The sequence below is a fragment of the Arvicola amphibius genome, chromosome 9 (assembly GCF_903992535.2).
Source record: "Arvicola amphibius chromosome 9, mArvAmp1.2, whole genome shotgun sequence".
In the NCBI taxonomy this organism is placed as follows: Eukaryota; Metazoa; Chordata; class Mammalia; order Rodentia; family Cricetidae; genus Arvicola; species Arvicola amphibius.
Window position 1 is genome coordinate 61,473,785 of NC_052055.2, and position 68,794 is coordinate 61,542,578.

Sequence of the window (68,794 nt, forward strand, 5' to 3'; positions counted from 1 at the left end):
GCCTGATGACCTGAGTTCCATCCCCAGAACCCACATGGTTGAGAGAGAGAAAACAGACTTCTACAAGCTGGTATCTCTTCTCTGTCCTCCATGCACACCCATGGCTCCCTATGAATACATACACAATAAATAAATAAATTACCTGAGACAATTTTTTTTATTTATTTGTTTTATTTTCGAGACAGGGTTTCCCTGTAGTTTTTGGTGCCTGTTGTAGAACTAGCTCTTGTACACCAGGCTGGCCTGGAACTCACAGAGATCCTCCAGGCTCTGCCTTCCAGTGCTGGGATTAAAGGTATGTGCCACCACTCCCCACTTTTTAATGCGTTATTTGTCTGCATGTACATATGTGGACCATATGTGTCTAGTGCCAGAAGGGGTCAAAAGACAACTCAGGTCCAGGTTGTTTGTGAGCCTCCGTGTGGATGCTGGGAACCAGACCTGGACCCTCTACAAGAAAAGCAAGTGCTCTTAACTGTTGAGCCATCTCTCCGGTTTTCTTTTTATTTTGAAATAAAGTTGCCCATACTGATAACCTTGAACTCACTCCATAGTTCTGCCTCAGACTCCCCAGTATCTGGGATTATAGGTGTGCCTTAACAGGCCCACCTTGTAATGAACCTGTTGAAAAGAACACATATTATTTTTTTTAAAAAATTAATTTTATTAGCCGGGCAGTGGTGGATCTCTGTGAGTTTAAGGCCAGCCTGGTCTACAAGAGCTAGTCCAGGACAGGACCCAAAGCTACAGTGAAAACCTGTCCCAAAAACCAAAATAATAATAATAATGATGATAATTTATTTATATATATATAATATATAACAATAATAATTATTTTATTTTATTTTATTACGGGTGATGGCAGCATACACCTTTAATCCCGGCACTAAGGAGGCAGAGGCAGACATATTTCTGTAAATTCAAAGTCAGCCTGGTCTACAGAGGTAGTTTTAGGACAGTCAGGGCTACACAGAGAAATTCTGGACAAAAAACAAAAACAAGAGTTCAGCCTGAGCTATAAAGGTGGGCATATCTTTAATACCAGCACTTCTGAGGCAGAGAGGCCAGCCTGGTTTGGTCCAGGTTGGCCAGGACTCACGCAGTGAGGCCTGGTTCTACACGGAAGGCTACTAAACCCTTTTCCTCCCTAGTAACACAAGTCATGAGGGTTTCCTAGTATTTTAATCCTCTTGAAGTTTAAAATCCTGCCTGAGCTTGGGAGATAAAGGCAAGAAGGAGGTAGCGGTTGTCCATCCCGAAAGCGAAGCTAAGCGACTACAGCCGGCTACAGTTATAAACTCATCCCCGACTTGGAGGGGCGGGAGGAAAGGAACTACCTGGGTGTTCCAGAGGCCTTCCGGTACAGAGCCGAACCCCGCCCCGCCAGGTTTCACGTGACAGCGCAGCTGGTAAACTACAACTCCCAGAGCACCACGCGGCCGGCCGGCCGGCGTTACGCCTTCTCGCTGATTGGCCACTAGGATATTTGAAAGGAGGAGCTGGCGCGGAAAAAGACTATCTTTCGGATATTTGGTGGCGGCTCCGATTGGAGGTTAGTCATAGACCCGTAAAGAACGGCGACTTTGGGTGAAGTAAGGCTCGAAGGGCCTCCTGAGAGCGTGTTCAAGCCGAGGTGAATGGTGTTCCCATTTCTGACCTCGAAGGGAAATGGGTTGCCTCTGCGGAAGTTCGGGGGCCCCACTTGGTCGGCGCCCAGTGACCCTGTGAAGACTTCAGGGGTGGCATGGTGGGGACAGGAGGACAGGGGGCGGCCTGGAGGAAGAAATGTTGAACTTGTCAGTTTAGAACGGGATCCCAGCGTCTAGGCATGGTCCCCCTGCTCCCCGCCCCATAGGATTCTTTTGATGCTTCAATCCCTTTTCTCCAGTTATTTTCATTACAAATTTCCGCAGAGTTTACAATAATTCTCCAGTCCATTTCCTCTTCTTTAGCCTTTTGCCATGAGGAACTTCAAAGGAGTCGACTTCGTGACTTTGCTTTGCAGCAAGGAGGAGGCCCAGGAGCTGCTGTCTGACTTGAAGGTGAGGCGCTTTCTGTCTCAAAACACAACTAGTTTTTTGAGGCCACATGTCTTTTCTCTTTTCTCCTTTTTTTCCTTTTTGAGTTTTTTCTTTTTTTCCATTTTCTATACTGGGCATTGAACCCAGGAGCCCATGCAAGCAGGGAAGGACCTCACCACTGAACTGTTTCTGTTTTTATTTTGTTTTTTTACGTTTAGAGACAGGGTTTCTACATAACCCTGGCTGTCCTGGAACTCTGAGAGATCCTCCTGCTCTGCCTCCCAAGTTCTGGGATTAAAGGCGTGTGCCATTACGCCTGGCTTGTTTTCACTTTTTTATTTGAGATAGTGTCTCACTAAATTGCCCCAGCTGGCCTTGAACCCACTCAAGCCCAGGAAGGTCTTGAACTTTCAGCCTCTTTACCTTAGCACAGGCCTGTACCACCAAGCCTAACTTGTGTTTTTGCCTTAATTTGGAGAGAGAGAGAGAGAAAGAGAGAGAGACAGACAGACAGAGAGAGAGAGAGAGAGACAGAGAGGAGAGAGACAGAGAGAGAGATAGGGATCCTTGTCTGTGCGACCCTACTTATAGTTCTTTTTCTTTTTCTACATTGCTTTCCTCTGTCTCCTCCCTCCTCCTAGGAGTTCCTGTCCAGATCCCGGACTGATTTTCCCAGCAGCCGCTATGATGCTGAGAGAAGGCAAGTTTGTGACACCATCCTGAGGGCTTGCAACCAGCAGCTGACTGCCAAGATCCTTTGCCCCCGGCACCTGCAGAGTCTGCTGAGGCTGGCAGAGCTGGCCTGTGATGGCTATTTGTCGTCCACTCCACAGCGCCCTCCTCTCTATCTGGAACGGATTCTTTTCATCTTACTTCGGAATGGTTTGGCTCAGGGCAGCCCAGACACTGTGCTCTGCCTTGCCCAGCCTCTCCATGCCTGTTTGGTGCAGAGCTCTCGAGAGGCTGCGCCTCAGGACTATGAGGCCGTGGCCCGCGGCAGTTACTCTCTGCTTTGGAAGGGAGCAGAAGCACTGTCAGAGCGGCAAGCGGCCTTCTCAACCCGGCTGAAGGCCTTGAGTTTTTTAGTACTCTTGGAGGATGACAGCGTCCCTTGTGAGGTCCCTCACTTTGCTTCTCCAACGGCCTGTCGCGTAGTAGCTGCCTACCAGCTGTTTGATGCTAGTGGACGTGGCCTAGATGAAGCGGAGGCTGACTTCCTGTATGACTTGCTCTCTAGGCATGTGATCAGCGTCTTGGTAGGTGAGGGTGGGCGCGCTCCTGGTCCTCTTTCTCCCCAGAGGGCCCTCTGCCTCCTGGAACTCACCTTAGAGCACTGTCGTCGCCTCTGCTGGAGCCACCACCACCACAAGGCTACTAGCGCAGTGGAGAAGGCTCGTGACCACCTAGAGAACAGCAGTGTAGCGCCCAGCCTCCAGGTTTGCCAGGTGGGGCTTGAGCTGCTGGAAGCTGCAGAAAAAAGACCAGGGACAGTGGCCCAGCTTCTGATGAAGGCATCGGCTATTCTGAACAACAGTCTGGAGGCACCATTGCCCCCGCTTCGGGCCTTGTATGACAGCTGCCAGTTCTTCCTTTCAAGCCTGGAGAGAGGCATCAAGGGGCGCTATGGACTCGATGCCATATTGAACCTCTTTGCTTTTCTTGGAGGATACTGCTCCCTTGTCCGGCAGCTTCGAGATGTGAGTTAAGGACCTACAGGTAGGGTGGGAATGCTCTGGGTCCTTGGCAAGCTGCCCTCTGAGTGTGCCTGGTAAGCATCCTGTTGTGTGCTGAGAGGGTTGTGATGTCCCCAGTGTCTTTCCTCCTCTCTGGTAAGCATCCTGTTGTGTGCTGAGAGGGTTGTGATGTCCCCAGTGTCTTTCCTCCTCTCTGGTAAGCATCCTGTTGTGTGCTGAGAGGGTTGTGATGTCCCCAGTGTCTTTCCTCCTCTCTGGTAAGCATCCTGTTGTGTGCTGAGAGGGTTGTGATGTCCCCAGTGTCTTTCCTCCTCTCTGGTCTGTGCCAGGAGTCAAGGGCTCCAGGCAGCATTCACATGGAGCGCCCCTCCCCTCAGGTCTGTGGAGTTTCCTCCAAGCAGCAGCAGTCTTTGCTTCAGATGCACTTCCAGGGTCTTCACCTTTTCACCGGGATGGTGTACGACTTTGCCCAAAGCTGTCAGGTACCATCTGGGAATCAAGAAACATGTTTAGTCTTAGGGTCTGAGCTTTGGGGTTTCTCCTGTTTCAGGCGCGGGGCAAGGTGGAAGTCCCCGTGGACCTTGCATGACTTTTGTCACCGTCCATCCTTCTTGTCCGCAGGCAGCTGAGCTGGCCCAGCTAGTGGACAGTTGCAGGTCTACTGTTACCTGGATGCTGGAGGCCTTAGCGGATCTGTCAGGCAGAGAGCTGACAGACTACCTGGGGACGACTGGTTAGTGCCTCATGTCTCAGACGCACAGTTCTGGGGGAGGGCTGTCACATGACAGGCTGGCAAGTAGTACCTGCTGTGTATTTCTGACCACCAAGTGCCCTAGGTTTAAGGAGAACTGTGTATAAGGATCAGTCACTCCAGTTAATGCCAGGAGAGACTTGATGGGGCTTATGATAGAGGGTTCTGATTTTTTTTCTTCTTATATTTTGTAGTTTGATTTGGTATTTGTTTTATAAAAATGTTTGTACCTGATATGCAACATTATAGCCTTTATGTTTGTTAGTGTTTTAAGCCAGCCACATTATGGAATTAAATTGGGCTGAAACTCACAGCAGTGCTCCTGCCTCAACCCCTCACGTGCCAAGGTCACGAGTTATAGTTTCTTTTTGGGGAAACATGTCTGACCACATAGCTCTGGCTGTTCTAAAACTTACTATGTAGACCAGGCTGGTCTTGAATTCACAGAAATCTTGCCTGCCTCTGCCTCCTGGGTGCTGGGATTAAAAGTGTACACCACTGGCTAACCTTTTCTTTTAAAGATTTATTTATTTTTTTTTTTAATTTTTATTTTTTTGGTTTTTCGAGACAGGGTTTCTCTGTGGCTTTGGAGCCTGTCCTGGAACTAGCTCTTGTAGACCAGGCTGGTCTCGAACTCACAGAGATCCGCCTGCCTCTGCCTCCCAAGTGCTGGGATTAAAGGCGTGCGCCACCACCGCCCGGCTAAAGATTTATTTTACGTGTGTGCGAGTACCTGCGTGCATTTATGTGTGCCTGGTGCCCACAGAGGTCAGAAGAAGATTCAGATCCTATGGAACAGAGTTACAGTCAGTTGGGAGATTCCATGTGGATTCTGGAAATCAGACTTGGGCCCTTTGCAAGAATAGCAGGTGCTCTTAAAACACTGAGCCATCTCTCAAGCCCTATAACTTAAAACGCTTAAAAACCAGATAATGCTGGTATAGCACATGTCTTTAATCTCAGCACTGTGAGTTCAAAGCCAGCCTGGTCTACATGGAGAGATCTAGGTCATCTAGGTATTCATAATAAAAGCCTGTTTTTATTTATTTATTTATATTTGTTTATTTAGTATACAGTGTTCTGCCTACATGTGTGCCTGCAGGACAGAAAAGGGCTCCAGATCTCATTATGGATGGTTGTGAGCCATGTGGTTGCTGGGAATTGAACTTGGGAACTCTGGAGCAGTCAGTGCTCTTAACCGCTGAGCCATCTCTCCAGCTCTAAAAGCCTGTTTTTTTGTTGGTTTGTTGTTGTTGTTGTTGTCCCTTTCCACCCCCCCAGACAGAGTTTCTTTGTGTCCTGGAACTAGCTCTTGTAGACCAGGCTTGCCTCAAACACACAGAGATCCGCCTGCCTCTGCCTCCTGAGTGCTAGGATTAAAGGCATGTGCCACCACTGCCTGGCCAGACCTGTTTTTTGTTTTTTTGTTTTTTTTTTTCTTAGAAAAACAGAACAAAATCAAAAATCAAATAATGACTAGCCTGGTCTATATAGCAAGTCCCAAGTCAGTCAGGGCTACTTAGTGAGACCCAATCAATCAATCAATCAATACCAGGTAGAATATCCATGTGCTTCAAAATTAAAATTGTTCAAAGGTTACATAGAAGTCTGGTTTGGTGGCTCATCCATGTGGTTCAAGCAGTGGGGAAGCTGAAGCAGGAGGATCACAAGTTTGAAGACTTTCTGGGCTATAGAGTGAGTTGGAAGTGGAGGTCAACCGGCATGTATAGCAAGACCTCTCAGAAGAAGAGGAAAATGGACGGGGTGTGTAGCTCAGTGGTAGAATTATTTGATATGTATACGGCCCTGGGTTTAGCCCTCTTCAATTCTCCATTACCCAAATTCTCCTTTGCACAGGCAATTGCTATATTTATTTGAGACAGTTTCACTATGTAGACCAGGTTGGCCTCAGACTTAACAGAGATCCATCTGCCTCTGCTTCCTGAATGCTAAGATTAAAGACAAACCACCAAACCTGGCTACAGCTGTCAGTTTTGAGAAACTGCGTTAGGTTGAGGATGTAGACCAGGGGTAGAGTATTTCCCTAGCATGTGCAGTGACCTGAGTTTAGTCTTAGAACTGCCCCCTCTCCTCCAATTCCATAAAACTTATTGAGATTTATCCATTCAATAAACTGCCAAGCAATATTAGATATATCCTTGTCCCCAGGAACCACATTCTCGTTTATGTTAAAAAGTGTGTGTGGCGGGGAATGAAGAGATGGCTTAACAGTTAAGGACACTGACTGCTCTTCCAGAGGACCCGGGTTCAAATCCCAGCAGTGATATATAGCAGCTAACAAGCTAACAACCATCCAAGGGATCTGACTCATTCTTCTGACCTCCATGGGTACCTGGCATACACATGGTGCCCATGCAAGGAAGCAAATCATTCATATATAATCAAATCAGAATCTAAAATCCTTTTTTAAGCAGTAAGAGTTGGGCACGGTGACTCACCTTTGATCCTAGCTCTAGTGAGGGAAAGAGGAGGATTGCCATGAATTCAATGTCAGCCTGGGCTACAGTGAGACCCTGTCTCAAAAATCAAGTGAGGGCAGGGGAGATATCTCAGCTAGTAAAGGCATTTGCTACCAAGACTGATCACCTGAGTGTGATCCCTGGAATCCACATGATAGAAAGTGAACCAGTTCCTTCAGGTTGCACTTCACACATGCACTGTGGCATACAAGCACATACACACAAAATAAATACAGGTTTAAAAGAAGTGATAAATTTGAGACAAGGAGTAGAATAGAATAGGATTAGAAAGGGAAGCCCATGGGGCTGGAGAGATGGCTCAGTGGTTAAGAGCACTGGCTGGAGCCGGGCGGTGGTGGCGCACACCTTTAATTCCAGCACTTGGGAGGCAGAGGCAGGCAGATCTCTGTGAGTTCAAGGCCAGCCTGGTCTACAAGAGCTAGTTCCAGGGCAGGCTCCAAAAGCTACAGAGAAACCCTGCCTTGAAAAACCATAAATAAATAAATAAATAAATAAAATAAAGTAAAAAAAAAATTGAAAAAAAAGTTCAGAAAGGGTAAGGAGTACAAGTATCATTTTGAGTTAGTTGTTTAGGGTCTGCCTCATGGGCATGCGACTTGAACAGAGACTTGGAAGATGTTAGCCTGTGATGTCTAGGAGAAAAATCTCTGGAACAGCAGACAACCAGTGCCAAATCGTGAAGGCTGGAGAGGGTCTAATTTGTCCGGGGAATGCAAAGGAAGGTGGTATGGCTTTAGTGTCCTGGGGGAGGAGAAGGGAGCAACATGGGTCAGTGTGGAGGGGTCAGCGGCTCCTGTGGAGCCCATCCAGAAGCTGATGGCTGGCCCCAGGCTGAGCGTCTCGTGCTGACAGGGAAAGGGTCGCTGTGACGGTCGGTTGTCTCTTCTCCTTGCAGCCTCTTACAGCAGCAACTTGGCCTACAGCTTCTTCAGTCACAAGCTCTATGATGAGGCCTGTGCCATCTTGGAGCCAGTCTGTCAGCACCTGGGCTTGGCAAAGTTCGGTGCTTGCCCTGAGGTGCCTCCTGAGAAGGTAGGAGGAGGGGGTTGTGTTGGTGGCCGTGAGTACAGTGGCGTGGGCACCAGTGCCTACGGGGTTTTTCCTGACACCCTTTGCCTGCCTGCCACCTGCCTTCCTTCCCCCCCCCTTTTTTTTTTGGATTCTGGGTCTCATTGTGTAGCTCCATCTGGCCTGGAATTTGCTGTGTAGACTAGGTGGGTCTCAAACTTACAAGAGACCCATCTTCCTCCACTTTACAAGTGCTGGGACTAAAGGTGTGTGCTACCACACTTGGCAATCTTTTTCTTTAAAATGGCTATTTTACTTTTGGCTTCCTTCTCAGTTTGTTCCAATCCTAGCTTCACATCAGAATCACCTGAGTGAACGTCAGAGCCATTCTATTCTAACGCTTGCCTCCAGGTTCATCAGGTTCTTGCCCTAGAGCTCAGGCATCTATATATTTAAAGTTTTCCCCACCCCCAGGGTGCTCCTTTGCACAGCCAGAGTAAAAGACAATATCTTAAGCAAGAATGAGTTGAAAGGATGGGTTGGCTGGATTGGCAGGTGATATGGGTGGTACAGGTGAGGGATGAGTGACTGGAGGATGTTAGTGGAGCCATGACATCAAGGTGGCGTTTGAATTGCTTTGCCATCGCTGTGGCGAACAGTCCGGGGCATAAGCCTTGGTAGGGGGGCTACTGTGGTAGCCTGGGCAGGAAGGGTGGGCTGGAAATAAGTGGATAGTGCAGGAAATCAAGGCTTAACCTGGGCTTAACCAGTAGAGTAGGAAGAAGGAAGGTGTAAGAGTTCCTGCATTTCTGTCAGGACCAGACAGGGCCATGGGCTGAGGAAAGGGTCACAGGAGGGGGATCAGGTCCTTAATGTTATTGGTAGTGACCATGAGGGTCCTGAAGCAGAGTGACCTGAAGCAGAGAGGACCAAGATGCTCATTTGTTAGGGCGTTTAAAGAGCAGGACCCCTGCTGTCCCTCTTCCATGTGGTCAATGTGTGTTCTGCCGTGCTATGTGTTACTCTGAGCGGCTCCATGCCGCAGCTCTAACCTATGTCTGCTCAGCTGCATAGGTGCTTCCGGCTGCATGTGGAGAGTCTGAAGAAGCTGGGTAAACAGGCCCAGGGCTGCGAGATGGTGACCTTATGGCTGGCAGCTCTGCAACCTTACAGCTTTGAACACATGGTGGAGCCAGTCACTTTCTGGGTTCGGGTCAAAATGGATGCAGCCAGGGCAGGAGACAAGGAGCTGCAGCTGAAGTGAGTTGCACAGGAGGACTGCAGTAGCTGTCCATGGATTGGGCAGATCTCTTGGGTTTTTTGTTTATTTTGTTTTTTTAGACAAGGTCTCTCTGTATAGACCTGGAACTTGCTATGTAGGCCAGGCTAGCTTTGACCTCACAAAGATCTTTCTGCCTCTGCCTTCCTAATGCTGGGATTAAAGGTGTGTGCCACCATGTCCAATGTCCTCAATCTTTTTTTTTTAATATTTATTTATTGTGTATACAATATATGCCTACAGGCCAGAAGAGGGCACCAGACTTCATTACAGATGGTTATGAGCCACCATGTGGTTGCCGGGAATTGAACTCAGGACCTTTGAAAGAGCAGGCAATGCTCTTAACTGCTGAGCCATCTCTCCAGCCCCTAGATCCTTACTTTTGAGAAAGGCAATGACTCATTCATCCATCAGTTACACATTGAGTGCTTAATGCAATGCCAGCCACTAGTATAGGGGGCATAGTGGCAAGAAGCAATGTTCTTGTTGTTGGGTTTATGCTCTACTTGGAGAAATATAACCAAGTACATTGTACGTGTATTTCATGAAGACAAACCGTGACCTGTTAAAAGAGGGATGACCTTTAGGTGGGTTATTTAGGGAAGTCTTTTGTGGAGAAGTGTAAGATCTGAAGATGTAGAGGAATCCATCATTAAATGCCTTGGAGTAGAGACAGATGAGGAAGGCACTGGGTTGAGAACAAGCTTGGGAATGGGAAGTGTCTTGAGAAAGGAGATAGGACAGGGCATGGCATGCTGGGTGAACAGTCTAGGTGGGTTTGGATGGGATCCCCCAAGCAGCCTCCTACGTTAGAGGACACGTAACCTGATTAAGAGTTTTAAAGGCACAGCTAGAAGACAGTGAATGCTAGCTAAAGGCTGAGGCTCCCTAGCAAGGGTGTGGAGACTGTCGTCAGGGTCTTTACCCAGGTGCTGATCTGCCCATCAGGACTTTGCGAGACAGCTTAAGTTGCTGGGACCCAGAGACACAGGTCTCGTTGCTGAGGGAGGAGCTGCGGGCCTACAAGGCAGTGCGTGTTGACACTGGACAGGAGCGCTTCAATGTCATCTGTGATCTGCTGGAGCTCAGCCCTGAAGAGACGGCAGCTGGAGCCTGGGCACGAGCTACCCACCTGGTGGAACTGGCTCAGGTGCTATGCTACCACAACTTTGCCCAGCAGACCGACTGGTGAGAAGGGATAAACTAGGCCTCTTTTGCTACTTGCCCTAATATTACTGTTATGGGGTCAGTCTCCTGCTCTGTTCCTGAAAGTGCCCTTCATTTTGTGGTCATTGGAGCCGTCTGTAGTGGACCCCGCTCAAGTGCGTCTCTCTCTACAGCTCTGCCTTGGATGCTATCCAGGAAGCCCTGCAGCTTTTGGAGTCTGTGAGGCCTGAGGTGCAGGAACAAGATTGCCTTCTGGACGATAAAGCACAGGCCTTGTTATGGCTCTATATCTGTACCTTGGAGACCAAAATGCAGGAAGTAAGTAAAACTGAGCTCATGCTACTGGGCATGAACCAATAGTTTTTGTCCTGGGCTGCTCCCTCTGAGCTGGTACCAGTCCTGGTTTTTGCTTCTGTCTGTCTGCTTTCCCAACCAGGGTATCGAGCGGGATCGGAGGGCCCAGGTCCCTACTACAATGGAGGAGTTTGAAGTCAATGACCTGAACTATGAAGATAAACTCCAGGAAGATCGTTTCCTGTATAGTAACATCGCCTTCAACCTGGCTGCTGACGCAGGTGAGGGCAGTAAACAGTGTAGACAACAGACCTCTGTGAAAGAGGCTGGGCTTGTGCCGGGGATGTGGGAGAGTGAGGAGGGGCTGGCACAAAGGCCAGGACATGTTATAGAGAAAGCCAAGCTCTTTCCAGATGACCAAGTGGAAAAAGTGGTCACTTCTGATTTACAGCTCAGTCCAGATGCCTAGACCAAGCCTTGACCCTGTGGAAGGAAGTACTGACAAAGGAGCCAGCCCCAGCTGTGCGGTGTCTCCAGCAGACCTTGGCTTCCCTTCAAATCCTTGTGGCCCTCTATCAGTTGGTGGCAAAGGTAATGGGAAAACTGGTGGAGTCAGTCAAACAGGGTTAAACCAGAAACTGAGCTTCCTCACTTTCGACCTGTGCACCTGCTGAGAAGCCACACAACCTAAATATTAGAAGAATGGGCTCTGGTAGGTGTGGTGCCACACACTTCTAATGCAGGCACTTGGGAGGCTGAGGCGGGCGGATCTCTGTGAGTTCAAGGCCAGCCTGGTCTACTGAGGAAGATCCAGGACAGCAGGACTGTTTCACAGAGAAACCCTGTCTCAGAAAAACCAAAAAACCAAAGACAAAAAACCTGAGGGCAAAGTCCATAACTTAGTGCAGCATGCAAAGTCCTGGCTAGAATCTCCGGCGCCACACGAAGGAGGGAAGCAATGAATTTTCCTCGTCATTGTCAGCATTCAGCACAGTAATGCATGGGAGGTGCTTTGTGGGAGTGAGAAGTTCACACGGCAGCCTTAAGAGCTAAGGTCCAAAGCCGGGCAGTGGTGGCGCACGCCTTTAATTCCAGCACTCGGGAGGCAGAGGCAGGCGGATCTCTGAGTTCGAGGCCAGCCTGGTCTACAAGAGCTAGTTCCAGGACAGGCTCTAGAAACTACAGGGAAACCCTGTCTCAAAACAAAACAAAAAAACAAAAACAAAAAAAAACAGCTAAGGTCCGCCTGTCGCTGCCTCCCAGGTGCTGGGACTAAAGGTATGCGCCACCACTGCCACCCAGCTTTTTTGATTTTTTTTTTTTTTTTTTTTTTTTTTGGTTTTTCGAGACAGGGTTTCCCTGTAGCTTCTAGAGCCTGTCCTGGAACTAGCTCTTGTAGACCAGGCTGGCCTCGAACTCAGAGATCCGCCTGCCTCTGCCTCCCGAGTGCTGGGATTAAAGGCGTGCGCCACCACCGCCCGGCCTTTTTTGATATTTTTGAGATAAGGCTTATAATATACTCCAGGCTGTCATTAGCCTCAGTATGTAGACAAGTCTATCATCAAACACAGATATACATGGAGGCAAAGCAGTAGTCCTCTTGCCTTCACCTTCCAAGTGCTTGGATCACAGGCATATGAGCCACCATGCTTGGCTTCCTTTTCTTAATTTATTCTTTAAGATATTTATTTTATGAGTGCTCTATCTACGTGTACACCTTTATGCCAGAAGAGGGCATCAGATCCCCCATAGATGGTTGTGAGCACCATGTGGTTTCTGGGAATTGAACACAGGCTGCTCTTCCCGAGGGCCAGGGCTCAGTTCCCACTGTGGTGAGTCACAGCACCTGTAGCTCCAGATCCGGGTGATCCGGGCTCTCTTCATGGCCTGTGGACACTGTAGGCACATGGTGAGTATATGTGCAAGCAGAAACTCGTGTACATATAATAGGTTTTTTTTGTTTTTAAATCTTAGAGAGAGGGGTCTTCTTAAGTTGTCTATGCTGTCTTTGAATTATCTCTGTAGTTTAGGCAGGCTTCCTGTCCTGCCTCAGTTTCCCAAGTAACTGTGCCATTAGGTCCTGCTTCCTCCCTCTTTTTTAAAAAAAAAATATTTATTTATTATGTATACAATATTCTGTCTGTGTGTATGCCTGAAGGCCAGAAGAGGGCACCAGACCTCATTACAGATGGTTGTCAGCCACCATGTAGTTGCTGGGAATTGAACTCACGACCTTTGGAAGAGCAGGCAATGCTCTTGACTTCTGAGCCATCTCTCCAGCCCCTTCCTCCCTCTTTTTTTTTTTTTTTTTAATTGCATCTGTTTTGCCTGCATCTATGTATGTGTTTTTTGTGAATGCCCAGTGCCTGCTGAGGTCATAAGTGTGTTTTATTCCCCAGAACTGGAATTACAAATGGCTGTGAGCAGCCATGTAGGTGCTATCAATCAAATCCCAGGCCTCTGGAAGAGCAGCCAGTGCTTTTACCACTGAGCCATCTCTCCAGCCCCATTTTTCTTTTGTTTGAGACAAAATCTCATTGTGGAGATTAGCGAGATGGTTCAATTCTCAGAACCCACATGGTAGTTCATAACTGTCTAACTCCAGTTCCAAGGGATCTGGTATCCTTGAACAGGCATACATGTAGGCAAAACACCAATACATATAAGATAAAAATAATTTTTTTAAGCTATCATTGTGGAGCTTAGTCCAGGGTTAAATTTGTAATCCCCCTGCTTCTGCCTCGGGGTTATAGGCCTGCGTAGCCATGAGGCCCGATTTTACACACTTTGAAAACAATTGTTTATTGAATGTATGTAGATGTGAGTGTGGCAGTCAGGACAACTTGGGCTTTGGTTCTCTCCTTCCATGTGGGTCCTGACATCTAACTTAGGCACTGAAGCTTGGTGGCAGGAGCCTTTATCTGCTGAGCTATTTGACAGCCTGCCAACTTTGTTTTTATGTGCAACATTAAGGGGTTTCACAGACTGATGCTCTTCCTTGGATTCACCCCGTATTCAGAGCCATGAAAGGAAAGCCAGAGAGTGTGGTGGCACACGCTTTCAGTCCCAGCTTCCTGGGAAACTCGGGCAAGAATGAAGCTTTATTCTAGCTGTAAAATTGCAATGACTCTGCTTCCAAAACTGAGAGGAGGCGGGCAGGAAGTGCTCAGTGGTAGAGCACTTACTGAGTATGTTCAGGGTCTGGGTTAAACCCCCAGTTACCACCAAAAATAAAATATGGTTTTAAAAATCACATTTTTTGTTATTGTGAACGCTTCAGCCATCTTTCCAGCACAAGAAGGTCGAAAAGCTAGCTTAGACCTAGGCTTGAGTCTTGGCTCTACCATGTGAATGAACACTTACAGGAGCCTCGTCTTTCTGAATCTTTTTGAATAACATAGCCAAGTTTGAGGCCAGTCTGGATCACATGAGCCCCTGTCCCAAAACAGGGAATTAGGGGGCAGGGTGGTTTATGGCTCTCCTGAGCATTGGTAGACTCTGAGTATGTATGAACACCCTGAGAGGGTAGGAGCAGGTTAACATGTTGCTCTGGGATGACCAGCCCCTACAGGCCCTGGAGACCCTCCTGCTTCTTCAGACTGTGTCTAAGAGACTACAGGACCACGCAAAAGCAGTCAGCGTTTCCTGCCAGCTCACCCAGCAACTCTTGAGCCTTGGCTGTCCCAGCTATGCCCAGGTGAGTGCTGGCTTGTTGAGTCTGAGGCTTAATGGGGCAAGTGGCTTTAAGGGTCATCTTTCCTTGAGAAAATGGGGTAGTAAAAAGGCAGCTTTCGACCTCACATTTGGCTGTAATTAGAACGTGGGAATTGGAGGCTTCTTTTCTGTCTATTATAAGAACTGTCATTCATGGGTCTGCAGATCTGACCCGTTTCTCTCTTGACTTAGTTGATGTAACTGTCATACTTCTGATTGTCTTTCAGTTTCTCCACCCACCATACCCACTGTTCTTGTCCTGTTCCCCACCACCACCACCACCACCAGACAAGGTTTCCCTGTGTAGGTTTGGCTGTCCTGGAACTCTGGAGACCAGACTTGCCTCTACTGGGATCAAAGGCACATGCTGCCACCATCACCTAAACTCTTTTTTTTTCTTGGCAGTGCTGGTGGCTGAACTCAGGGCCTCAGGCACACTAGATAAGTGCTTTGCCACTACACCGAAACCCACTTTTTCTTTTTTGATGTCTTTTTGATATCTTCTGGGTTTTTTGTGGGGTTTTTTTGTTTGTTTGTGTGTTTTTTTTTTTTTTTTTTTTTTTTTGGTTTTTGTTACAGAGACAGGGTTTCACTGTAACAGCCCTAGCTGTCCTGGAACTAGCTCTTGTAGACCAGGCTGGCCTCGAACTCAGAGATCCGCCTGCCTCTGCCTCCCGAGTGCTGGGATTAAAGGCGTGCGCCACCACCGCCTACCTTTTCATCTTCTGGTTTTTGCCAGTTGGCACGGGTCTGGTAATTTCTTTCCTTCCTAAAAAGACTCCCATGGCTTCTCATAACCTGAAAGATAGTATCCTGACTTATAACACAACTTTTTTCTAAAAATTATTTTTTTCATTTTGTTTATATATTTTGTGTATGTTCTGCATGCACACCTGCAGGCTGCAAGAGGGCTCCAAATCTCATTACAGATGGCTGTGAGCCACCATGTGGTTGCTGGGAATTGAACTCAGAAGCGCTGGAAGAGCAGCCAGCGCTCTTATCTGCTGAGCCATCTCTCTAGGCCCCTTTTTCATTCTTTTTTTGGGTTTTTGAGACAGGGTTTCTCTGTGGCTTTGGAGCCTGTCCTGGAACTAGCTCTTGTAGACCAGGCTGGTCTCGAACTCACAGAGATCCGCCTGCCTCTGCCTCCCGAGTGCTGGGATTAAAGGCGTGCGCCACCACCGCCCGGCCCTTTTTTATTCTTGAAGGCAGAGATTTGAACTGCAGACCCTCAGGGGCATCTCAAGTTTATGTGATACTTCTCTGGCTTTGTTTTCTCCAGGTGACTAAGGGTGATTTCTTCAGGCATCTGTATGTGTGTGTGTGTCTCGGGGGGGGGGGGGGGGGTTAATTGACAGTGTTCTAAGGATCAAATGAGTAGCTTTGTGTAAATTTTGTGTGTGTGTGTGTTTGTTTCTCTGTAGCTTTGTAGCCTGTCCTGGAACTAGCTTACAGACTAGGCTCTGCCTCCCGAGTACTGGGATTAAAGGCGTGCACCACCATAGCCCAGCTGCTTTATGTAAATTGTAATATTTGAAATAATACAATATTCAATGCCTTGCTTGCAAATGCTTCATTCCATTTTAATCTGAAGAGTCTAACTACATTGGGCTGGCATCACCTGTCTGATCCTTTAGTTGTACCTGGAGGAAGCGGAGTCAGGCCTGAAGCGTCTGGACCAGACTACCGACACCTATCAGCTGCTGTCCCTGACCTGTGCTCTGCTGCGCAGTCAGTTCTGCTGGGCTGACCAGAAGGTGATTCCTACTGCCCACGTTATTACAGACAAGAACTCAGTCGAACCCAAAGCTTGCCTGTAACTACTGTGTTGAGCTGGCTTGTTCTAGGAATCACTGCCTTTGCCTTTCTTTCTTTCTTTCTTTCTTTCTTTCTTTCTTTCTTTCTTTCTTTCTTTCTTTTATAATTTTTATCTAATTTTTGTTTGCATTGGTGTTTTGCCTACATGTATGTCTGTGTGAGGGCCTCAGATCTTGGAGTTGCAGACAGCGGTGAGCTGCCATGGGGGTGCTGGGAATTGAATGGGTCTTCTGGAAGAGCAGTCAGTCTCTTAATTGCAGAGCCATCTCTCCAGCCCTGCTCTGCCTTTCAAGTGTGAGAATTACTGATGGGCTGCTGTTCTGGCAATGTGAACTTTGGTCTTTAAGTTTGATGTTTGCACGGCAGAGTCTTCATCCATGAGCCAGCCCCCTTTGTGTGTTCTTTTAATTTGTGGTGCTAGGACTGACAGGACCTCCTTCATGCTACCTGAGTGCTCTGCCACTGAGCTGCATCCCAATTCTTTTCCTAATTCCCAAAGGCTCTAGACCTCAGGAAACATAAAGGGGTTTAGGAACTGGGGAAGACAGCCTGGTATGGTAATCATCCCTGCAGTCCCAACACTCAAATGCCTGAGGTTGGGGAACTAGAATTTCAAGTCAGCTTGGCCTGAAACATGGGCACTCTGGTCTAGACAGTTTGGTGGGTTTCACAACATCGCAGTCTTGCTCCAGGTCAGCTGTATCCTGATCTCTTGTTCTGATCAAGCTGTAGTTTTCCTAGGGTTTTTTTTTTCTTTCCTTTTTTTTTGGGTGGGGGGGTGTTGTTTAGTTTTATTGTTGTTTTAGAGACAGGTTTTCCTCTGTGTTGCCCTGTCTGCCCTGGAATTAGTGCTCTAGACCAGGCTGGTCTTGAACTCACAGATCTGCCTGCCTCTGCCTCTGCCTCCCAAGTGCTGCGACTGAAGCTGTGCCACCACCTGGCTGTGTGTAACGCTTACCTAACTTGTCTCTCCAGGTCACTGAAGGTGTTTCTCTACTGCTTTCTGTCCTTGGGAATCCTGCCCTCCAGAAGTCTTCCAAGGCTTGGTACTTGCTGCGTGTCCAGGCCCTGCAAACATTGGCTTCCTACCTTAGCCTCTCTTCGAACCTTCTCTCTCAAGTGTTCTGCGTGAGCAGCTCTGGGATCAAGGTGAAAGGAGGCTTTTCTTGGATGATGGGTCGTGGTTTGTGTGCTGTCTGCTCTTTGGCAGCCATCTGCCCCTACTTCCGAGCATGTGAAACAGCCTCTCTAGAACCTACCTATACCTGTGTAGCAAATGGGTTTCGTGTCACCTGCTACATCTAAGTCACTTAACCAGTACCCTTCTTGGAATATTAAGCTAAAAGGAATTCTAAGATTCCCCCCGCCACACACACACAAGGGATCTTAGTGGGAAGGATTTCTGTGATTGATTAGCTCTGTCTGCCTAAGGTGAAGAAGGAAAAAAGTACCTTGTGTTTGTTAGCTTTTTTTTTCCTCCTCTGGCTGTTCCTGAAACTAGATTATAGACCAGGCCTGGCCCTCCTGCCTGTGGCTCCCACCACCGCCCTCTTGTGTTTGCTGTCTCAGTTGAAGGTGTTAGGCCTGCTGCTGCTGCAGTCATCTTTCTTCCCCCTTGGCCTCCCCAGGCTGGCAGACCCCCGAGACAGCACTCTTAGATGCCCATAAGCTCCTCCGAAGCATTGTCATCCTGCTTATGGGTGGAGATGTGCTCTCACTTCAGAAAGCAGCTGCGCAGTCATCCTTCCTAGACTACGGTGAGTAAAGAGCCAGCAGGACCCTCAGGGATTGGACATACTAGATATGGCGGGCTGGGTGCTGGTCTCCAGAGTATCTGACCATGGCCTGTCTCTCTCTCGTTCCCTACAGGAGAAAATCTAGTGCAAAAGTGCAAGTTCTTACAGAGGTGCTGAGCTGCTCAGAGAAGCTCATCAGCCGCCTGGGCCATCTGGGGAATGTGAATGAAGCCAAGGCCTTTTGCTTAGAGGCCCTGAAACTCACAACCAAGCTGCAGATACCTCACCAGTAAGTGAGGATTCTAGCTCCTGCCATGTGCTTTTGAGTGTGGATTCCCCAAATATTACAGAAGTGTTCTGTGTTCCATCTAGAGAGAGTGGTGGGAGAAGGCAGGCATTCCATGGCTGCACAGGAAATGCCTGATAAGTCTGTCCGGGACAACTCACATACTGCCTTTCCCCAAGCTGCTCTGCCCGTGGAGCTTGGTGTGGAAAGCATTTGGGAAGTGACCTGCTGGGTGGTTTGTCCCAGAGAGGCCGTAAGTCAACTTGAGGACTCAAAGATGACGAGGGCTGGGCCTGGGGAAGAGCGAGAAGAGTCTCTAGGAAAACAGCCACCTGCTAACTGTTCTCTTCTCACAGGTGTGCCCTGTTCCTTGTACTGAAAGGTGAGCTGGAGCTGGCCCGAGGTGACATTGACCTCTGTCAGTCAGACTTGCAGCAGGTTCTGTTCCTGCTGGAGTCTTCCACAGGTAAGCTGCCAGGTTCCTCCCAGCTTTGGAGGGGCATCCATATTGCAGCATGTCCTTCTGTGGAAAAGTCTGGGTCATTCTGAATCAGACAGGTGTTGTTGGGGTTTCTGTTCTGCCCGGTTCCCACAGTTGTTAAGTCCCAAAGTACTCACACAGAGGTCTCCATTAGTGATAAACTGATAGCCCATTAGCTCAGGCTTCTTATTAACTCTTATAACTTATACAGCCCATTATTCTTATCTATGTTAGCCATGTGGCTCAGTGCCTTATTCAGCAGGGCAGTCACATCTTGCTTGCTTCTTCTGCGGTCGAGAGAGCTTCCTCATTTCCAGAATTCACCTGTTCTCATTGACCCACCTCTACTTCCTGTCTATACTCCCTGCCTGGCTACTGGCCACTCAGCGTTTATGTAAAATATAATTAACACAAGAGCTAGCTCCAGGACAGGCTCTAAAGCTGCAGAAAAACCCTGTCTCGAAAAACCAAAAATAAATAAATAAATAAATAAATAAATAAATAAATAAATAAAATATAATTGACAGAATACAGACCATGGTCCCACACCAGACAGGTGTCTGGTACTAAATGACATGACTTTAGGCAGAACATTAATGTCCTTCCTCCAGACAGACTCTACAGAGGCCCAACTTTTCCTGGCTGGTTTTCAGTGCTGCCGAAAGCCTTTGGCTCATTGTATTTATTTGTTTAGCTGTTTGTTTGTTTTGAAGAGGGTCTTACTGTGTAGTCCTGATTGTCTTGAATTCACTTTTTACATCAGGCAAATCAGTCTGGCTTTAAACTCAAGGAGGTACAGGAGGAGGTATCTCTGCCTCTGTCTTCCCAGTCCTAAGACTAAAGGTGCATGCCAGTACATCCTGCTACAGTTTGGGGTCTGGAGATGATGCCCAGCTTGTCAAATATTTTACCTCTGCTATCTCATGTGCACCTCCCGAACCCAGCTGAGAACAGAGCTTTGGGCTACAGGATAGGGTGCAGAGTTGACTACTGAGCCCTTGTTGAATGAAAATACTCGGGTTTTTGTTTTTGTTTTTTCTGTAAAAGAATTTCCCTATTTTTTGTGTGTTGCATAGACGTTCTGGATAATTTGCACATAAATGGTGAAGTGGATTGAACCCTATGGTAGAGTTCTTGAGGCCTCTCTAGTTTTGTGATTTTTGATCTCTCTCCCCAGAGTTTGGTGGGGTGACCCAGCACCCAGATTGTGTGAAAAAGGTCCATATGCAGAAAGGGAAGCAGCAGGCCCAAGTTTCCTGTTGCCCGCAGCTCCCAGAGGAGGAACCCTTCCTAAGAGGCCCTGCCCTGGAGCTGGTGGCCACTGTGCTCAAGGAACCTGGCCCTACCCAACCCTCTGCAAACTCCTCCCCAGTCCTGAAAACCAAGCCCCCACCTGACCCTGGCTCCTGTCCCACTCACCCACCTGTGACTGCTTGCTGTGCTCCAGCCCTGTCCTCGTCGGCAGTCTGTCTGCGCTGGGTGTTGGTCACTGCAGGAGCAAAGCTGGCCATGGGTCAGAAAGCCCCGGGCCTGGATCTGCTGCGAGCTGTGCTGAAAGGTTGCCCTGCAACCACCAAGCGCTTCACACAAAATCTTCAAGCTTCGCTGAAAACACAGGACACCCCCCCTCTCCTGTCCGAGCCTCTTTGATGAGCTCATGGCTCAAGTGTACACACGCCTGGCACTGGAATGCCTGAACCAGACACCTGAAAAGAGCTTGGGAAAGGTCCTGGCTACGGGGCTGAAGTTTGTGGCAACACGGATACAATACTTGGAGTTCTGGCAAGCCAACCTGCTCTTGATTCAGGCTCTTGCAAAGCTGGCTAGCTTCAGCTGCTGTACTTCCCAACTTTTTGCAAGCACCTGGGGCTGGCAGCCACCATTGGTACAAAGTTTCCACAGTCTTAAAACCTTCTAAGGTTCGGAGACAAAAGTACTCTGGAAGAGGGCCGCCGGCAGGCAGCCTCTGCTCTCCCTCCCGTCTCTAATATCTCTCAGAAAGGTCTGGAAGAGGATGGGCTACCTTGTACCCCTAAGACCCCCTGGCCGGGCTAGGCAGGCTTGGCCCTCATGTCCCTTTTACCATATTTGAAGAAGTCTACACTACAAAAAGCAAAGCCTGAGGTTCCCTTGGCCCCCAAGGTACATAGGAGGGGTCAACCAGACTCGCCTCAAGGTAAGTTGGGATTGTGGGTAGGTGAGCGGCATGAAGATGGGTGCCTGCAGAGCATGGCCCCTTGTAGAGGGCTCCCCATAGCCACGTCTGCAGCACCACACACTTGCATCAGCTCTGTGGTCCTTTGCCTTGTCACCCTTCTTCCCTATCTTCTGTTCCTTCCCCTTCTCCTTCCAAACTGAGTTGCCACAGGGTTGAGAGATGGCAAGTACAGTGGGGGAGGTCAGTTCTGAAGTCAGAGAGACCTGTCAGTGCCTCCATAGTGCCCCTGCTGTTGGAAAGTATTGGTTGAGCGTGTTGGCCCCTTAATTTCTTCCATTCCCTCTGTCAAAGGTGAAACTTCAGTGATGACAGTGACCTGAAGACCTTGTCTCAGCTGAAGCACACTTGTAGAGGAACCTAAGAGAAGAGGCACTGCTGGCCGGGGGTCGGGGCCAAACTAGGAAGGGGCTCAAGCTTGAAGACAGATGCAGTAGTTTGCTGCAGGTAGTGCCCCTGGACACATCAGTCTCAGTGGGAGGGGTCGTCGGCCAAGAAGGTGGCTTCAAAACATTGTGAAGAAGAGAGTCCCAGTAAACAGCGCTCTGTGTCCGGGCTAAGCCTGGGACCCGAGGTCATGAGAACTATCCCTGAAGAGGAGCTGACGGACAGCCACCCTGGAATGAGCTTTGAAACGCTCAGGGGTTCCGATGGGGAAGACTCGGCCTCAGGTAGGGTCTGCAAGGAGGAGCAGCAGAGAACTTGTGTTCTGTAGTGTGTGTTAGGTGTCCCTGGGACCAAAACCAAAGAAATAATAGAAAAGCCCTTTGCTAGCTCTGCGGAATGTATTATAGAAGAGGAAGAGAACGGGCTAGGGGAGTAGGAGGGAGCATTATGAAAACTTGTATTCTCAACCTTTAATCCCAGCACTTGGGAAGCAGAGGCAGGTGGATCTCTGTGAGTTCAAGGCCAGCCTGATGTACAGGAGAGAGTCCCAGGATAGGCACCAAGTTACAGAGAAAACCCTGTCTCAAAACCAAAGCAAAACAAAAAATGAAAAGTCATGTTGTCTCCCTAGGTGTGAAGACGGCAGCTGCAGGCCCTGGCCTGCCCATAGGAGAGTGTGAGGTGTTGAGACGGGAGTCCTGCAAGGCAGAGCTGCCTGCCCTATACCCTGACAAGGAGGCCGGGAGTGACCCTAGTACTTGGCTCCCACCGCACTCAGTTTCTGTACCCATTGGTGAGTATATTGATCACTGCGGTAGGGTTACCTGGGGAGGGCTGAGCCCACAGGTCTCTTGGTAGGTCCTTTTGGGGAGGACAAACTTTCTAAAAACTTTTCTGACATTGTCTGTGTAGCCGAGGCTGGCTTCTAGGATTACAGGTATGCACCATCGTATTTAGCTTTGTGTGAATGAGAGAGAGAGTTTGTTGGTGTTTCATACACATGGGTATACTCCATGTGTTCATGTATGTGTTGGCATACTGTGTCACTGTGTGTTCATACCTGTGTGTATTTTTGTGTGGAGGGCAGAGGGTTGACATCTGGTGTCTTCCTTAGTTGCTTTTTCCATCTTAGTGGGTTTTTTAGTTTTGTTTTAAGATTTTTTTTTTTATTATGTATACAGTGTTCTGCCTGCATGTCTGCCTGCACACCAGAAGAGGGCACCAGGTCTCATTACTGATGGCTGTGAGCCACCATGTGGTTGCTGGGACTTGGACTCAGGACCTTTGGAAGAACAGCCAGTGCTCTTAACCTCTGAGCCATCTCTCCAGCCCTCCTCTTAGTTTTTGAATCTGGAGCTCACTGATTAGTTCAGCTGGCTGCAGATCCCAGGGGTCCACTTGCCTCTGCGTCCACAGCACTGGGGTTGCAGGTGGTGCCACTGTGCCTGGCTGGCCCGTAGATGGCTGCTGAGCATCCGAATGCAGCTCCTCCTGCTTGCACAGGAGATGCTTAACAACTGGACCGTCTTCCTAGCCTGTCTTTTTTTTTTTTTTTTTTTTTTTTTGAATTTTATTTTATTTTTTGAGATAAAGTTTCATATAGTCTATTTTTCTGTATAGCCAAGGATGACTTTTGCATGATCCCCTTGTCTCTACCTGCCAAATGCTAGGAGTACAAAAGTATAATCATATACCACCATACTATCATGCCAGGCTTTTTCTTTTCCTCTTGTTTTTGAGACAAGATATCATTTGGTTCCAGCTGGCCTATAACTTGGGGATACTGAACCTCGGTCTCTAAAGTTCTGGACTTACAGGCTCAGCAGTTCTACATCTTCCAGTCTATCGTTCTGGCTTCCTGGGTCCAGCAGTGCTCTGAGCCTGGTTGAACTCTGCATTTTGTGCAAGGGATTTAATCTCTCTGAGCTTCTGTTTCCTTCGTTGTAAAATGGGACTTTAGGGAGGATAGGATGAAGCGACGCCTGTTAGGATCATATCTGTCCTCTTAGCATGTCTCCTTCACAAGTAGTCGCTGCTCTTCTCTGTGGGACTCCTTAGAAGGTTCCATTAATTAAGAAATGGGGGTTTCTACAGAGAAACCCTGTCTCGAAAAACCAAAAAAAAAAAAAAAAGAAAGAAATGGGGGTTTATATTCGGCCATGATCTTGACTTTTCTAGATCTTTCTACCCTGGACTCCATCACTGACTCACTGAGCATCGCCTTCCGTGGTGTCAGTCACTGCCCTCCCAGTGGCCTCTACTCCCACCTCTGCCGACTCCTGGCTTTGTGCCTGGGCCACCGGGATCCCTATGCCACTGCGTTTCTTGTTGCTGAATCTGTGTCCATCACCTGTCGCCACCAGCTGCTCACCCATCTGCACCGACAGCTCAGGTGAGTGTGGTCGGGCATACGGGCAAACTGCCAGGTAAGGGTCCTGACTTGTTTGGAGATGGACTCATTCCTGTTTGTGTTGCCTGCAGCAAAGCCCAGAAGCAGCAAGGATCACCAGAATTAGCAGAGCGTCTACAAGAGCTGAACCTGAAAGAGAGATCTGGAGATGTCCCCTTGGCCCGCATCCAGCGCCTCTTTTCCTTCAGGACTTTGGGATCTGGCTACTTCCCCCAGGCAGAGAAGGACAGTTTCCAGGAACGCCTGGCTGAGATCCCCACTGGTATGGTGTCTGCTTCTGGCTGGGTCTCTTACACATCTAGTTGAACTGGGTAGATGAGCTTTAGGAAATGGTTAGTTTACCTAGATTTGTGCTCCTTTTATCTTATCTTTTTATTCTTTCCCTTTGAGACAGAATCTTACTGTGTAACACAGGCATCAACATCCTCCTTCCTCAGCCATCTGGGTGCTGAGATTTTTGGGCGTGTGCTACCACACTGTGTGTCGTGCCCCATGACTCATGCATTAACATGTTTTCTCAAGCCAGACATACTCTGAAATTCACAGATTTTCTTCAGGTGTGTGTTGGGATGTCTGGAGCCTTCTGTCATTCCTACTAGCCGATGATAGGAACACTTGCACCAGTGCAGCCTTTGGTAGCTGCGATGAGAAACACAAACAAGTACCAGCTGCCTGTTCCTAGGAGAACTCCACTGACCAGGGCAGACTTCATGGAGTTGTCTTGAGGGACTCTATAGAAGCAGGTCTGCAGATGCCTCCGGAAAGTGTGCTGATGCTGTGTGTCTTCTGTTTATGTTAGGGGTGACCGTCTGTGTGTTGGCTCTGGCCACCCTCCAGCCTGGAACCTTGAGTAACACTCTCCTGCTGACCCGACTGGAAAAGGACAACCCCCCAGTTACTGTGAAGATTCCCACTGCCCAAAACAAGGTGGGGTTCTTATGACAAGGACTAGAATTTGCCAGACATAGGCCTCAGTGCCTGAAGGATAAAAAAGTGATAGTCACTAGGTAAGCAAATCTTACAAATTCTTCATCTCCCATAGTTACCACTAAGCTCCGTTCTGAAAGAGTTTGATGCCATCCAGAAGGACCAGAAAGAAAACAGCAGCTGTACAGAGAAGCGGGCATGGTGGACAGGGAGACTGGCACTAGATCAAAGAATGGAGGTGTGTGCTCCCGGGGTGGGGGAGGCTGAGGCCTGGCACAGAGGGTAGGCGTTTTTCTCCCAGGCAGGGTTTCTCTGTGTAGCCTTGGCTTCTTGGAACTCACTCTAGATCAAACTGGCCTCAAACTCACAGAGATCTTCCTGCCTCTGCCTCCTGAGTCCTGGGATTAAAGGCATGCACCACTACCACCTAGCTATGTCTTTAATTTTTTTGAGTGTCTCAGAAAATGAAAGACATTATAATGTTATAATTATAACTATAATTATAAGTATAATTATAATTATAAAGTCTATAGACTTTCTAAGGCTGATAGAAACCTCTAATTTCCAAAATACGTTTTCTGTCTAACTGAAAGCTCGGCCCCTGCCCTAGGAACTCATTACCTCGCTGGAAGAGCATGTGCTGGGCTGCTGGCGGGGGCTGCTGCTGCCATCCAGTGCAGACCCTGGCTCTGCGCAGGAGGCCTCCCGCTTAAAGGAGCTGCTGCAGGAGTGTGGCTGGAGATACCCTGACTGCACTCTCCTAAAAGTGAGTTCAGGCAATGGAAAGGGAAACCGAGACGATGGTCTTTTCTACCAGAGTTGTAACACCCATACCCACTAACCCTTGTTCTCCTATAGGTCATTCTTAGTGGTGCCAGAATCCTCAACAGCCGGGATGTTCAGGCCTTGGCATATGGGCTATGCCCAGCCCAGCCAGAGCGTGCCCGAGTGCTCCTGAGTGAGGCAATAGAACGGGTGCAGAGCCAGGTGACCCCTCCCAGTCAGCATCTCGTGTTGGTGCTAGACAAGGTAAAGAGCCGGGGCACGAGCTCGTCTCCAGACTCCTTCAGACACGTGCCTTTATGTGCCTGCGGGTGGTAACCTTGGGCTGCTTTTTCCCTAGGACCTGCAAAAACTACCATGGGAAAGCATGCCCAGCCTCCGGGCACTGCCCGTCACCCGGCTGCCCTCCTTCCACTTCCTACTCAGCTACTCTATCACTAAAGAGGTGGGATACTGAGATTGGAAATTGGGTAAAGCCTAAAGAAAGAGGGCTGGAGCCCTGGGGAGATAGGAGTGGCCAAACAGTGGGTCAGTTATGGAATTGGGCTGGACAGGCCAAGACTCTAATTGACAGTGCTTGCCCCTCAGGCTGGGGCATCATCGGTGCTGAGCCAAGGTGTGGACCCACGGAATACCTTCTATGTCCTAAACCCTCACAGTAACCTGACAAGCACAGAGGAGCGATTTCGAGCCAGTTTTAGCAGGTCTGGAGACACTGGCATACAGTAGGGTGGGAAAGGCTAGAGACACCGCGCAGGGCAATACGTGTGCTCTTGCTCCACAGTCAGCTGCTTCGTCTCATTCTGTCTGCTATATGCTAACTTTCCCTCATTGCTACATGGTGTCTGTTATATGCTAACTTCCAGCTTTTCTTTGCAGTGAAACTGGCTGGAAAGGAGTGATTGGGGAAGTCCCGAGCCTGGAGCAGGTTCAGGCTGCCCTGACAGAGCACGACTTATACATGTGAGTGTTTGGGTCAGGAGAGTAGGGAGGCAGGCATTCTGGAGGAGGGGATCACTGGGGGTTGATGTTAGGGCCTGGGAATGATGACTCAAATGCTTGTTTCACTTCCTCTGCCTTAGCTATGCAGGGCACGGAGCTGGCGCCCGGTTCCTTGATGGGCAGGCTATCCTGCGGCTGAGCTGCCGGGCAGTGGCCCTGCTGTTTGGCTGTAGCAGTGCAGCCCTCGCTGTGCATGGCAGTCTGGAGGGAGCTGGAATCGTGCTCAAGTACATCATGGCTGGCTGGTGAGGTCTGCCTTCGGGCACTACAACTCATGCCCCCATTCCCATCCCCATCCCCATCCCCATGTTCCTCCTATCTTGGGCCCCCCTAGAACTATAAGCCAAGGGAGCACCTCAGTGCTTCAAGCCTCTTTACACATCTACCACCAATAATGTTTTATTTTCCAGTATTTCTGTTACAGAGCCCTTACTTTGTATTTCTTCATTCTTTCTTCCCAGCCCCTTGTTTCTAGGTAACCTCTGGGATGTGACTGACCGGGACATTGACCGTTATACGGAGGCTTTGCTTCAGGGCTGGCTAGGAGCAGGCCCAGGGGCCCCCCTTCTCTACTATGTCAGCCAGGCCCGCCAGGCTCCTCGACTCAAGTACCTTATTGGTGCTGCACCTGTAGCCTATGGCCTACCTGTCTCTCTACAAACATCCTGAAGCTGGCTTATCTGTGGTAGAGGCTATGTGACTATCTACCTTCAAACGTAGTTTTAATTAACTATTTAGAATTTTTAAAGTGGTTTTTCCCTGGTGTTTTGTATGAAATGTTTCCTTTTAATGTGACCTTAATAAAGATATATGCCAAGCCTCATTTTGTGAGTTCTAGAGCATCTAAAACTCTGTGGCGGCTCCCTCCTTCAGTCTTGCGGCATGAATAGAAGCAGGTGAGGAGCTTGCAGGAGGCTTTGAAACAAAGTCAAAACCAAAGGACAAAGTTGGGTGATGGTTTCCTATTTATTTATTTATTTGCTTATTTATTTATTTATTTATTGTGTATATAACATTCTGCCTCCATGTATGCCCGCATGCCAGAGGAAGGCGCCAGATCTCATTACAGATGGTTGTGAGCCACCATGTGGTTGCTGGGAATTGAACTCAGGACCTTTGGAAGAGCAGTCAGTGTTCTTAACCTCTGAGCCATCTCTCCAGCCCTGTATCTAATACTTCTTATGCTGAGATTGGGAGATCTGTAACTGTCTTAGTCTTCAACCCTATCAAAGACCTGAGAAGGAAACAATATTATCTGAGTAAGCAGGAAGTACAAACAAGCAACTTCAAAAAATGTGAGAAATGACTGGCTGCCTGGACAGTCATCCAAAGTTCCTCTGTGATGTTGGGGTATCCATCTTTGGTCTACAGACCTTGAATATCTGACAGACTTATTAAGACGCAGGAAATTCTATCTTGGCCCTTTAACATTCAGGCACCCCTGCCCAAGGGCCAGTCTTCACGTGCATGGCTCCAGAACCCGGAAGTATCAGCCTTATGTGGCTGAAATCATTATAATATCCATCTCCCCCTTTTCTCTTAAGAATGAAATCCCTGAATCTACTCTCTTGTTATATATTTACTATACCCTATAACAACTTGTAACCAACCCCTCTACATGATGACTGTTATGATTCTAGCCAACCAGCAAGGCTGGCACTTCTGGTTCCAGGGCCATGCATGTGTGGACAAGCCCTCAGGCAAAAATACCTCATCATCCTGAGGGCCTTAAAAGGCCATGTGTGACCCACATACCTCCGTACGACACAGCTATGTAAGCACTTGCACCGCATGCGTGAGCTATGTCATCCCTCTGTGCACATGCGCTAGGCAGCCTTTAAAAGCTGTACATGCCATCTTCATCCCCCTCTCTCTGCACACCGACTTCACCAGGACTGTACACATCTCCCCTAATAAACTCCTAAGCGGGCTTGTTGCTTGTTTCCTGCTTCCTTACTCGCGCCAGGTAATTTCAATGACAAATATCCAAAATCCCGAGAAAGATCAAAAACCACCCACCCCACCTCTTGGGAAAGTGGGTGTCCTGTTCTTAAAGTTACTTCCTGCTCTCTGGGGGTGGGTGGGTGAGGGCATCATTAGGGAAACCCTGGGGAAAAAAAACAAGGGTAAAGTCTCAGGAGATCCAGCTGTATCACTATGGCCAGTCTCCAGTGTGAGCTTATCCAGTCCTGACTGGAGTGGCACATGAGGGTGGACCGTCTCAGCTAGCCACCTTGGAATTGTCTTGAGCAGTCTGTAGACCAAAGCCATCTTTGGGTGATGTTTTTTGGCTTAGTGGCATTATTACTATCCAGGTAGAACCGTCGTTGTGGGGTTCCATTATCCTTTGGAGACTTCAGAGATTGTTGTTAGGAATGTTTATCGTTCACTGTAGAAAACTTTAACATATTAAATGTCACGTGCTGTAGATCTTAGGGAGGTTAAAGGACCATGATCCATTAATGTCGCGAATATTTAGGCACAGGTGTGTGGATTCACACGGGTCCGAGGAATGAAGACTCAGAGACACACTGAGTCTTAGCCTCTGCAGCTGCAGGATGCTCAGTCTCTGAACTGAAGCGCCTGGCCTTCGCCTCCCAGCATCTTTATTTCTTTCTGTATTTACACTTTAGGTAGATTTCCATAGTTCAGAACAAACTGATTGAAGCTTCTGACAATATAGTGCCAAGTGCAAATACTTCACTCATGAGGTACCACTGGTTTTCCAGGTTTCCCCTGAAAGTTTTGCATAAGCTTTGTGTCCTTGGGAAACTCAGTCAAGATTCACAGAGGACAACAAAAAATATTTGCAACACAAAGGAAGGCCTAGGGACTGTGTGAAAACTCCAGAGCCAGGCCAGGTGTAACCCAGCCAGGTTTCATGACTAGTGGAGGTTGCTTGCTATCCCTCTGGCACCAAGCCATCAGGACATTCTGGGATATTCAGGCTTAATTTCTAAACGTCTGTTTAAACTCAAGCCTGAAATCACATACAGAAAGCTACACAAAACCTAAGTATAGAATTAGTACTTTATAATAACATTAATATCAAAACAGAAAGTTTAAATTTGGAGATAGTACTTATACCTTCCTTAAGAAAAGTTCTAAAGAGTCAAAATAAATTTGAAGGGTATGAGATTTGAGACAATAATAGTCCCTAAATTTGGGTTTTCTTCTGTCCCATACCAGGTGTCTCAAATCATCTGATATAAGACAGAGACTTTGAATTTTCTTTTAACAACATGCTTGGGTTTAGAGAAGGAAAGAGCCACACTCCTAATCCAAAGCCAGCTTTAGTTTTTAATTGATTTGAAACTACATAAAGACTACCTGCTTACCATGTCTGTAGAGACCAACAAAAAACAGACATTTCTGCCGGGCGGTGGTGGCGCACGCCTTTAATCCCAGCACTCGGGAGGCAGAGGCAGGCGGATCTCTGTGAGTTCGAGGCCAGCCTGGTCTACAAGAGCTAGTTCCAGGACAGGCTCCAAAGCTACAGAGAAACCCTGTCTCGAAGAACCAAAAAAAAAAAACAAAAAAAAACAGACATTTCTAAAGGTAAACCCTGTAGGATAAATTTTATACCATTAGGAAATTTTATACCATTAGGTCAGATGAATCCTTTTCTTAGCAATTTTTTCCAGATGGTTTTCCCTTCCTTTTCCAATGTTTCATTTGTCCAAAGGTCTTAAGATCCCTCAGTTGGATGCTTTTATTTCCTGGAAAGAGAAAAGCAAAATTCTGCCCAGACCTAATTTGGTGAGTCTTCCATCTTCCCTTCCGTCAGTCAATCTCCACGCCTGCTGGTGAACTCCTAATGAGAGGCCTCTCCTGTTTGAATAGAATAGTCTTGATGGTATCTATAGCTTTTCTTCTGTGGAAACAAAGCAAATCTTCCCCAATGTAATACTTACCCTGGTTCCATTCTGAGGTTAACACATCTTTAAAATATACTGGCTGATTTGGTTCAGTGGCTTTTTTCTATTATCCAAGTTCTTCTTCTTCTTCTTCTTCTTCTTCTTCTTCTTCTTCTTCTTCTTCTTCTTCTTCTTCTTTTGGTTTTTTGAGACAGGGTTTCTCTGTAGCTTTGGAGATTATCCTGGAACTAGCTCTTGTAGACCAGGCTGACCTCAAACTCACAGAGATCTGCCTGCCTCTGCCTCCCCAGTGCTGGGATTAAAGGTGTGTGCCACCATTGCCATGTGTGGGCTGGTATCTTAAAGGCTATTGGCTGAAGGAGTTCCCACAGCACCTCCCCCTTTTGTCTAAATAAGGGAGTTCTAAGCCTAATATGAAACTATATACAATAAGAACAAATATCAAGTATAAAAATTAGAATTACAGGGAATGAGAAGCCATGTGGCCCCACCAGAGACAGACACTGGACGGAACCTTGCTGTCTCATTCTGAGACTCCTGGAGGCAGGATGGCCATTTCGGACTGAGGTAGAGACAGAGAGCAGAAGCCAGGAGCAAATCCAGTCCCAGAAGCCAACCCAGTCCTGGGATACTGGCGGATCAGGATTGAGCCAGCGACCTGACTCAGAGTCAGGGATCTTCACCAGAACCAGAGTGGGACAGAACCAGCTACCTAGGCCAGAGAGTGAATAGCTCCACCGGGAGACACAGAGCAGAAGCCAGGAGCAAATCCAGTCCCAGGAGCCAACCCAGTCCTGGGACACTGGAGGATCAGGATTGAATCAGTGACAAGATTTTTTTTTTTTTTTTTCGAGACAGGGTTTCCCTGTAGTTTCTAGAGCCTGTCCTGGACCTAGCTCGTGTAGACCAGGCTGGCCTCGAACTCACAGAGATCCGCCTGCCTCTGCCTCCCGAGTGCTGGGATTAAAGGCGTGTGCCACCGCCGCCCGGCTGACAAGATTAACTCAAAAAAAAAAAAAAAATCAGTAGCCCTCCTGTACACAGATGATAAAAGGGCTGGGGAAGAAATCAGAGAATCAACACCCTTCACGATAGCCACAAATAGCATAAAATATCTCGGAGTAACTCTAACCAAACAAGTGGAAGGCTTGTATGACAAGAACTTTAAATCTTTGAAGAAAGAAATTGAAGAAGACACCAGAAAGTGGAAAGATCTCCCATGCTCTTGGGTAGGCAGAATTAACATAGTAAAAATGGCAATCCTACCAAAAGCAATCTACAGGTTCAACACAATACCTATCAAAATCCCAGAAAAATTCCTCAAAGACCACGAAAGAACAGTACTCAACTTCATATGGAAAAGCAAAAAACCCAGGATTGCCAAAACAATCCTGTATAATAAAAGAACTTCTGGAAGCATCACAATCCCTGACTTCAAGCTCTACTATAAAGGTACAGTACTGAAAACACCCTGGTATTGGCATAAAAACAGACAGGAGGACCAATGGAACCGAATAGAAGACCCGGATATCAATCTACATATCTTTGAACACCTGATCTTTGATAAAGAAGCAAAAAATATCAAAAGGAAAAAAAGCATATTTAACAAGTGGTGCTGGCATAAATGGATATCAACATGTAGAAGAATGAAAATAGACCCATATCTATCACCATGCACAAAACTCAAGTCCAAATGGATCAAAGACCTCAACATAAAGCCAGCCACACTGAACCTTATAGAAGGGAAAGTGGGAAGTACACTTGAATACATTGGCACAGGGAACCACTTCCTAAATAGAACCCCAGCAGCACAGACACTGAGAGAAACAATTAATAAATGGGACCTCCTGAAACTGAAAAGCTTCTGTAAAGCAAAGGACACGGTCAACAAGACAAAACGACAGCCTACAGAATGGGAAAAGATCTTCACTAACCCCACATCAGACAGAGGGCTGATCTCCAAAATATACAAAGAAATTGGACACTAGGCCAGAAGATACATCCGGGAGAAACTTCACCTGGCGATGGATGGAGATAGAGACAGAGCCCCACATTGGAGCACTGGACTGAGCTCCCAAGGTCCTGATGAGGAGCAGAAGGAGGGAGAACATGAGAAAGAAAGTCAGGACCATGAGGGGTGTGTTCACCCACTGAGACGGTGGGACAGAACTAACGGGAGATCACCAAGTCCAGTTGGAACGGGACTGATGGAACATGAGACCAAACCAGACTCTCTGAATGTGGCTGACAGTGGAGGCTGACAGAGAAGCCAAGGACAATAGCGATGGGCTTGGACTCCACGGCATGGACGGGCTCTGTGTGAGCCTTGTCAGTTTGGTTGCTCACCTTCCTGAACCTGGGGGGAGTTGGGAGGACCTTAGACTTAACATAGTGTAGGGAACCCTGATGGCTCTTTGGCCTGGAGAGGGAGAGAGTGGGAGTATGGGTGGAAGGGAGGGGAGAGAAGGGGGAGGAGGAGGGGAGGAGATGGAAATTTTTAATAAAAAAATGAGGAAAAAGAAAAAAAATTGGACACTAAAAGAACACATAATCCAATAAAAAAAATGGAGTACAGACCCAAACAGAGAACTCTCAACAAAGGAATCTAAAATAGCTGAAAGACACTTAAGGAAATGTTCAACATCCTTAGTCATCAGAGAAACGCAAATCAAAACAACTCTGAGATTCCATCTTACACCTGAAAGAATGGCCAAGATCAAAAACACTGATGACAACTTATGCAGGAGAGGTTGTGGGGTAAAGGGAACACTCTGTATTGCTGGTGGGAATGCAAGCTGGTACAACCCCTTTGGATGTCAGTGTGGCGATTTCCCAGAAAATTAGGAAACAACCTTCCTCAAGACCCAGTAATTCGGGTGGAGGCTACCGACCAAGGGTAACCCTAGCTCCAAGCAATCCAGAGTCCCTGACACTGCACTTATATATATGCAGACAAAACATTCACACACAGAAACACTCACACAAACTTAGACTATACTTGTTGGGTGGCAGTGTTTGTTCTTTGGTGTCCTTTAAAGCACCGTTTTCACATCACATTAGTGGTTCTGTCAGAACCCAGGCAGGGATCTCTCCTGGTCGGCCGCAAGGGGTGTCCCATCAACGCGCAGTAGAGTATACAGTTTTACAGTCCTGTGATTGCGTCCTGAGGACTTTCAATAGTTTCCAGTTCCTTGAAGCCTGAAGTCCTGTTTGCAACTTAATCGTGCTAGCTCTAGTATACTCTGCGGAAAAGCGCTGTGATCTTCTCCAAATCCAGTTTAAGATCCCTATCTCCAATCGGAGGCGTGGGTCATAGAGACGACGCGCGCAGAGCGTCTCCCCTGGCGGCACCACAGAATCAACGCGGCGGCCGGCTAGAGCGTCGCTCGCCTAGCCGGTTTCCTCTCCGGTAGTTCTCCTTCCCAACATGGCGCAGTCGATTAACATCACGGAGCTGAATCTGCCACAACTGGAAATGCTCAAGAACCAGCTGGACCAGGTGAGGACCGGTGCTAGCACGTTCCTCGCGCTTCACGTGCTCCGGCCGCGTGAAGTCCCTCGCTCCCGTGCCTTCCCGTTGGGGGAGGCTTCCTTTCCCAGGGAAACCCCTATCCGGTCCCAGGTCCCGCCCCCTCTGGCCGTGCCCACATCTCTCTCGGGTTACCAAGCTGACCCTTTTTCCCGGCTTCTATAGGAAGTGGAGTTTTTGTCCACGTCTATTGCTCAGCTCAAGGTGGTACAGACCAAGTATGTGGAAGCCAAGGACTGTCTGAACGTGCTGAACAAGAGCAACGAGGGTATGGGTTAGGCGGGTGAGGGCGCCTGGGGAACCGTCGCTAGCCTGCTTCTCTGTCGCCTCTTCCTAATCCGGTTTTCCTTAGAGAAAACTATCGGTTACGTAGTGTGTGTAGCCACACGAGCCCCTGCATGTTGCCTACGGAAAGCTAAAATGCGCAAGACATTCCGCAGCTTCCATCACCTCTGTTGCTGTTCTTTTCACTGTCTGGATACTGAGTCCTGTTGGAGCTCCCCTTAACCTCTTCACGTGGGAGTGGCCAGCCTTCCCCAGCTGTTTCTCTTCATTACTTTCACAGGAAAAGAATTACTGGTCCCACTGACGAGTTCTGTATCCTTTCCACAGGAAATGCTACCTTGCCTTCTCCTTCAGTTCCCCCAAACGGAGAAGAGTTTTAATACGTAACCCAATGATTTTAAGAACAGTTATAGCCAGGCGATGGTGGCACACACCTTTAATCCCAGCAATTGAGAGGCAGAAGCAAGCGGTTCTCTGTGAGCTGGAAGCCAGCCTGGTCTACAGAGTGAGTTCTGGACAGCTAGGGCTGTTACACAGAGAAACCCTGGCTTGTAAAACAAGAGTCACACACACTTCATAGTTCTCTTGTCTAACTAGGACCAGTGTCTGTCTCATATTTTATCAGAATTCAGTGGAGAATTGAAGTGTAATGATTGTCTCTGCTGTGTGGGGATGTTAATCTAACATGGAGATAGAGCTGGCAGTCAGCTAAAGCAATAGGAAAATAGTAGGATATTGAAATTGAGAACTTGGCTCTGTCAGTTTTAGCTTAGTTGTGCCTCATTCCAAAACTACGTTCAATAAGAAACCCAGATTATTTCCATTTGTTGACAGTGCTCATCCATGAAATGACAGACTAAAAGAGAAACCTAAAAATAACAATGTGTGAAGAATGCCTAAGTTAAAATAATATCAGTGTGGGGCCGGAGAGATGGCTCAGCAGTTAAGAGCACTGGCTGTTCTTCCAGAGGACCCGGGTTCAATTCCCAGCATCCACACGGCCGCTCACAACTGTCTGTAACTCCAGTTCCAGGGGATCTGATGCCTTCACACCAATGCACTAAAACAAATTTAAGCAAATTATCTAGTGGGTAAAAATGTACAGAAACACATCCAAAACCACTCCCACCCTCTACAAATGTTCCCTGGCAGAGACACTTGTGAAAACTTATACACAAAACTAACAAGTGTAACATAAAAGTAATAACCCAAGGCTGGAGAGACAGCCTAGTGGTTGAGAACCGGGTTTGGTTCTGCAAGTGCCCTTGATGCACATACATACGATCTAAAACAAAACGTAAGAATTTGTAATGATCCATCAGGATTTATGGTTGGGGTAAAGAGGGCTGGCTTTCCACTTGTACAGTTCTAGAACCTTTGGAAAGCATGGTTGCCTCTGATCTGATCTAGTCTTTCTGGAAACCCAGGAAGTTCTTTATGGGTGAGACATGGGATCAGGACAAGAAAGTTTCCGGCTTCTGTTGTCTTCACAAGGAACATCCTGTTCCTTGTTCTAAAGAGCTGCGGCTTTTAGGAAAGGAGACTTTGGGCTGATGGCTCTGGCTGGCAGAGGCTAGCTTTTCCTTGACCCCTGCATCTCAGATGTATGTCCCTGGGAAGCTCCATGACGTGGAGCATGTGCTCATCGACGTGGGAACTGGCTACTACGTGGAGAAGGTGAGGCGGTGAGGGCGTGGATGACCTCTGAGAAGGGCATGGAGTGCAGGGTCTCCTTGTGTTCTTGCCTTTACCTCTGATATTGCAGACAGCTGATGATGCCAAGGACTTCTTCAAAAGGAAGATAGACTTTCTCACCAAGCAGATGGAGAAAATCCAGCCAGCTCTGCAGGAGAAACACGCTATGAAGCAAGGTGAGTTCTGCCCAGAGCGCCTCTTCTGTAAAATTATATCTATTGTCTGTCTTTCTGTCTCTGGGAGGTGGGGGTAGGGCACATGAGCACCGTGGTTCATGTGTGGAGGTTAGAGGAAATTTTTCAGGAATCAGTTTTCTCCTTTCACCCTGGGTTCTAGAGATTAAACTCCTGTCACCAGGCTGCTGGCAAATGCTCTTAGCTGAAGCTGTCTCCCAAACTCCCAGGGAACTTCCTACCCATCTGTCTTGATAAAGAACATTCATTGCATAGGACATGACAGCACACATCTGTAATCCAGAAACTGGGGAGATTAGAGCAAGAGGAGTTCATAATAAGACCCTGTCTCAAAAACAGCAGCCAGGTTTTATGGTATACACTTTAATCCTTACACTTAGGAGAAGAGGCAGGGGATCATCTTTACTACATAGCCAGTTCAAGGCCACTGGACTTCATGAGACTCTTGCCCCTCCCCTCCAAAAATACATAATTGGTGTAGGCTTGGGGATAAATAGCTCAGTAGTAAGAGTGCCTAGCATGCCGGGCAGTGGTGGCGCACACCTTTAATCCCAGCACTTGGGAGGCAGAGGCAGAGGGAACTCAGTGAGTTTGAGGCCAGCCTGGTCTACAAATCAAGTCCAGAACAGCCAGGACTGTTACACAGAGAAACCCTCTCTTTAAAAAAAAAAAAAAAAAGTTCCTAGCATGTAAAAGTCATGGATTAAATCCTGGGAACCACAAAAACAAAACAAAAACACAAGAAAACCTAAGATATTTACTAATATGTATGCATATATATGTATGTATAAATAAGATTTAAATGTATGCACATACACAGACATAATTCATGTACAATACTGTCCATTTAAATGAGTAATCCAGCTCTATGTGGTGGGGCACATCTGTAATTTCAGCATTCAGAAGGCTAAGGCAAGGTCATTCAAAGTGACACTAATGAAAATTATAGCATCATTCAGATGCTTTTGCTCTCAATTCAGAACATGTTTTACTAATATTCCATAATCTAGAAAATCAGCCTTTATGATACTCAATTAATTTGATTTTTTCAAAGAAAAAGAAAGAGAAATTGTGATATATTTGTAATAGAAACTATATATCATGCAAACAGGTTGCATTATTTGAGGTTATCTTTCTTGTGCAACTGACCACAAAAGTTCTTTTCCTCTGCCTTGTTTTATGAGCAAATTTTGTTGCTATGCTAACACACTGAGGACTGAAAGTTACTTGATCATCTTCCTAGAGATCTTAACATTTTGCCTTCAACTATGAAATTAAATAGATTTCACAGACTGCATTTTAAAACTGATGATAATTACTCTAAATTGGATGACATAGGTGACTACTGGTACCCATCAATGCATTGAATAATTTTTCAAATTATTAAATGCTTTCTTGTTGAATGTTATCTTTATTTTAAAAAAAAAAAAAAAAAAAAAAAGAAGGCTAAGGCAAGAGGATTCCAGGGTAGAGACCAGACTAGGGTACATTGCCAAGATCCTGTCTCAGGAAACACACGGCCTGGAGAAATGGCTCAGTGGTTAAGAGCAGTTAATGTGCTTGCCAAAGACACAGGTTCAGATCTGTGGCAGCTGGCTGCCACCTAAAACTCCAGTAGCAGATGTGACCTCTGGTAGCTCCTGCATGAAATGGTGCACATACACATGCTCAGGTGCACATGAGCACACACATGAGTAAGTATTAACATTTAAAAATTCAATACTTAAACTATGGGGACGTGGCTCAGTGGTCTTGAGTTCAAATCTCCAGCTAGGCATGACCCAAATGCTTGTAACCCCAGTGCCAATAGGACAGAGACAGATAGGTCCTGGGAGTTCACTGCCTGGGTGAGTTTCACGTTCAGTGAGAGACCCTATGTCAGGAATAGACAGAGAATGAGAGAGCAAGATAAGATTCATGTTTTCCTTTCCACATATGTCTAATGGTGGACATAGATAAACACACTCTGGAGTTCAAAGAAAGAACATGGATTGTAACATAGAACTTGGAGGTATCTTCTCCAAGTTAAAACCATGTCTCTACTGGATGTGGCACACACCTTTGATCCCAGCAGTTGGGAGGTAGAGGCAGGTGGAGTTCTGAGTTCAATGCCAGCGAGTGCTATCTTAACAACAATGATGTTTCTTTTTCTCTTTGGTGTCCTGATGGGTGATTTTGGGGTTTGAGTGATTGAGAAGAAATCTGTTAATGGGTTGGGATAAAGTGCTTATAAACACAGTAGAATTCTGCTAAGGAAACCCTAGGAGTTACCACAGTGGCTGCACACAGCAATCCTCCAATCCTCCAGGAAGTTTAAAAAGAGTATAGATCCAATTCACACCAACTAAGTCAAACTGGAAAAGGTATGGGAAACTGATCTTGATTTATAAAGTCAGGGAAGTTTTTTATTTTGTTTTGAGACAGAGTCTCATTCTGTACTATATTGCAGTGGTTAGCATACTGACTGACGCGGTGCAGGGAGTGTGTGTGTTCCCCGCTTTGGGTTCTCCGGAATAGTTCCCCTGAGTTGTAACTCTGCTCCTCCTTTTTTAGCGGTCATGGAAATGATGAGCCAGAAGATCCAGCAGCTCACAGCCCTGGGAGCGACTCAGGCGACAGCCAAGGCATGAGGATGTGTTGCAGAAATGAAGCAGTGAAGGACCCTATTCCAAGGGGCCTGAGGCTTTGTGGGCATTGGCCTACTGGTGTCTGGGAAGAGGGTCTTGTGTTTAATGTTAATAAATGTGCCAGCTGGGCAAATGGTGGTCTCTTATATTAAAAAGGGTCGGATGATGAACTGGGAGAGTCCAGAGGGTGTACTCTTTCTTGCCTAGAACCCGAAAATGGGCCAATTACACTGCCTTTAGAGGTACCACCTTGGGCTCTCAGAAACTGGAAGAAAGTGCACGCACTTTTCTGGGTTGCCATGGGGACGGCTTGCAGGCGGAAGTGGAGCTGCACTAGACACTTCCTCTTCCGGGTCGGCCTTCCCGTGGAGGGAACCGTATGGGTTTTCGTTTCCTGCGTGGTATCCTAACAGTGGTGCTGCCTCTGCGGTCAGTTCTCCAAACCCAGCGTCGTATGCTCGGTCCAGAGTCCGTTTCGCCCCCTAAAAGGCTTCGCTGCAGCCCCATGGCACCATCCCGAATCGGGACGCACAACGGCACCTTCCATTGCGACGAGGCTTTGGCTTGCGCGTTACTCCGCCTCCTGCCAGAGTACAGGGTACGGACCGCTCGCGAACCTAACTAGCTGGGTACCCTCTAGTGTTTCCTTCCCCTGAGCAAGACCCATTCCCTAGAGACTCAACCTCAATCCTCTGACTGCTGCCTGACAGCCCCTTCTATGTCTGCAGGATGCAGAAATTGTGCGGACTCGGGACCCTGAAAAACTGGCGTCGTGTGACATCGTGGTGGATGTGGGTGGCGAGTACGACCCTCTGAGACACCGTTATGATCATCACCAGAGGTGAGTTCACATACACCTGTCTCTGGCTTTCCTAACTTTCGTTTGTGCTGCAATCCCTCCTTCAAATGCACAAGTTCATCGCTGCCTCATCGTTGAAACCAATCTCCTTAATCGCCCTGCGACTGAAACCCCCACAGGCCTCCCCTGCTTTAACCCTTAGCCTTGCAGCAGGCAGCTCAGTCCTCCTAATTCAAGGACCTTTTGCTTTTTTATTTTTTTGTTTGTTTTTCAAGACAGGATTTCTCTGTAGTTTTGGAGCTTGCCCTGGAACTAGCTCTTGTAGCCAGGCTGGTCTCGAACTCACAGAGATCCGCCTGCCTCTGCCTCCCGAGTGCTGGGATTAAAGGGGTGCGCCACCACTGGCCGGCTGCTTTTTTATGTGTATGGATGTTTGGCCTGCATTCATGTCTGCACCAAGTGTATTGGTGCCCACAGAGGTCAGGGGGTGTCAGGATACCCTGGAATTGGGGTTAAGGAGGGTTGTGAGCTGTCACTTGGATGTAGGGGGTTGAACTTGCCTCTACTGCAAGAGCAGCCAGCTCTTTTACCATCACCAGCCCCATTATGGCTAGTTTTAATTTTCAGTTGACACTCACCTGGAATTGGTTCGGTGAGGGATTATCTAGATCAGGCTGGCCTGTGGGCATGTTCGTGGGACATCTTGATTACCTTAATTGAGTGGGAGGCACTAAATCCTGGACTGCATGAGTTAGAAGGAAGCCAAGCACTAGAAGTGTTCATGGGCTTGTTTTCTCTGCTTTTGCCTGTGGGTGAGATGTGACTGGCTGTGTAAGCTCCTGCTCCTTCCCTGTTGTGGTTGACCATAAGCTATGTTGATCCTGTGTTGACCTCTGTCGGGCCCCTTCTTAACCACAGCATGATTGTCACCCTTCTCCCACACCTCAAACCCTTGCTCACACTTCGGTCAGTGTCCCCACTTTTCCTACAAGAGAATAAACTTTTCCTGTTTCTTCATGTTTCCACCTCCAAAATTTCTCAACTCTCCCTTCCAATTTAAGAAAATGTACTCCCTTCTGTTGTGTTTGTTTGCAGTTTATTGAGTTTATTGAGGCTTCTTTGTAGCCCTGGCTGCCCTGGAACTCTCAGAGATCCACCCGCCCTTCCTCCCGAGTGCTGGGATTAAAGCTGTGTGCCACCTGGCTGCTGCTGCTTCTTTTTTTTTTTTTTTTTTTTAAGTAAATATGTAAGTAAACAGCATCTGCGTGGAATGTGGACTTTTCTTGTCCTCTAAAGTATAACACCCACTTACCTAACATCTGCATCCTATTAGGCATCGCAAGTAATCTAGAGATGATCAAAAGGATACAGGAGGAGGCTGGGCAGCGGTGGTGCACACCTTTATCCAGCACTCAGGAGGCAGATCTCTGAGTTCCAGGCCAGTCTGGTCTACAAGAGCTAGTTCCAGGACAGGCACCAAAGCTAGAGAAATCTTGTCTCAAAAAGAAGAAGGAAGGGAGGAAGGGAGAAAAGGAAAGGAAAGGAAAAGCTACAGGTGGAAGAATAAGGCACCAACACTGAGGAAGTAAAGGCAGGAGGGTCATGAGTTAAATAAAGGTCATCATTTGTGAGCAAGTTTGAGCCTGGATCAATAAGACCTATTTCCAAGCCAGGTGGTGGCGGCACACACCTTTAGTCCCAGCACTTTGGAGGCAGGTGGATCTTAAGGAGTTCAATGCAGGCCTGGTCTGCAAAGCCAGGACAGTCAGGACTGTTACACAGAGAAACCCTGTCTTGAAAAACCTTTAAAAAAAAAATAAATTACCATCAAGAGAAAAATTTTATAGCCGGTTGTGGTATCAAATGCCTTTAATCCTAGCACTTGGGAGCAAAGGCACGCAGATCTCCTGAGTTGAGGCCAGTCTACAGAGTGAGTTCCAGAACAGCCAGGGCTACACAGAGAAACCCTGACTCCAAAAACCAAACCAAAACAAAAAAATACACAGGAGGGTATGTGTGTCTTCTAGGCAGACACTGTCCCCTTTCACATAAAGGATTTGAGCACCTGGAGGTCGGGTCCTCGAGGTCCTGTGAGCCACAGTTGCTGTTATTTGTCCACTCCCTAGGTGAACTTGAAAGGACAGGATCTTAGGTTGCAAAACATAAGGCCTGGCATACAATAAGCGATGAGTTCCAGCCACTGTCGAGTGAGTGCAGGAATATGAGGCACTGGAGGAAAAGCCAACATCATTCGAGTGGGTTCCCTTCCCATCCTGCTGACACCTGGATATAAATTTGCACACACACTAGACTCCTGGACCAGCTCCTCCACTGCAGCCCCTCCTTGTGCTCCTCAGGACTTTTACAGAAACCATGAGTTCTCTGTGCCCTGGGAAGCCATGGCAGACGAAGTTGAGCAGTGCGGGACTTGTCTATCTGCACTTCGGGCATAAGCTACTGGCCCAGTTGCTGGGCACTAGTGAAGAGGACAGCGTGGTGGACACCCTCTATGACAAGGTAGGGACTGTGAATACACCCCACCCAGCCGGCCAGGAACGGCACGGGGGATGCAGCACCAGACTAAGCCTGTCAGTTACTGGATTGTGGGAACTGGCTTAGTCGCGGTTCTATTGCTGTGAAGAGACACTATGACCACAGCAACTCTATAAAAGAAAGCATTTAATTGGGGCTTGTGTATGGTTTCAGAGGTTTAGTCCATATCATCATGGTGGAGAGCATATTGGCATGCAGGCAGACAATGCTGAAGAAGTAGCTGCGAATTGTACATCCAGGTGGACAGGCATGGCTTGTTTTTTGACTTCTTCCAACAAGGCCACACCTCCTAACCTTTCTCAAGTAGCCTCACACCCAATGCCTGAGCATTCAAATATATAAGCCTATAGGGGCCATTCTTACTCAGCCCACCACAGGGACCCAACAGTCACTTCCCCATCAGGTATGTCCTTTGTGCCTTCCCAGCCTACATCCTGGGGTGGGGAGGACTGGATTAGTGTTTAGGAAAGGGGTCTTAGTACTTTATTATTTTGAGATAAGTTCTGCCTATATTGCTCAGGCTGGTCTTGAACTTGTGACTTAAGCAGTATGCTTGCTCCCTTAAGGCCTGGGACTATAAGTGTACATTCCTACACTAGTCTGGGGAAGGACTTTGAAAGCAGCGTTTTCCAGTCTTTTTTTGTGCCATACATTTAAAAAGAAAAAGAAACCCAATTATTCCAGGTGTGGTGGTACATACTTCACCAACCCTTGAGAGGCTTAGATAGGAGGATCTTGAGTTCCAGGCCAACCTGGATCCTGACTCAAAAACCTGACCAAACTAGCAAAAGCATTATTCGATATCTCTGAGTAAACAGATAAGGCTGCTTATACTCGAAGGCATTGGCCTCAGAGACATTATTGTACACCTGGCTATCATACATCTCTCAGTATCTCCATAATTCACTGGTGCACAGGAGTTGGCAGGCTCAGGAGGAAAGGGACAAATTGCAGAAGCATCTCCAAGTTCAGGCCACACAGTACCACGGATACCACTTAACCCTATTCCTGTGAAAGTCACTGGTCAATCCTCAGAATCATCCAGTCTCCGTCACCCGAGGTTCAGCTTTGCAGGTGGGCTGCTGAGTTCAGGCCTCAAGCTTAGTTCTCCAGCGTCTGCTCCCGTTTGTTGTGCCAAAGGGGAAGAAGTGACTAGGGTAACAGTTTTGGGAATGGCAAGGCTTTAAACAACTGGGGTCATTTGTTTCCTCTGCTGATGGTTTTCTAAGTAGCTGATTTTGCCAGTTTTAAGTGAGTATCAAAGCCTTGGAACAGACAAGGGGTGCTGCGCAGAGAGGAGTTAACTTTTTCGATTCTCTCTGAGGCTAGTGCTCTTTCTACACATCACGCATGGGACTGATATGGAAGTGCCTTTTGTAGGGAAGTTTATCATGAATAGAGCATGCTGGTTCTGCCCTAGGATTTGAGGTGTTATTCTACTATTTCTTCAAACTCAAATGCTACAGCTGCTAACATAATGGTATAAGTTACATGGTATATGCTGGTAACACATGGTACGTATTATATGGTATATGCTGATAACACATGGTACATATTATATGGTATATGCTGATAACACATGGTATGTATTATATGGTATATGCTGATAACACATGGTACCTATTATATGGTATATGCTGATAACACATGGCCTCATCTCAAAGCCCCATGTCTCGGCTCTTAATGTCCATCACTTTCCCACTTAACTGTATTTGGCCAGACCATCTACTGTCTCAATCATTTGCTGTGCAGCCTACTTAGCCCACATACTCTTCCCTTCCTTGGCCCAGGAATCCATTTCCACAATTGTACGTAGGAACTGAAATCCCTGGTCAAAAGTCCTAGCCAGGCTGGAAAAAAGCACAGGATCCACTTCCAGAGCACAGGATTCAGTTTCCAACATCCATATGATGGTTCACAAACACCTGTGAGTTTCAGGGGATCTGATGCCCTCTTCACGCCTCCACTGGCACTAGGCATACACACTGTGCACAGGCATACATACAAGCAAAACAACTTTTTTATTTTTGAGACAGGATCTCATTATGTAGGCCTGGATGTACTGGAACTCATAATGTAGACCAGGTTGGCTTGTAGACCAAGCAGGCCAGAGATCTGCCTGCTTCTGCCTCCTCAGTGCTAGGATTAAACGTGTGTGCCACAATGCCCAGCTAAAATTTTGTTACGAGGGTGGAAGGTTGGCCCAGCTGCTCTTCCAGAGGTTCAATTCCCACAAGGTGGCTCACTACCTGTAATGAGATCTAGCGCCTTCTTCTGGCTGCAGGTGTACATGCAGAGCACCCATACACAAAATATATAAAAAACTTTAATGAAAAGAAGACAGCAGCCCTCTGGGCATACATCTTCGGGTGACCTGAATCTCAGTCCTAACACCAAGCTGCTTTCTTCCCTCCTCCTCCCTTCTCCCATCTGGTCAATGGTGAAACACTCGGGGCTGTTGTGAGGAGGTGTTTACACTCTGAAACAGATACCAACTTGACCATGATGGGTATGCTCAAGCCTACCTCCCCCGCTGCTGCTTTAGATGTATGAGAACTTCGTGGAAGAGGTGGACGCAGTGGACAATGGGATCTCGCAGTGGGAAGAAGGGGAGCCTCGGTATGCGCTGACCACTACACTGAGTGCTCGGGTTGCTCGGCTCAATCCCACCTGGAACCAGCCCAACCAAGACACTGAGGTAAATTGGCCTGAGTCACATTAGAACTCAAAGACAAAGGAAGGACAGATGCCTTCCATCCAAGCCCTATGAAGTAGAATTTGAGCCAGTGCCAATCATGTTCTGTATTTCACCATTCCCAGGCAGGGTTCAGGCGAGCAATGGACCTGGTACAAGAAGAGTTTCTGCAGAGACTGAATTTCTACCAGCATAGCTGGCTGCCAGCCCGGGCATTGGTAGAAGAGGCCCTGGCCCAGCGATTCAAGGTAAACTTGGCAGGTGGCCTGAGGGCCAGGGATGCTTCTGGGCCATCTGGTCAACTGGGCCTCCTACTCCTACCTAGACCTAGCCACATACTATTTCCCTTTCAGGTGGACCCAAGTGGGAAGATAGTGGAACTTGCAAAAGGCGGATGCCCTTGGAAAGAGCATCTTTACCACCTAGAATCTGAGCTGTCCCCACCAGTGGCCATCACCTTTGTTATCTACACTGATCAGGCTGGACAGTGGCGAGTCCAATGTGTACCCAAGGAGCCTCACTCATTCCAAAGCCGGTGAGTCCCCCAAAACTACCCTACCTACCTTCAGGTCTGTTTCAACACTGTGGAAATCTGCCACCCTTAGCTCCTCATGCCTCCCTTTGTTGTTACATAGACTGCCCCTGCCAGAGCCATGGCGAGGACTTCGGGATGAGGCCCTGGACCAAGTCAGTGGGATCCCTGGCTGCATCTTCGTCCATGCCAGTGGCTTCATTGGTGGGCACCACACTCGAGAAGGTGCCCTAAACATGGCCCGTGCCACTCTTGCCCAGCACCCAGCAATTACACCCCTTGCAAATTCTGTAGTTCAATAAAATTTCATCTCTCACCGACCCAGGCCCTTATCTACCAACCCAGTCATTTTCTCAGACTTAATAAGTACAACATCCTATGGACAGCCATATGCTAGGGCTTTCCCACTGCTTCTCAGCTTTGCAAACACCGACAACCATCAGTGGGCAGGGCAGATGCTCAGCAGTTAAGAGTATTACTGCTCTAGGAGAGGAACCAGATTCGACTCCCAGCACCCACATAGCAGCTCACATAACTGTCTATAACTCCAGTTCCAGAAAATCCAACACCCCTACTGACTTTGTGGGCACTAGACACATGTGATACACATATGTATATGCAGCCAACACACCCATAAAATATTAAATCTTTAAAAAATAAAGGGCAGAAGAGATGGTTCACAGATTAAGAACACGGACTGCTCTTTCAGAGGTCTTAAGTTCAATTCCCAGCAACCACATGCTGGCTCACCATCATCTAGAATGAGATATGGTGCCCTCTTCGGGCATGCAGGCAGAACACCATATACATAATAAATCTTAAAAAAAGAAAAAAAAGGAAGCCATCTGAGGACTAAATAACTTGATCAAATTCGCAGGTGGCTAGAAAGAGAAAGTAGAATCTTGGCCCGTGGTCCCACTCCTTTTTCTACTATACCCAGCAACACACTAGAAAATGAATCGAACCCAGAGACTTTATTTACACATGGGAGTGAGGGGAGTGGGGCTGAGGTAGTGGTCCTTGAAGAGGGTCCCAAGGGGCAGAGGTTGGCGGTGTCTCAGTAAATAGTGGCACTTCATGAATAGAGCCTCCACCTCCAGCTGGGGGCTCCTGGGCCCGGCCAAGGACTGGGCTAAAGCGTGGGAACTGGGCATTGACAAAGTACAGAGGGATGTGGGCGATTCGGCCTGTGGACCAGCACTGCAGAAAACAGGTAGGAAAGGAGTCAAGAGCATGGACCTAGAAGTGGCCTTTGACAGGGCCAAACCACTGGGTCTCTAGCTATCCAGGAGACCCTACAGAACATGCTCACGCACACAGCCAAGCCCTTGTCTACTCACCACACTGAGCAAGGCCCCTTTGTTGAAGGAAGGATGGAAAGTGATGAGCTGAGCCTGGGCTCCTGGCTCCCCCTGAATAATGCCACTATGGCAAGAAGGGGAAGAGGTGAGAGGCCAGGGCAGCGGGGAAGTTTGTGTAGTTGTATGTGGGGACACGCTGTGGAGGCCAGACCCACAGGTCCCCGCTCAGCACTTACCAGGGAAGCAGCTCAAACACAGGGCTGTTCCGAGTTCGAAAAAGGAGGATGATGGGATTCCCATCCTGTACCCGTGGGTTTCCTGTAAAAAACGGTTCAGCTAATACAGGAAACTCTAGAAGCCAGGTCCCAGAGGGCAAGGGCAGAGAACAACAGCGCTGGTGCTGTCAAAAGCCTGTTAGGCTGCGGCTTAAGAAAGGCACTTTTTCTCTAGCGGGTGTAATGGCACACGCCTTTAATCCACTGAGTAAGTTTTGTAAGTTCTAGGACAGCCAGGGCTAATCAAGGAGACCCAGCCTCAACAAAGCCCCATTCTCTTTACTCCTTACCTTTCATGAGCACAGCCAGGCGTTCACCACTAGGGTCCCAAACCATGGAGTGGGCCTCTCCGCCAAGCCTGTGCCAGGACAGGACAGATGCAGTCAGTGTGGCTCTCCCGACTTCTCATCACTCCTCCCACGGGCACTGAAACCCACCTCTCCTCTCCATCTGGTGTCTGTATTGTTGTCTCAGAAAGATCTGCCACAATTGTTGCTGACTTCGCACCTCCAACGTGTCCCTTCTCTGTCCCTGTAAGGGCAGAGGTTTCTAATGTACAGTGATGGGTTTCCTAGATTTCTGTACTTCCTTCACCCCCAGTGCACTCTACAGGCTGCCGTCTCCCTCTGCAGTGCTGTAACTCACCACACGGGTCTGGGAATGACAAGGAGTAAATCAGCGTTTCCCCCAGCACAGTGAAGAGCAGTCGGTTTCCATCTGGGCTCCAGCAGCCGGTCTGGGGACAGGAAGGAAAAGGCAGGAGAAAGGAGATCTGGAAGAGGACTAAAGCAGGCGAGACGTGGAGGTGGGGAGCCACGCCTACTAACATCCCCTTCCTCCCAGCGTCTGGGCCACAGGCCCCTCTTACCTGACAGCGCCCTGAAAGAGTTGGCCACCTCTCACAAGTCCACATCTGGGTCTCCCAGACTCTGTGCCAGAGAAAGACAAAGATTATAGCCTGGGGCCTTCAAGCTCCAAACCCGGACTGTCTCATCTTGCAGTCCCCAGAGTCAGGTGCCTTTCTCTGGAATCTTGGCTTTTTACCCACTCACCGAAAGACAGCTGAAGGAGTAGTAGCCAGGACTTTGCTGCCATCTGGGGACCACAGCAAGTTGGTAACCCCTCCTCCTCGGAACCAAGGGAGGGGGACACAGATTTCTGTTGAGACATCCCATACCTAAGAGCAAAGGAGGTGGTGTGGAAACTCAGTGCTAAGAGTCGGCTCACCCAGGCCACCCTCTTCGATGCACAAAGGCCTAAGGAAGACCTCGGCTTATGATTACAATGACGGCTGCCTCAGAGGGGGAGATCTGAGGATAGCTCCTTCACTAGATAAACTGAAGACAAACAATCTCACTCCCCCAAGTTTTCCACCACAGAGGGGTGGGAACCACTCACCAGAACAGCAGCACTGACAGGGGAAGCTGAGAGCAGCCGCCCCCCACTGGGGGCCCAAGCCAAGCTGGTGACAGGTGTGTGCCCAGGGTGAGATAATACCTGGGCACAGCCAGAGGAGGGTCTGCGGGATAAACAAAAGGGATAGGGTAAAAAGATGATGACGGGTTGGGTGGGGGGTGGAAACGCCCTTGATCCCAGCATTTGCAAGGCAGAAGCAGGTGGATCTCTTGACTTCGAGGTCAGCCTGGTCTGCAGAACAAGTCCCAGGACAGCAAGGGCTACACAGAGAAAACCCATCTCGAAAAAAACAGGAACACAGATGGTAAACAAATGCACCAAGGCAGCCAGAGGGTAAATGGCTAAGAACACTTGCTCCTGGGGGCAGGAGTCTGCCCTGCACTCCGTGTGTGTGTGTGTGTGTGTGTGTATGTGTGTGTGTTTTCTGCATGCACAAAACCACCTACAGCTCCAGCCAGCAGGTCAACGCCTTCTTCTGGCCTCTGCCAGCACCCAAACAATACAAAGTGAAAACACCCTGTCATGATTCCGTTTCCTTGCTTTCACTAGAACCCCTAATTCATAGCCTCTAACCTCAATTCAGGCTGGGAAAATGATAATAAATAGTGGAGTTTAAATGTGAAGGTCTACAGAGAACCTGTGGTTTTCAGGGCAGGAGCCAGGATAAAAAGTCAGAAGCTGGCAGGGTGGTGGTGGCACATGACTTTAGTCCTAACACTTGGCAGGCAAAGGCAGTTGAATCCCTGAGTTCGAGTCCAGCCTACTCTACAGAGCAAGTTTAGAACAGCCAGAGATACACAGAAAAGGCAGAAGCTGGAGTCCTATTTCCAGAAGACTGCCCCGACAGTGAGTCTCAGAGACTGTGCTGGAGTCACTGTGCTGGGTTACCAATGACATCACCTCAAGGGTCCAACCTTTGCTGGTCTTATTTTCTCAGTCCCAGCACCAATCACCTTTCCTTATCAGAACATCTCCCACCTTTATGTGCCCACAACTTCCTGTCTACCAAAAACCTGTGTGTAAATTGACCTCCACCACTGGGCCCTGGCTCTTCCCTTCCCCCAGGGCCATGGACACGATTCATCTTTACAGTGAACGGCACCTATCTTTGCAAGTCAGCTCAGCTTGAGAGCTCCAACTCACTGTCCCTGTAACATGTGACACATACACGTGATCAAAAATCTTTTATTTTATATGTATGACTGTTTTGCATGCATGTATGTCAGTGACCATGTGTATGTAGTGCCCAAGATGGCCAGAAAAGGGCATCAGATCCCCTGAAACTATTCTCTCCTGAGCCACCTCTCCATCCCTAAAATAAAAACATTTCAAAGGGAAGCCCATTTCTTTAGAGCCTCCCTTCTACAAGAACAGTTACTCTACTTCTCAATAAACTTTGCTGGCTTCTCCTTAGGGAAAAAAAATTAATTTGCTAGGAAGGGGTATGGAGAGATGGTTCAGTGATTAGGAGCACTGGCTGCTCTTCCAGAGGATCCAGTTCAATTCCCAGCACCCACATGGAGGTTCATAATCATCTGTAACTGCAGTCCAGGGTGCATCACTCTCTTCTGGCCTCCTCAGGTGCTGCATGCACGTTACATAGATGTACACAAAGACAAAACACCCGTAAGGTTAAAAACAAAAATCAGCAGCGGTGGTGGTGCACCTCTTTAATCCCAGCACTTGGGAGGCAGAGGCAGGCAATCTCTGAGTTCAAGCACAGCCTGGTCTACAGAGTGAGTTCCAGGACAGCCAGGCCTACAGAGAGAAAACCTGTTTGGAAAATCAAAAAAGAATAAATAAAAGTAAAATAAACCTTTAAAAAATTTTTCCTAGGGGGCTGGAGAGATGGCTCAGTGGTTAAGAGCACTGCCTGCTCTTCCAAAGGTCCTGAGTTCAATTCCCAGCAACCACATGGTGGCTCACAACCATTTGTAATGGGCTCTGGTGCCCTCTTCTGGCCTGCAGGCATACACACAGAAAGAATAATGTATACATAATAAAATAAATAAATATTTTTTAAAAATTTCCTAGGAATCAGTGTGGTGATATTCTCCCGTTGTCCTTTCACTTTGGGGGAGGGGGGTGAAGAGTTCAAGGCCAGCCTCACCTAGACTGAAGTTTGAGCTCAGTGTTGCTCTTAGACCCTATCTCAATAGACAACCAAAGACATGTGACTCAGTATTACCATACTACCAATGTTTTGTACAATTAAAAAGACTTTTTTTTGAAATTACTACAACAAAAACAAAACATCAACATAAATGCTGGTGCAATCCAAGTAATTTCTAAGCTTAGTTAATAGTAATGGACGGTGATGGTATTGTGGTGCCTTTAGTCCTAGCACTTGGGAGGCAGGCACAGGCAGATCTCTGTGAGTTCAAGGACAGTCAAGGCTACACGGAGAAACCCTGTCTCGGATGGATGGATGGATGGACGGAAGGACAGACAGACAGACAGACAATAAAGAGATAGAATGGACAGATGGCAGCTTCTCAGAAGTCTGACGTGGTGACACAAGATGCTGAGCTGAGAACAGACTGAGGCAGGCCAGGCATGGGGATACATATCTTTATCCCAGCATCCTCTGTAAACTCAAGACCAGCCTGTTCTACATAGGGGACTGCTTATCTTGAAAAATAAAACAGAATTTTTTTTATTCTCTTTCACACCTCCCTTTCCTCTGCCACCTGCCACTCCTGCTCGCCCTTTCTGAAGGTAGGCTGAGGCCTCAGGCTGGTGGCCAGGCTGCCCTGCTCCTTATGAGCCAAAGGGTCCTGATGTAACTTGGGCTGCAGGCATGGAACACTGTCCTCGTTTGCCAATAGCTGGAGCTGGACAGAAGGTTTTTGATTTATTCACAATTTTAGAATTCTGCTGGTTTTATTTTTAGTTCTCAGGGAGATTATCCCCACTCCTCCTGAGACACGGTTTCTCTGTACAGTCCTGGCTGTCCTAGAACCTGCTCTGTAGATCAGGCTGGTCTTGAGCTCAGAGATCCACCCTTTGCCTCCCAGTGCTGGGATTACAAGCATGTGCCACCATCGACTGGCAGTTGTTACAATTTTTATGGTTTCTACTCAGGTCTCTATTTGTCCCTACTCTGTAACTCTGACAGTGTATGACCCACAGACATGTCCTCCCATGATCCCAGAAACCTCTAATTTCTGTCCCTTTGTCTAGACAAAGCATCTTAGCCCCCACCTGACCTTACATCTGCTTCTCCACAACCCTAGAAGTGCTGTGAAGAGGGTAATTTGCAGACCCCCAAAGGCTCCTGGAATGACCCTCAGGACAGGACAGGTCAGGACAGGTTGCCAGAACTCACCTTGTGGATAAGGAGGTGGGGTCCAGGGTCCAGATGAGAATACAGCTCTGGCAGGCCACAGCCAAGACAGAGGCACTGAGGGGCTTCCAGGCCAGTGCTGCCACATTTCTCTGTAGACGATGCTTCAGGGAGGGAACTATAGTGCTAGAGTAAAGAGATGGGAAACTGAGTCAAAGCAGGGACCCTAAGCTCAGGGAACCTGAGTCCAGTTAAAAAGATAAAACGAGGTGTTGGAAAAATGGCTTAGAGCCACGGCAGCTCACAAGCTGTATCCCCGCTTCCAGGGGATATGCTGCCCTCTTCTGACCTCCACAGGCACTGCATGCATGCAGTGCACAGGCATTCAGGCAGCCAAACACTCGAACACATAAAAAATAAAATTTAGGGGCTGGACAGATGGTTTAGAAGTTAAAAACATTGACTGCTCTTCTGAAGGACCAGGGTTCAATTCCCAGCACTCACGTGGTATCTTACTTACAACTGTCTGTAACTCCAATTCCAGATCTGACACCCTCACACAGACGTACATGCAGACAAACTATCAACCAATGCTCATAAAGTAAAAATTATAAAAAATAAGTAATAAATATAATTTTAAAAAAATTTAAAAGAAGGTCAAACAGGCTTGGTGTGGTGGGGCACGCCTTTAATCCCAGGGTTCGGGAGGCAGGCTAAGACAGGCTGATGAGTTTGAGGGCATCCTGGTCTACGGAGTGAGTTCAAGGACAACCAGAAACCCTATCTCAAAAAAAAAAAGGTAGAACTAAAAGGTAAAACCCCACAGAAGAAAGCTGACCCATGGGCCTAAGGACGAGGCTCAGCAGTAACTCTGGTACTTTGCCTATACAAAGTCCTGGTCTGATCCTCAGCACAGGATCTGATCAAAAAATAATAATAATAATAATAAAAATTAAAAAATGGTTCAAACGCATGAAAAAAATGTTTCAAGCACATGGAATATTATGGGACAGAAGCAGAAGATTTAAAGATATATATTGGGCGTCATAGTGCACGCCTTTAATCCCAGCACTAAGGAAGCAGATGCAGGTGGATCTCTGAGTTCAAGATTAGCAGAGACCCCATCTTAGAAAAAAGAAGTTAGATATAGAAAGGACACAATCAACCAATTCTAGGAGTTCTACAGACCAGCCCACAAAGGGCAGAAGATGAGAACAGTCTGAACCAGAACCTGCTGCATACAGCCACGCACCTGTTGGCATTATACACACGGATAGAGTCATCCAGCAGGGCCACTGCAAACTTGTTGGTGTGAGGGTGCCATGCAAAGACCCGTAAGCAGCAGTTTGACCTGTGGGGGAATAAGCATGAAGACAGTAGCTGTACTTCCACCAACAGCCTAGCTACTCAGACTCCTTTCTTCCTTCCCACAGAGGAGAGGGACACTCAGTTTTCCTTTTGTTCCTTTCTGAGGTTGTGGAGAGGGACATCTTAGTTAGGGTCTCTACTTTTGTGATAAACATCACAGCCAAACTCGGGGAGAAAAGTGTTTACTTCATCTTACAGCTTGTGAGCATCCAGGAGCAGTGAGGGTAGGAAGCCAAGGCTCCTAGGGACTGTGGCAGGAACTGGAGGAGAGGCTGTACTGTGGCAACATTAGCTGGCTTGCTCAGTCTGCTTTTTTTTCTGGGGAGTAGGGTATGGAGGTTGGGTAGGTGGCTAGGTAGGTTTTTTTGTTTTGTTTGTTTGGCTTTTTGAGACAGGGTTTCTCTGTAGCTTTGGAGCCTGTCCTGGAACTAGCTCTTGTAGACCACGCTGGCCTCGAACTCACAGAGATCTGCCTGCCTCTGCCTCCCAAGTGCTGGGATTAAAGGTGTGCGCCACCACCACCTGGCCTTGTTTTGTTTTTGTTACAGTCTCTCACTATGTAGCTCTAGCTGTCTATAACTCACGATACAGACCAGGCTGGCCTCAAACTCAGAGACCCATCTGCCTCTGAGTGCTAGAATGTGCCACTGTATCAGATTTCAGTCTGCTGTCTTATATCACCCAGGACCACCATAGTGAACTGGGCCTTCCCACGTCAATCATCAATGAAGAAAACACCCCCTCTGCCAAGAGGCAGTGGCACACACCTTTAAACCCCATCACTCAGGAGGCAGAGGCAGGTAATCTCTGAGTTTGAGGCCAGCCTGATCTAGAGAGCAAGTTCCATCCAAGATAACTAGGGCTGTAACACATAAAAACCCTGTCTAGAAAAATAAAACAAAAACGAAAAACCACCTCTACAGACTGGCCCACAGGCCAATTTGGTTCCCTCTTTCCAAACGACTCCAGCTTGAAGGGAGTTGAGCTAAAACTAACAGAACAAGGTAACAATACGGAGGAGTCTGCCTTGAACTCTCCCCCAGAGGAATTCCCAAACTTCAGAACTTCTGTCCTACAGGTGCCAGAGGGTGCACACTCACCAATTAGTTACCTGGGCGAATTCAGCAATCAGATCTTCGCTCCTGAGCTGTAAGAACACAGCAGACAGACATTCCATACACAGGAGCTCACCTCCACCTTCACTTCCCACAGAAGAGCTGGACCACATCCCACCCAGCCCTGCCCACAAAGGAAAGAGGTAGGAGGAAGCCAAACTTACAGACATGTGTGGAAACAGGGAGCCATGGAGGGAGGAGGCCCACCGACAGAGAGCCAGGGCCCAGCTGGATGCTGTCTTTACCCATTCAAACACTGTGGGGTTAGAGAGACAACTCAGATTGCATCTTACTAGCCATGTTCTTAGGTGAGGACAGAGTCAAAACTCTAATCCTTGTGCCCAGCACTCGATGGGCCTAGGCACCTTCCTTCCCAGTACCCACTCTGGGGCACCAGGGCACACAGAAGAGACAGTGACAGAAAACAGCAGGCTACAGGAGATGGGCTAACAGGTGTCAGGGTGAGTTTGAGGAAAGTATGAAGAGGAGACAAGCTTACAAGTACAGGGGACTAGAGGGGTACTGACCTTCTTCCTCTGAATTTGCAATTTCATTCAGGACTCCAAAGAGGCCCACATCACGCCTCATAAATAGAAAAAGACAACAGTTATTCTCATCCTGTCACAAGTCTCCCTAACAGGTCTCATTCAGCAAACACATTACAGAGGGTGGGTGGGTGTGGCACTGATAGAACACCTGCCTAGCATGAGAAAAGCCCTGGTGCAGTCCCTGCCAGCACATCAAGTCAGGCATGGTAGCACAGGCCTGTAATTCAGTACCGGGTAGGTAAAAATTGGAGGATTAGAATTTCAAGATTCTTAGCAGCACAGTGAGTATGAAGCCTCCTTTTTGTTTTTTTTAAAGGAGGTACTGTATGTTTAATGAGTGCCAACTAAGCATCAAGCACTTTATTTATTGCTTTTTTTTTGTTTCAAGACAGGGTTTTTCTGTGTAAAGTCCTGGCTGCCCTAGAACTTACTTTGTAGAGCAAGTTGGCCTTGATCCACCTGCCTCTGCCCCCCAAACACTAGGATTATAGGTGTGTGTTACCGTGCCTGGCCTGCCCTCTGCCTCCCAAACGCTGGGATTAAAGGGGTGTGTTACTGTACCTGGCCTGCCCTCTGCCTCCCAATCTGGCTGGCGCTTTCATTTATCAGAATAATCTAAATGACAGGTTGCCCACTTACACACTTACAGGTGAGGTAACTAAATCTCATGGATTGGGGGTGGTGGACTTTCTGAGGTGAGTTAGGGCTTGGCCAGGTGTAGTAGCTCACAACTTTAATTCCAGCATGTAGGAAGAGCCCTGTGAGTCCTCAGCCAACCTGGTCTAAATAGTGAGTTCTGTCCAGCCAGGGCTATATACTGATTAAGATGAGATCCTGTCTCAAAAAGAGAAGGAGGGAAGGGGGGGGAGGGAGAGAAAGAGAGCGTCACCCTTACTTTCGGTGAATGGCAGATCATCAAAGTGTCTTAAGCATTTCAGAAAGATCAATTTGAAATTAGAATAGTCCAGAATGGAGAAAGGGATCAGTTAAGAAGCTACTTAAGGACTCCAGGAAAAAAAATGGTGGAGTAGCCTGAACCTCCAGAATATAGAAGAGACTTGGGAAGCAGAATGTAAGACTTGAGGGATAAGTAGGACAACAGTAGGGGAAGAGCAATACCTGAGAAACAGCTGGCTGTAACTGCATCAGTAAATATGCCTACAATGTGCCAGGCACTGGGCTGGATGCTTCCAGAGTCCAATTTAATGATCACCACAACCCTACTGCTTCTCTGTTTTGTTTGCTTTTTGATTTGGTTGGCTGTTTTTGAGAGAGGCTCATGGAATCCAGGCTGGGCTCCATCTTACTTTACTGCTAAGAAGGACGTTGGATCCCCTGCGCAGTGCCTGACTGCAGGCATGCACTACCACACCCGGTTATGTGCCTGACTGCAGGCTTGCACTACCACACCCGGTTATGTGCCTGACTGCAGGCATGCACTACCACACACGGTTTATGTGGTAACTCCTTACAGATAACGGTAATAACGGTGACAGCAAACATTTCAGGGATTAGTATGTGCTAGGACAGGCCTCTAAGTGTTTTGCATCTATTTTTTTATAGTGCCTTTTAACCCAATCTGGTAATGTCAACTAACTAGAGGGGGCTCTCTCTCTCTTTTAATTTACATGCATTGGTGTTTTGCCATGGGTGTCGAGTTCCCTGGAGCTGGAGTTACAGACAGCAGAGAGCCGCCATGTGGGAGCTGGGAATTGAACCAGGGTCCTCCGGAAGAGCAGTCACTGCTTTTAACTCCTGAGCCATCTCTCCAGCCCATCTTTGCATCTATTTAATACTACACAGGTTTCACTTGAGGACAGAATAGTTAAGTAACTTTTCCAAGGCTACACAGCTAAAAATGGTGGCCAGGTAACATGGCTTCAGCTCTTACATGTGACCTATGTATGCAAGAACCAATACAGCCTTTACCTAACTTTCCTAAGATTCGGATAAAAGTTCAAAACGAATAATGAACGGCATGAGGTGGGTGATGAGAGCAGGTCTGTAAAATCATACCAGAAATCAAGGCAAGCCATTCAGGATAAACGAAGCTTCTGATAAAGCCTTGGGTTTTAGATGGGTTATCTGATATGATTTCTGCTGTTATAGATAGGAAGATAGAGATTGAATAAAGCAGCCTTTTCAAGAGCAGCCCAAAGCAGAGGTGTGGTGACATCATTCCTCCAGGCTCTGGAGACCAAGCCTACGCACCCCTTCGCTGTGCCTCCCACTCCTCCAGGCTCTGGAGACCAAGCCTACGCACCCCTTCGCCTCACCAAACACTGATGCACCTCTTCCACACTTGTTCCCGGTGATGGATGAAGGCAGTTCTTGTACCATGCTCCAGCCTCCCAGGGGTTTTTAGGGGATCCTTGGTCAGGTGTAGGACAGGAAGATTGATCCACTATACCTCAGAAATGGGGGAAGAGTCAGTCTCTTCCCCAGATCTTACCGGAAACCCCTGCCATCTCCAACCCATAGCTGGCCTAGGCATAAGAGATTTCACGGCCCCTTTCCCATATTCTCAAATGAAACACTTGTGAGACAGAAAAACAAACTTTAGCCCTTATCTGCAACCCCAACCGTTTTTCACAGGATTGATATGAGAAGAGACCTGGCTCAGAGCATCCTTCCTTCTCTCTACCACTTCTAGAACCTCCTCACATGCCTTGGCATCCCCTACAGGCCAATATCAGCCCTAAAATACATTTCGTTCTCTTTAGTCTCCCGTGGGAGCCCCACTTTCCTCAGACCCAGCCCTGCATCCCCACTCGGACCACCTGGCCCCGGAAGTCGGGAGGCGGGCTCTCATAGCTGTTGCCGGTCACCAGCTCGTTATTGTGCTCATATAGGGTGACTTGACCCCTAGGCGGCGGCGGGGGAAACAGCCCTAGGGAACACATCTTGCCAGTCCGGAGGGCGTCTGGATCGAAAGCTCCCGGCTGGCGACTGCTCTCCCTGGATTCTTAACTCCCGGGCTAGATTCGTTTGCGGACGGGTAGTCGTACAGGACAAACAACAACGCGAAGCTCAACGGAAGTGCAATGAAGAAAGTTCCGTGTGAGATTTCGGAACGGACTTCCGGAACTTCCTGGCGCGACTCCTAGCGGAAGTAGCGGCCCGGCCGGGACACGTCGCAGGGCCGGCTTGTAGTAAAGAGGGCTGCGGTTTGGTTTTGGTTTATTTCCTGTCAGACTACTGTTTTTTCCAACTCCGAAGCCCCAACAGCATCTCCCACTCAATAAGGAAAATGTCTAAAATAAGCCACGTTTAGGAAAGTACTTAACTAAACCCTCCAACGCCGTGAATAGCCGTAGGACAACACGAATACCCGTCACTGCACTAAGGAAAAACCATCCAGGACAGTCAGAACGGGCTTTAGGAAACAGTGCTGGTTCTGCAGAACCAAGTGTCCACAAGCAAAGGAGTCCGAAAAGAGGAAGACAGACATTGGAGAAGCAGTAAACTTTCCTGCGTGTAGTACTGTAAAGGCTTTTCTAATCCTTACAATAGCCCCCAAATGCACTGTTGAACTACCAGTACTAAATGACACACTTAGGATCTGGATATACCCAAGCCAGACACTGGCAAGGTATGTTGACTCAAGTGTCTGTAGAATGTGGAGATGGGAAAAGGAAATACAAGGTCAGCATGGGCTACATGACAAGACCCTGCCTGGCAATGCCAATGAGACAGAAGTATCAGAAATAGGCATTGTCTCGTATACATAATACACATCTGATGTCAGACGGGTCTGCCAGGTCCTCTAGGACAAGATAATGCAGAAATTGATCAATTATGGATTGGAAATATGCTAAAGGCCTGAGAATTTCATTTTGAAAATTATGTTACTAGCAAAGGCTTGAAAAAAGACTCATTTGCTGGGCGGTGGTGGCACACGACACCTTTAATCCCAGCACCTGGGAGACAGAGGCAGGCAGATCTTTGTGAGTTCGAGGCCAACCTGGTCTACAAGAGCTAGTTCCACCAAAAGCAATCTACAGATTCAATGCAATGCCCATCAAAATCCCAGCAAAGACCTCAAAAGAACAGTACTCAACCTCATTTGGAAAAGAAAAAAAAAACAGGATAGCCAAAACAATCCTGTGCAATAAAAGAAATTCTGGAGGCCTGATCTTTGATAAAGAAGCAAAAAAAAAATATCAAATGGAAAAAAGAAAGCATATTTAACAACTGGTGCTGACATAACTGGATATCAATATGTAGAAAAATGAAAATAGACCCATATCTATTACCATGCACAAAACTCAAGTCCAAAGGGATCAAAGACCTCAACATATAGCCAGCCACACTGAAATTTATAGAAGAGAAGGTGGGAAGTACACTTGAACGCATTGGCACAGGGAACCACTTCCTAAATAGAACCCCAGCAGCACAGACACTGAGAGAAACAATTAATAAATGGGACCTCCTGAAACTGAAAAGTTTCTGTAAAACAAAGGACATGGTCAACAAGACAAAATGACAGCCTACAGAATGGGAAAAGATCTTCACTAACCCCACATCAGACAGAGGGCTGATCTCCAAAATATACAAAGAACTCAAGAAATTGGACACCAAAAGATCACATAATCCAATTTAAAAAAAAATAGGAGTGCAGACCTAAACAGAGAACTCTCAACAGAGAAATCTAAAATAGATGAAAGACACTTAAGGAAATGTTCAACATCCTTAGTCATCAGAGTAATGCAAATCAAAACAACTCTGAGATTCCATCTTACACCTGTAAGAATGGCCAAGATCAAAAACACTGATGACAATTTATGCTGGATGGGTTGTGGGGTAAAGGGGACACTTTTGCATTGCTAGTGGGAATGCAAGCTGGTACAACTCCTTTGGATGTCAGTGCAGTGATTTCTCAGAAAATTAGGAAACAACCTTCCTCAAGACCCAGTAATACCACTTTTGGGTATATATCCAAAGGATGCTCAGTCGTGCCACAAGGACATGTGCTCAACTATGTTCGTAGCAACTTTGTTTGTCATAGCCAGAACCTGGAAACAACCTAAATGCCCCTCTACCAAAGAATGGATAAGGAAAATGTGGTACAGTTACACAATGGAGTACTACACAGCAGAAAAAAATAACAACAGTTTGAATTTTGCAGGAAAATGGATGGAGCTAGAAAACATTATTTTGAGTGAGGTAACCCGGACACAGAAAGACAATTATCACATGTACTCACTCATAGGTGGTTTTTAAACATAAAGCAAAGATAGCCAGCCTACAAACTACAATCCCAAAGAACTTAGATAACAATGAGGACACTAAGAAAGACTTACATGGATTTAATCTACATGGGAAGTAGAAAGTAGAAAAAGATAATATCTCCTGAGTAAATTGGGAGCATGGGGACCTTGGGGGAGGGTTGAAGTGGGGAGAGGAGAGGCAGGGAGGGGAGCAGAGAAAAATGTAGAGCTCAATAAATATCAATAAAATTAAAAAAAGAGCTCGTTCCAGGACAGGCTTCAAAGCTACAGAGATACCCTGTCTTGAAAAACCTTAAAAAAAAAAAAAAGACTTGTTCATCATGTGACAACAAGCCAAGGAAATTATAAGGAAATTTCCTACTTGCTCTTTATACAACCAAACATTACTACCATTACCTGCAGAAAGTAACCCAAAGCATTCTCAAAGGAATGAAATCTGGCAGATGGATGTGTTCCATTTTGTAAAACTAAAATATGTACATCACACCATTGATACCTATTCAGGTTTTCAATGGGCAACTCTTTGAGTCTGGGAAAGGCTGATTTGGTAATCACACATTTGGTAGAAGTTATGGCCATCATGAGTATACCTGAAAAAATAAAAGTCAGACAAAGCTCCAGAATATGTCTCTAAGAAAATGAAACAGTTTTTAGCTTATTATAAAGCTTATTACATGTATACAGTTCTACAGGCCAGGCAGTTATAGGAAGATCACATCAAACTCTAAAGGATATATTAAATAAACAGAAAAGGATAATAAATACCTCAAGAAATAGATTGCACAATGCTTTCTTAACTTTGAATTTTCTAAATGCTAATGAAAAAGGAACAACAGCTGCAAAAAGACATTGGATAATAGAAAAAAGTACAGAATTAAATCAGCTGATAAACTTTAAAGATGTACTGAACTCGGAATGGAAACCAGGACATGTTATGTTGGGGAAAGGGTTTTGCTTTTGTTTCCACAGGAGAAGAACAGCTATGGATACCATCAAAATTAATAAATATTCAATTTAAACAAGAAACACCCCTTGGGCTGGAGAGATGGCTCAGAGGTTATGAACACTGACTGCTTTTCCAGAGGTCCTGATTTCGGTTCCCAGCAACCACATGGTGGCTCACAACCATCTGTAATGAGGTCTGGTGCCCTCTTCTGGCCTGCAGCCATACATGAAGGCAGAATGCTGCATACAAAATAAAATCTTTTTAAAAAATATTTATTTATTTATTATGTATACAATATTCTGACTGCATGTGTGCCTGAAGGCCAGAAGAGGGCACCAGATCTCATTACAGATGCTTGTGAGTCACCATGTGGTTGCTGGGAATTGAACTCAGGAACTTTGGAAGAGCAAGCAATGCTCTTAACCACTGAGCCATCTCTCCAGCCCCACAAAATAAAATCTTAAAAATAAATAAATAAATACGTAAAAAAAAAGAAACACCTCTTAATTAGAAGAGATAATAGTTCATCAAACAAAATGATTGTTTAATCAAAACTAACTTATAAAACTAACGAATGAGCCGGGCGGTGGTGGTGCACGCCTTTAATCCCAGCACTCGGGAGGCAGAGGCAGGCGGATCTCTGTGAGTTCGAGACCAGCCTGGTCTACAAGAGCTAGTTCCAGGACAGGCTCCAAAGCTACAGAGAAACCCTGTCTCAAAAAGACAAAAAAAAAAAAAAAAAAAAAGAGCCACCTGATATGGAACAGAAGAAAAGCAAAAATTTAAGGACTATTTTATTGCTGCTAATCTCACAATCCCTTGATTTTATATTGCCCTGGGCATCTCCCTCATTGTTTTCTCTCTTTTCTCCTGAGTCTAGATTTTTCCTTCTATTTGTTCTCTCTGCCTGCCAGTCTCACCTATCCTTTTCCTGCCTAGCTATTGACTATTCAACTCTTTATTAGACCAATCAGGTGCCTTAGGCAGGCAAGGTGAAACAAATGCAACATATCTTTATATAATTAAGCACACATCCTTATACCATTAAACAAATGGAGCATAAAGAAATGTAATACATCTTTGCCTAGTTAATATTCCACAATAGAATAGTACCCTCAAAGGGTATGCCTTGGGCCTACCCCCTTCCTGTTTACTTTCTCTTGGCTTCTTGGCCACCATGAGTGATCAGCCTCTGCCACCTGCTTCTGCCACCATGATTCTTCACCTCACATGAAGCCCAAAGAAATCCATTAGCCTAACCCTGAATTGAAACCTCTGAAGCTGAGTCTGGCTTTCTCCTTTTAAAGTACTTTTGTTCTGGGCATGGTCATATATTCCTGCCTGTAACCCCAACACTAAGTGATAATACATTCATGCCTGATGCCTGGAGGGCCAAAAGGGCTGTGGATAACCTGAAACTTGAACTGGTGTTGGTGGTGGTGCACACCTTTAATTCCAGCACTCAGGAGGCAGAGACAGGCAGATCTCTGAGTTTGAGACCAGCCTGGTCTACAGTGCTAGTTCTGGGACAGCACAGACTCCAAAGCTACAGAAAAACCCTGTCTCAAAAAACCAAAAAAAAGAAAAAAAAAAGAAAAATCAGGTTTGATCAAGGAAGACCACCTGAGAAATCTCCAGTAGAAACAGATGGCCCAGATGTCTGAGTTATACATCCAGAACAGATTCAAGACTGCTGCCTGAGGGCTGGAGAGATGGCTCAGCAGTTAAGAGCATTGGGGGACTTCGTGGATTTGGGCATAACACTAGACACTCAGCTACTTTGCTTTCTCTGCTACTCTCCACCGCTGCCCAAGTCTTACCATTTGGTGAACTCTACCATCAGACTCTTTTTCTGAGGTCAGACAAATATTTTGTCACCCAGTACATGTTTTTTGATCACTTATAATGTGCCATACAGTATATTTTACTTTCTGTTTTTGTTTGAGATAGAACCTCATTCTGTAGCTCAAGCTGGCTTCCAAGTCTCCTAAGTTCCTCCTGCTTGGCTACAAACCCAGCAGATAGTGTATATTTGACATCTGAGTGAGTTCATATTTAAGAATTGTTTCACTGGGCATTGGTGGCACACACCTTTAATCTCAGCACAGGCAGATCTCTGTGAGTTCGAGGCCAGCCTGGTCTACAGGAGCTAGTTCCAGGACAGGCTTGAAAGCTACAGAGAAACCTTGTCTTGTAAAACAAACGAAACGAAACAAAACACAAACATACCACACAAAATACCTGGAGATCAGGAATTCGGGATTATCCTCTGAAGCATACAGAGTTCATATGCCTTGGCTGCATAATACCTTGTCAGGCGATGGTGACACAGACGGATCTCTGAGTTTGAGACCAACTATGTATAGTGAGTTCCAGGACAGCAAGACTGTTTCACAGAGAAACCCTGTCTCAGAAACAAAAACAAAACAAAAACCCTTGTCTTAAAGAAATCTAGAGGATGGAACTAAAGCTGGAATGTAAAGAAGAATGGGAGGTTTACAATTAAGGACTTCATTAATTTTGTTTTTTCGAAACAGGCTGAGGCTGACTTGTAATTTGCTGGGCTCTTCCTGCCTCAGCCTCCTCAATGTTGAGAATTAACAATGGTGATTAATTAATCTTGATGGTCAAGCTGGTACACAGTGAACTTAAGAGGTTAGCTTCGTACACATAACACCCCATCTCAAAATAAATAAATAATCCAAGGCTCAGGCCCCATGTGTCAGAGCTTCCAGTCTCACTGAGGACAGAGGAGCAAGAATGGGATTGTATTTCTTGTGTCTTCTGTGTCTGCCTCTCCTGTCAAAAATGCGCTTCCAGGAGAGCTTCCTAGGTCAGAAGACTAAGATGTCCAGAAGGTGACCGCAAATATAAAAACAAAAACACTTGACCTGAGACTAGGCAGTCGGTTCGCCTCTATTTTACACTTCTATTTTACGCTATTTCAGCCCTCACTCTGCAGTCTTGGCTGACGTGGAGCTCACTGGGGCTGCCTTCAACGAGCAGAGATCGGTCCTCTGTGTCCGGAGTCCTGTGCCAAACTTAAGAGATGTGGGAGTCACCTGAGATTTTCTTTTCTTTATTTTGATTTTTTTACATGTATCTTTCTTTTTAAAGATTTATTTATTTATTATGGATATCATGATCTGACTGTGTGGATGCTTGCATCCACAGAGGGTGCCAGATCTCATTACAGATGGTTGTGAGCCACCATGTGGTTACTGAGACTTGAACCCAAGTCCTCTGAAAGAGCAGTCGGGGCTTTTAACCGCTGAGCCATCTCTCCAGCCTCCCTTTATTTTGCTTTTTAATAAATTTGTGAGTGGAGCAGAAGAGCGGTTAAGAGCAGTTGGTGCTTTTCCAGAGGCTCATAGTTCTGTTTCCCAGACTCACATCAGGCAGATTACACCACCTGTAATTCCAGCTCCAACACATAAAACAAAAATAAACAAATCTTTAAAAACTTTACTGGAGGGGCTGGAGAGATGGCTCAGAGGTTAAGAGCATTGCCTGCTCTTCCAAAGGTCCTGAGTTCAATTCCCGGCAACCACATGGTGGCTCACAACCATCTGTAATGAGGTCTGGTGCCCTTTTCTGGCCTGCAGACATACACAGAGACAGAATATTGTATACATAATAAATAAATAAATATTAAAAAAAAAACTTTACTGGACATGACAGCAGGCATCCTTACTCCTAGCACTGCGGAGGCAGAAGCAGGCAGATGTCTGTGACCTCGAGGTCAGCTCATGTACATGTTCATTTCCATGCTACGTGGAGACAGTATGTTTCGAAAAAGAAAAGAAAAAAACATTTATTTATTTATTTATTATGTATACAGTATTCTATCTGTGTGTATGCCTGCAGGCCAGAAGAGGGCACCAGACCTCATTACAGATGGTTGTGAGCCACCATGTGGTTGCTGGGAATTGAACTCAGGAACTTAGGAAGAGCAGGCAATGCTCTTAACCACTGAGCCATCTCTCCAGCCCCAGAAACATTTATTTTATATTTACTTTTTATTTACTTTTGTTTTTGGGGTTTGGGGTTTTTTTTTTTTCGAGACAGGGTTTCTCTATGTAACAGCCCTAGCTGTCCTGAAACTCACTCTGTAGACCAGGCTGGCCTCAAACTTCCAGAAATCCGCCTGCCTCTGCCTCCCGAGTGCTGGGATTAAAGGTGTGCACCACTAAACCTGGTTTATCATTATTTTTTTATGTGTGTGGATATTTTGCTTGATGCAGAAGAGGGGACAGGATCCCCTGGATTTGGAGTTATAGTGAACCTCCATGTATGTGCTGGTCCTGGGAATCAAACCTGAGTCCTCTGCGAGAGCAGTAGAAACTCTTAACCACTGTGCTATCGCTCCAGCTCCTGAATTAAAAAAAAAAAAAAAAGCGAACTCTAGGCTCTCAAAATTATAGTTCCAGAGAATCCTCATATTCTCTTCAGAGTTCTATTTTTTATTTATTTGTTTGTTTGTTTGTTTGTTTATTACTATGTAGCCCAAGGTGACCTCACACCGTGTAGCTCAGGCTAACCTTAAACTCCAAAGTGCTAGAGTTACATGTATGCATCTTGTTTTAAGTGACCAAAATCTAACCTTTTCCTATTAGCCAGGCTAATCCTTGACAAATCAATTTGTCATCTGGGAAGTCACTTAATGGGCACCTGGCTGCCTGAGAGAAGGGGAATCAGGCAGGCTTGAAAAAAAAAACGGAATTGATATTGCCACTTCCATCACCTCCAACACCCTAAAGCTCCCCCAAAACCCCCAACATCATTCCTGTTCCAGCACCTTTGGGTGAAGGCGTGTCGCTCCCCTTTTCATCTTCTGGTTGTGTTATCTACTAGATGTCTGAATCAACCTTTTTTTATTTATTTTTTTCTTTTTTCTTTTTTTGGTTTTTCGAGACAGGGTTTCTCTGCAGCTTTTTTAGAGCCTGTCCTGGAACTAGCTCTTGTAGACCAGGCTGGCCTCGAACTCACAGAGATCCGCCTGCCTCTGCCTCCCGAGTGCTGGGATCAACCTTTTTTTTAAAGATTATATGCATTCTTTCCATGTATGCCTGCAGGCCAGAAGGGGGCACGAGATCTCATTATTGGGAATTGAACTCAGGACCTCTGGAAGAGCAGTCAGTGCTCTTAACCGCTAAGCCATCTCACCAGCCCCCTGAATCAACTTTTCATGTTGCCCTGGGACAAAACTACATTGCCATTCTGCCACTCCGCCCAGGCTCGGCCTCGTTCAAGTACAGCTCTCCTCTTCCACACTGCTAACTTAACATTTTTAAAAATGGTTTTTACAATTTGCAGGTTCAGAGGAGACCAAAGTGCAGGCCTAGCACGCTCCCCCACTAACTTCACTAGGGGGCGCGACGGCCCCGGCGACGCAGCGACTGAGGCCCAGTGGCACCCACCCCCTAGGGCTCCCAGCGTTTGGCCCTAGTTTACCACCGCTCCTTCTACGACCCGAGCTAGAAAACCCGGGCAGCGCTGAAGCTGCGGCCAGAGACTTCTAAGGGGCCCCCCACACAGTCTGGGAGGCATCGCCGGGGCCTGAGCTCGCCCTCCTGAGCTGGGCGCCGCGAGCCGGTAACCAGGCGCACATGGCCCGACCGGCCCTGTTTGTCCTGGCAGCACGCCGCCGCTATTTGAGGCGGTTTTTATCTCCCAGAAACCAGCAAAACCCCAAGCCGAGTCTAGGAAGATGAAAGGGGCCGAGGGGCCTGGGATGGGAGGACTGAAAGGCTGCGGCGAGCGGGAGCTGGCACCGGACAGGCGGAGCCCGGGAGGCGACATGGCCAGCCACTGGGGTGGGGGGTGGGGGATCCTGTGCGCCACGGAGCCGGGGTCCGCTGTCGCCCTCCGCCTCGGGCGTGCTCCCCGGCGCCCCCCACGTCCTGCCCACTCTCCCGGGTCTCCTTCGACACAGCCCCCAGCCCACGGGACAAATCCTCAGAACTCGGTTTTCTTCAAAGCGCCTTTGAAGCCGCGTGCCCGGCCAGAAGGCTGGGGATCTTGCACCTAGGCAAAGGCACGGGTGGAGCGGGGTGGGGTCGCCTTGGGGTCCCGCTCCTCCACGCTGGCGGCGGGGTGGACCGCGGCCCGGGCGCCGCTGCCCGGGAAAGCACCCTATGCAACCCCTCAGCCCAGCGGGGGAGCCCTGGGGGCAGGGGCTGCACAAAGCCCTATTGTGGCTTGGGGACGGCCGCCACAGAGTGGCTTTTGTTCCTCCACTAACTTCGAGGCAGGCACGACTGATAGCAGGCCCCGGGCAGGGGGCAGGTTACGTGCCAGGCGGGTCAGCCGGCCGAGAGTCTCACCACCGACGCGCTGGGGCTGAGCTGCGAGATAATCCCTCCGGTCGGGTCACTGCCCAGACCAAGGTTGATGGTACCGACTGTAAAAGCCTGGATAATAAGCACTGGGCCTTGGCCTTCCCAACTCTTCAGATAGCAATAGGCGACTAAAAACTCCTACCGGGCGGTAGTAGCACAGGCCTTTAATCCCAGCATTTGGGAGGCAGAGGCAACAGGCGAATCTTTGTGAGTTCGAGGCCAACCTGGTCTAAAGAGCGAGTTCCAGGACAGTCGAGGCTACACAGAAAAACCCTGTCTCGAAGAAGCCGAAAAGAAAGGAATGTAAGAAAGAAAGAAAGAAAGATTCAACTTCGTTAGAGAGCATGACCAACCAAGCTGCCTTTTTTTAAAACATTCAGCGTGAAACGCAATCGCGCCGGATTAAATATCCCCGCCTTTCTAAAGAAATGTCCCATGGCCTATCCATCCCCAACCTCTTTCCCTTTTATCACCAGACACAATTTCAAATCGAACTTTTATTTATTAAATTAAAAAAAAAAGACTCCATAAGGGGATTATCCTTTCAACGATGTATGTTCTTCCCAGACTCCATGGGCTTCACCCTTTATTTTGGTAGAAGGAGCAGGGGACAGAACCAGAAGACCCGATAGTCTCAGGAATGGCGTCCAAAGGCACAAAGCGGCTTTGAAAAGTCACTGGAATGGAGTGGAAACTCAGATTGGGGGCCTGTGGCTATAACCCCAAATCCGTTTAGGGACCTCTGTCCTGCAATAAACTCTTCTCATGGCTTCTAGGCCTTGCACGTTGTAGGCATTCAATAAATATTTGATTTACTTGGACTTATTCCCAGAGAAAGCCTTCCCCCCCTTTTCAGAAGGGGCACCTCCAAACCAAAGTCCTGTTGGGTGGACTTTCCTCCAAAGGACAGGCTTCAGACTGCAGCTGCAAGTTCTCCATAACCATGACAACAGGGGATTATTAGCCTGAGGAGGTCACAGGGTATGAGGGGTAGTGGAAGCACCCGCTCTGAGGTCGAGAGAGCTGGGGTCCAGTCCTCCCCTCTGCAGGACTTGAAGTTTCACAGCTTCTGGCTGGGGTGAGGGATCTTAGTGACCTTACTGAGAGACACCCACATAAACTCTAACAACCCAATTTTAAAAACTCCACTGAAAAAGAAACCCCACTGAGACCTTGATGATAGAGATCTATGAACAAGATCTCCACTACCGTTTTTTGTCTATACAGAAATGCATTTGACTAGAATTTCCTTAGCAAAAAAGAAAAAAGAAAATCCCCTTCCCTCTCCAGCTCACTCTACCTGACCTGTCATAACTTAGATAAATAGAATTATTATTACTATTGTTTACTCCTGGTGCATAGGGGTTAAGTACTCAAGGCTGGGGGCAGCCTCCCTGACCCTGGGGTCACCCCATCTTGGGGATCAGATCCCCATTGGTCTGCCCCCTTCTTGGCACTATGCTCCCAGCCGGGTAACTAATACCAATTTCCCTAACTCAGCTTCCTAATGAAGAACCACCAGGGGGCAATAAATTATCATCATCATTGTGTTTGCTTTTTAAAAAAAGGCTCAAGGGAATGGAAGCACAGCAGAAGTCTGAACACAGCCTGAAGCTGCTGGGGAAGTGGCAAATAGGGTTGGGAAGAAAAAGATTCGATGGCAAAGAGTTACTGAGGGTGATGGGAGGCTGTGAACACGGAAGGGA

General features: G+C 47.3%; 4 protein-coding genes across 4 annotated transcripts; 3 read left to right on the top strand and 1 right to left on the bottom strand.

The window, feature by feature from the left end:
- Positions 1–1,521: 1,521 nt before the first annotated feature.
- Espl1 (extra spindle pole bodies like 1, separase) lies at positions 1,522–27,297 on the top strand. Its single transcript, XM_042055674.1, is given in 42 exon segments — positions 1,522–1,552; positions 1,953–2,042; positions 2,663–3,718; positions 4,093–4,197; positions 4,337–4,448; positions 7,863–7,999; positions 9,042–9,235; positions 10,203–10,442; positions 10,595–10,739; positions 10,858–10,996; positions 11,167–11,306; positions 14,278–14,412; positions 16,067–16,186; positions 17,223–17,357; positions 17,360–17,396; positions 17,876–18,008; positions 18,120–18,272; positions 18,626–18,735; positions 19,928–20,152; positions 20,155–20,207; positions 20,209–20,358; positions 20,360–20,638; positions 20,640–20,693; positions 20,695–20,787; positions 20,789–20,812; positions 20,814–20,870; positions 20,872–20,930; positions 21,260–21,304; positions 21,306–21,454; positions 21,457–21,636; positions 21,984–22,145; positions 23,531–23,744; positions 23,834–24,024; positions 24,562–24,689; positions 24,805–24,927; positions 25,300–25,455; positions 25,548–25,718; positions 25,813–25,917; positions 26,061–26,176; positions 26,352–26,435; positions 26,555–26,719; positions 26,936–27,297. Coding segments are annotated over 41 exon segments (6,363 nt in total). The 5' UTR covers positions 1,522–1,552; positions 1,953–1,961; the 3' UTR covers positions 27,144–27,297.
- Positions 27,298–33,697: 6,400 nt separating this feature from the next.
- Positions 33,698–38,815, top strand: Pfdn5 (prefoldin subunit 5). The gene is made up of 6 exons (XM_038343544.2): positions 33,698–33,851; positions 34,047–34,149; positions 34,447–34,478; positions 35,769–35,843; positions 35,932–36,037; positions 38,609–38,815. The coding sequence occupies exons 1-6, from the start codon at positions 33,780–33,782 to the stop codon at positions 38,683–38,685; spliced, it is 465 nt and encodes a 154-aa protein (XP_038199472.1). The 5' UTR covers positions 33,698–33,779; the 3' UTR covers positions 38,686–38,815.
- A 102-nt stretch (positions 38,816–38,917) lies between these two features.
- On the top strand, positions 38,918–45,581 carry Myg1 (MYG1 exonuclease). Its single transcript, XM_038343543.2, has 7 exons — positions 38,918–39,280; positions 39,411–39,523; positions 41,839–41,998; positions 44,580–44,732; positions 44,855–44,977; positions 45,083–45,264; positions 45,365–45,581. The coding sequence occupies exons 1-7, from the start codon at positions 39,062–39,064 to the stop codon at positions 45,561–45,563; spliced, it is 1,149 nt and encodes a 382-aa protein (XP_038199471.1). The 5' UTR covers positions 38,918–39,061; the 3' UTR covers positions 45,564–45,581.
- A 635-nt stretch (positions 45,582–46,216) lies between these two features.
- Aaas (aladin WD repeat nucleoporin) lies at positions 46,217–57,640 on the bottom strand. The gene is made up of 16 exons (XM_038343613.1): positions 57,351–57,640; positions 56,847–56,974; positions 54,550–54,605; positions 54,187–54,278; positions 54,008–54,054; positions 52,792–52,890; positions 51,582–51,725; positions 48,236–48,356; positions 47,890–48,014; positions 47,706–47,766; positions 47,483–47,573; positions 47,275–47,368; positions 47,128–47,195; positions 46,799–46,880; positions 46,602–46,686; positions 46,217–46,461 (listed from the first exon to the last, which is right to left on the bottom strand). Exons 1-16 carry the CDS (start codon positions 57,471–57,473, stop codon positions 46,240–46,242), a joined length of 1,638 nt encoding a protein of 545 aa, XP_038199541.1. The 5' UTR covers positions 57,474–57,640; the 3' UTR covers positions 46,217–46,239.
- Between the last annotated feature and the right edge of the window lie 11,154 nt (positions 57,641–68,794).

Bases quoted from the DNA above. Each gene is read 5' to 3' on its own strand.
- Myg1 (XM_038343543.2), top strand. From the start codon at position 39,062: ATGGGTTTTCGTTTCCTGCGTGGTATCCTAACAGTGGTGCTGCCTCTG. The intron at 39,281-39,410 runs GTACGGACCGCT...CTATGTCTGCAG, and splicing joins GCCTCCTGCCAGAGTACAGG to GATGCAGAAATTGTGCGGAC. The intron at 44,978-45,082 runs GTAAACTTGGCA...TTTCCCTTTCAG, and splicing joins CCCTGGCCCAGCGATTCAAG to GTGGACCCAAGTGGGAAGAT.
- Pfdn5 (XM_038343544.2), top strand. From the start codon at position 33,780: ATGGCGCAGTCGATTAACATCACGGAGCTGAATCTGCCACAACTGGAA. The intron at 33,852-34,046 runs GTGAGGACCGGT...CGGCTTCTATAG, and splicing joins TCAAGAACCAGCTGGACCAG to GAAGTGGAGTTTTTGTCCAC. The intron at 36,038-38,608 runs GTGAGTTCTGCC...CTCCTTTTTTAG, and splicing joins GAAACACGCTATGAAGCAAG to CGGTCATGGAAATGATGAGC.
- Aaas (XM_038343613.1), bottom strand. From the start codon at position 57,473: ATGTGTTCCCTAGGGCTGTTTCCCCCGCCGCCGCCTAGGGGTCAAGTC. The intron at 51,726-52,791 runs GTGCGTGGCTGT...TCTTTACTCTAG, and splicing joins CGTGTGTATAATGCCAACAG to CACTATAGTTCCCTCCCTGA. The intron at 48,357-51,581 runs GTGAGTTCTGGC...TTTATCCCGCAG, and splicing joins CCCACCTCCTTATCCACAAG to ACCCTCCTCTGGCTGTGCCC.